General features: G+C 23.0%; 2 non-coding genes across 2 annotated transcripts; both read right to left on the reverse strand.

The window, feature by feature from the left end:
• Positions 1–46,994: 46,994 nt before the first annotated feature.
• TRNAM-CAU (transfer RNA methionine (anticodon CAU)) lies at positions 46,995–47,067 on the reverse strand. The gene has a single exon. It is a non-coding gene; the product is annotated as a tRNA-Met (tRNA).
• Positions 47,068–47,376: 309 nt separating this feature from the next.
• TRNAM-CAU (transfer RNA methionine (anticodon CAU)) lies at positions 47,377–47,449 on the reverse strand. The gene has a single exon. It is a non-coding gene; the product is annotated as a tRNA-Met (tRNA).
• Between the last annotated feature and the right edge of the window lie 17,942 nt (positions 47,450–65,391).

Below are 65,391 nucleotides of genomic sequence, written 5' to 3' on the forward strand. Positions count from 1 at the left end.
AAGATATAATTGTTTCTGTTACCTAATTAAGCTTAAATGAAATGAGAATTCATTTGTTTTGCTTTGTCACAATAATGAAATTTTTATGTTATGACAAAATGTTTGACATATTTATGTCACAACACGATATTGACATTTTTATGTCCAAACATAATTTTTAAATAAATTTAAAGATTTTTATTTTCTACATATCGTCGACATTTATGTTATAACATAATGTTTATATTTGAATATTAATCACGAATATGTTTAAGGTTTTTTAATTTACATTAAACAAGAAGAAAATTTTATGTTTTTGGAATTTTTTCCTTTGACATAATGTAAACATTTTTATGTTATGCCAGCCATTTGTTGACATAATTTTTTATGAAAAATTTGTCATAGTATAAATTAGATTCAAATATTATTACTTATTACAATAACCTGCTGACATTTGTATGTTAGAGCTAAATTTTTAATATATTTATGTCAAGGTATTTTCCAATTTTATTGCAAATTTTTCTAAATGACATTTTTATGGTAGGTCATAATGAATTTTCATGTTGAGTCATATAATTTGTAAATGAATTTTATTTTAAAAACAATTTTAAAGCTATTTTATAGTTAATTTTAATATTATAAACATTTATGTCATGACATTTTTATATTAAGACATACAAATTTGCTAATTTTTTAAATTATTTTTTTAAGGTTGTTGTGAAAATCCAACATTTTCTGGAATTAGTTACATTTATTTATGTCTTGAAATAAATTTGACATTTTTATGTTAAGCCATACAATTTTGGTAAATTTTATAAATGTTTTTGTTTTGTTGGGCTAAATCTAAACATTTTCTGGAAACATTGACATTTATGTCTTGACATTTTTATGTTAGGTCATAATACATTTTCATGTTGAGAAATAATTTATATATGAATTTTATCTAAAAAACTAAATTTAAGTTATTTTTGTGTTAAATTTATTATATTGCACATGAGCTAGACATTTATGTCATAACATACATTTTTATGTTAAGACATATAATTTTGGTAATTTTTAAAATTATTTTTATTTGTTTATAAAAATCCAAAATTTTTTGGAATGGTTGACATTTATGTTTTAACATAAAGTTGACATTTTTATGTTAAGACATAAAACTTTGGTAATTTTTATAAATTTGTTTGTAAATTATTTTTTTTTGTATTTGTTTGGATAAATCTAAGATTTTCTGGAAATATTGACATTTATGTCTTGACATTTTTATGTCAGGCCATAATATATTTTCATATTGAGACATAATTTTTAAATGCATTTTCTTTTAAAAACAATTTTAAGTTTTTTAGAAGTGGGTTTTTTTATTTGTTTGAAAAACCTTAGACAAATTTATGTTAAGACATAACATAACATAAGATTTTCTGGAAATATTGACATTTATGTCTTGACATTTTTATGTTAGGTCATAAAACATTTTCATGTTGAAACATAATTTTTACATGAATTTTCTTTTGAAAATATTTTTTAAGCTATTTTGTAGTTAATTTTGATATTTTGTATTTGAATTAGGCATTTATGTCATGACATGTTACTGACATTTTTATTTTTAAAATTACTTTTGTTAAGTTTTTTTGTGAAATTTTGTTTGTTTTTATTTGTTTAGAAAAACTTAAAATTTTCTGGAATTATTGATATTTATGTCTTGACATGAAGCTGACATTTTTATGTTAAGACAAAAAATTTTGTTATTTAAAAAAAAAATTGTTAAAAGATTTTTTTTATTTGTTTTGATAAATCTTAACATATTCTGGAAACATTGACATTTATATCATGACATTTTTATGTTAGGTCATGACACATTTTCATGTTCAGACATAATTTTTCATTAATTTTCCTTTAAAAACAACTTTTTTTTAGCTATTTTGTAGTTAATTTTGATATTATGTACTTGAGGTAGACATTTCTGTCATGACATGTTACTGACATTTTTATGTTAAGACATACCTACATATTGGTTATTTTTTTAATTATTTTTGTTAAGTTTCTTGTGAAATTTTGTTTGTTTTTATTTGTTTAGAAAAACTTAAAATTTCCTTTAATTATTGACATTTATGTCTTGACATGAAGCTGACATTTTTATGTTAAGACATATTTTTTTTGTAAAATACCCTATTTTTAATTTGTTTGAATAAATCCTATATTTTCTGAAAACATTGACATTTATGTCTTGACATAAATTAGTGAAAATTTAGTTTTCTTTGTAGAAAATGGTATAAAATAAGTTTTTTATGATGTAAATTTATAGAAATATTGTAAATTATATGCTGGCATACCGTTATTATTAAAAAAATTCAATTTGTATTGAAACCACATGAAATTAAGATATTTGACCAAGTTTAACAATATTTTTCATGTTTTCCTTTTTGTTCTTTTTCCAGAGGCAACACCGAAGGCTGGCATTGTGAACGCTGTAAGATGGGCTTCTGGGGTGATCCCTCTATGGGCTGTGAGCCCTGTGATTGCTTTAGCGAGGGCTCTGACAGCTCTGTGTGTGACAGCACCGATGGCCAGTGTTTGTGTAAACCCCGTTACAATGGTCAAAAATGTGATGAATGTGGCGAGGGTTATGCACAAATCGATCTGAAATGTGCTCCCTGTTCATGTGATGAATGGGGTGCTATTGATCCGCATACCTGTGATCCAGATAATGGCCAGTGTCAGTGTAAACCTGGTGTACAGGGCCTTAAATGCAGTGAATGTGAAGAGGGTTTCTTTGGCCTCAAAGAAGAATCCTATGGTTGTGGGGGTAAGTGTGGAATTTGTTTTATTTTTTTCAATTTATTTTTTGTTTGACTTTGATTTCATTTAAAATGAGTGTGTTGTGTTTCAAGAGGAAACCCATCATAATCCATTAAATTATATTAAATTTAATTTCGTTAAAAAAAATCTTTGTAATTAAGGAAGAAAGATTCATAATGAGCGTATACAATACTTTAGTTTTAAATTGTTTTTCAATTTCATAATTTCAGTTTTTTCTTGTTTAAACGAGTATTTTATGGTATTTTTGATTCTTTTTTTTTTGGAACGTGCGTTGGATTTTTTTTTAATGTTATGGTGCGTTATTGATCTTTTTTTAAAAAGATTAAAAGCAGATGATCGTTTTGTTTTTGGTATTTTCAGGCATCAATAGCCAAGACGTGCAACAATTGACCTGCTGCACTACAAATTGTGGCTGTTTAAAGCAAGAAGAAGTCATGTGAAGAATTCTTTGTTTCAATTCAGTTTAATTTCTATATAAATTTCAAGTGCTTTCTTTTATTTTTCGATTTTCGAGGTTGTTTTTTTTTTTTTGGTTATTAAATTTATTCCAGCAACAACAACCACTTGTAGTTAATGAAAGAAAAATATCTTTAAATACAATTTATTTAATCATTATGGTTTATAAACTCTTACCTTAATGTATTTTTCTTGTACCATTTCGGTTTTGTTATGGAGTAAAAGTTCTGTTTTCCAAATATTTCATGTTTTGTTGAAAAAAACCCAACATTTTTGGAAATTATTTATGAAATTTTCTTTCAAAATTGAGATGTTTTGTTTAGATTTAGTTTCTTTGAAAATAAATGGGTCATAATGAGTTTGATGTGTTTGTATGAGGTTTATTGGGGTTAGGAAACCAATAAAGAAAGTGAAAACTTCAAAAAAAAAATTAATAAATAAAATAGAATTGAATATAGTTGATTTTTGTATAATTATCGAAAATTTTTTTTATTATATTTTCAAAATTTTAAATTTGTCTAATTTTCTAAATGACCTAACTTTGGTGAAAAAAGGAATTCGCAAAATATTTTTGTTTTGTCTTGTAGCCAACAACAAAAGCTTTCAAATAATGCTTAAATCATTTAAATTCATTAATATATATTTTTTAAAACTTCCTTCAAATTTAAAATATTTTGAGCTAAAATTCAAAAATTGGTTCAATGAATTTTTTTGTAAAAATGGGGGAATATTTAGGAAATCGCAAAGTATTTTTCCTTTATTTAATAGCTCACAAAGTAAGCTTCCTTTGTTAGTGAAAATTAGTTCAATTGGTTAATATAAATTATTTTAAAAATTTAAGCAAACTTTTATAATTTTTAACGTAAGTTAAATTTTTGTTTACCATAATTTCGTATACCATAACTCAAGTAAAAAATGGAAATCGCAAAATAAGTTTATTTTATTTTATACACAACAACATAAGCTTTCAAATAATACTTAAATCTTTTAAATTCATTAATATATATTTTTTAAAATTTCCTTCAAATTTAGAATATTTTGAGCTAAAATTCAAAAATTGGGTTAATGAAAATTTTGTTATAAATAGAGGAATATTTAGAAAATCGCTAAGTATTTTTGCTGTGTTTAATAGCACACAAAGTAAGCTTCCTTTGTTAGTGAAAATTAGTTCAATTGGTTAATATATATTATTTTAAAAATTTAAGCAAACTTTAATATTTTTTAACTTAAGTCAAAATTTTTTTTATCATAACTTCGTTATACCATAACTTTTGTATAAAATGCAAATCGCAAAATATTTTTGTTTTATCTTATAGCTAACAACATAAGCTTTCATTTAATACTTAAATCTTTTAAATTCATTAATATATATTCTTTTAAATTTCCCTTAAATTTAAAATATTCTGAGTAAAAATTCAAAAATTGGGAGCTACAAGCAGCAATTGAAAAACGTTTGTGAGCAGCAGGATTCCTCCAAAAGCAGGGAAATAACATATGAATTAAAGCCGAGAGACCTCAATTTATATTGTACATATATTTCAAAATAAAAACTAAAAATTTAAAAATAATACCGAATTTTATTTTTACAATTTTTGCTCAAATTGTTCAAAGTTTAAAGGAATATTAAAAATTTATATATTAAACAATCTAAGAGGTTTTGATTTATTTTAGTAGCTTAAGTTATTAGCTACTAGATTGAGAAAAAATCGTATGCGTTTTCAATTTCTTTGTAATTTTTAGTCATAAATGAAATTTGGGTAAATTTCTAGTTTTTCTCAAAAAAAAAACTTCAAAGTTTGAAATATTATTGAACAATTATATATTAAATAATGTAAAAAATACTGGTATATTTTAGTAGCTTAATTTATTAGTTTCAAGATGCAGAAAAAATTGTTGCCGATTTCTTTTTCTTTGTAATTTTTGATTATATATGAAATTTTTATAAATTTAGATTTTTTTTTAAATTTTTAACTCAAATATTTCAAAGTTTGAAGGAATATTAAAAATGTCTATATTAAACAATCTGAGAGTTTTTGAATTATTTTAGTAGCTTAAGTTATTAGCTACTAAATTGAGAAAAAATCGTATGCGTTTAACATTTCATTGTAATTTTAGCCATAAATGAAATTTGCGTAAATTTCTATTATTTTGAATTTTGGCTAAAAAAAAAAAAACTTCAAAGTTTGAAATATTATTGAACAATTATATATTAAATAATGTAAAAAATACTGGTATATTTTAGTAGCTTAATTTATTAGTTTTAAGATGCAGAAAAAATTGTTGCCGATTTCCTTTTCTTTGTAAATTTTTATCATATATGAAATTTTTATAAATTTAGATTTTCTTCAATTTTTAGCTCAAATAGTTAAAAGTTTGAAGGAATATTAAAAATTTGTATATTAAACAATCTGAGAGTTTTTGAATTATTTTAGTAGCTTCAGTTATTAGCTACTAGATTGAGAAAAAATCGTATGCGTTTTCGATTTCTTTGTAATTTTATTCATAAATGAAATTTGCTTAAATTTCTAGTTTTTTGAATTTTAGCTCAAAAAAAAAAAACTTCAAAGTTTGAAAGATTATTGAACAATTGTATATTAAATAATGTAAAAAATTCTGGTATATTTTAGTAGCATAATTTATTAGTTTCAAGATGCAGAAAAAATTGTTGCCGATTTCCTTTTCTTTGTAAATTTTTATCATATATGAAATTTTTATAATTTTAGATTTTTTTTCAATTTTTAGCTCAAATTGTTCAATGTTTGAAGGAATATTAAAAATTTATATATTAAACAATCTAAGAGGTTTTGATTTATTTTAGTAGCTTAAGTTATTAGCTACTAGATTGAGAAAAAATCGTATGCGTTTTCCATTTCTTTGTTATTTTATTCATAAATGAAATTTGCGTAAATTTCTAGTTTTTTGAATTTTTGCTAAAAAAAAAAAAAACTTCAAAGTTTGAAATATTATTGAACAATTATATATTAAATAATGTAAAAAATACTGGTATATTTTAGTAGCTTAATTTATTAGTTTCAAGATGCAGAAAAAATTGTTGCCGATTTCCATTTCTTTGTAATTTTTGATTATATATGAAATTTTTATAAATTTAGATTTTTTTTTTCAATTTTTAACTCAAATAGTTCAAAGTTTGAAGGAATATTAAAAATGTATATATTAAACAATCTAAGAGTTTTTGATTTATTTTAGTAGCTTAAGTTATTAACTACTAGATTGAGAAAAAATCGTATGCGTTTTCCATTTCTTTGTAATTTTATTCATAAATGAAATTTGCGTAAATTTCTAGTTTTTTGAATTTTAGCTCAAAAAAAAAAAACTTCAAAGTTTGAAAGATTATTGAACAATTATATATTAAATAATATGAACAATTCTGGTATATTTTATTACTTTAGTAGCTTAAGTTATTAGCTGCTAGATTCAGAAAAAATCGTATGCGTTTTCGATTTCTTTGTAATTTTTAGTCATTAATGAAATTTGGATAAATTTCTAGTTTTTCTCAAAAAAAAAACTTCAAAGTTCGAAATATTATTGAACAATTATATATTAAACTATTTGGCTCATTTTAATAAATTTTAGTAGTTCAATTTGTTGTTTATTACCGGGTTGAAAAAAAATTTGCGATTTTAATTATTTACTTTTTGTTTTTCCTAAATGAGAAATCTAATAAATTTTGATTTTTTTTAAATTTTTGCTTAAAAATTTCAAACTTTGAAATGAATATTAATGTTGTATATATTAAATAATCTGGGACTTTTTAAAATATTTGAACAGCTAGAGTTGTTAATTATTCGATTTTGAAAAAAACAGTTTAAGATTTCCTTTTTTTTTTATTTTATATTTATCATATAGGAAATTTGCATAAATTATTTTTTGTTTTAAATTTTCGCTCAAAAACTTCAAAGTTTGAAAGATTATAAAAAATTTATAGATTAAATAATCTGGGACTTTTTAAAATATTTAACTAGCTAGAGTTGTTGTTTATTAGATGTTGGCTAAATAGTTTGCGATATCCATTTCGAATCTATTTTATGGCCGTATATAAATTTTGTTTAATTTCAATATTTTTTTCAATTTTCTTTTTTAACTTTTAAGTTTGAAGTTTTGTTAAAAATAATTATATTGATTTATATTAAAGATTTTTATGGATTTTGAAAGCCTAATTTGTTGTGTAGTATATGGTAAGAAAATAGTTTGGAATTTCCTTTCTTTACTGTATATTTGTGTTATTTTAAATTTAGCTGAATTTTGATATTTTTTTCAATTATCTTTTTTTAACTTTTAAGTTTGAAGGCTTATTAAAAATAATTATATTAATGAATTTTACAGATTTTGATGGATTTTGAAAGACTAATTTGTTGTCTATCATATTGTAAGAAAATAGTTGGTGATTTCCATTTTTTACTTTTTATTTGTCTTACTTAAAATTTAGCTGAATTTCGAGGTATAGCCTAAAAAACTTCAAAGTTTGAGAGCATATTAAAAATGTATATGTTATCAAATTTACGTGTTTTATGCATTTTTTAAAAGCTTATTTTGTTGTTTATTAGTTTCTGGCCATTTATGTTAAAAAAATTCTAACACAAATATTTTATGTTTTTTTTTATTAGATAGAAATTTATGATTTTCAAGTTTTTTACCACTTTTTTTTAAAGTATTCTTGTAAAACATTGTATAAATTTGTTTAAACATTTTGTGTATTTTTTGACGAATAGAGTTGCATGACTCTTAAATAAAAATGTGTTCCATATGTGCGTATACTTGAGTTAAAAGATATTATTACCTTTTGTTCTTTAGGCTATACATGCATATAATTGCCTTGAAGTTTACATTTTTCTTACCAGAGATTTACACACCTCATGGATTTGTTAGGGGAGCTAGGCTGTCTTCACTACCCAAAAAAACACACAAAAATTTTTCTGGTCTAGTGATGTTAAACTGCCACTGCTACAAAATTAATTTCTTAATTATTTCTTTATTCAAAGTGTTATTTAGGTAAAATTGTAAAAAGACAATTGGTGAGATTTTTTCAAAATTAAGTTGGTCATAGAGTTATTTTTAGTTTAGATTTTCTTTAGCTTCAATTACTTTGAAAGTGTAACAGATTTCAAATGTGACATGTTTGATGTTGCTTGCAACCTCTACCTACTAGTGTTACCATCTGCAAAAAGACATTTGATATTTTCTAAAGCATTTCAAGTAAATAATGCAATATGAGTGCAATACTAGAGTGTCATCTTTAACTGAAATTTCTTTGGACCGTTTCTTGGCAAACAGAAGAATTAAAAAAAAACGTACGTGCTTTGTTTAGCTGTCAACATAATACCCCCGGTATGTCATGCAACAATGTTGTACTAGTTACTTATTTGACCATAGAATATAGTTCATGTTTAAAACATGTAGATTTATTTTTATATTTTCTGTTTCTTAGTTTTTTTCTATTTTTATTTTAAGCTGCAAAAACCTTCCTCCCATTTTTTTCCTCTTAAATTACCAGTAATTCTTAATTTTTTTTGTGCAAGTTGCTCATAATTTTAATTATTGTGTTGTAAAGTTTTTTTTTTACTTCTTGACACCTGAGTGTAAATTATGCACCTGGTTTTTTGTTAGTTAGTGTGTAAATGATTTAAAGCTGTTTTGTGCCAACTTTTGCGGGCATTAATTACTTTTAGACAGGTACTTGTGGCATGTGCCCAAGAGTTAAAAGGTTCTTAAAAAAAGGGAAATATTCTTGTTAAAATATGTAAGCAATTTAATACATTCATATTAGAAAACTAATAGCAGTTTGATTACAGTTTATGCACCTAATTAATTAATTTTATTTCAAAATTTTTTTTTTTTTTTTTTTTTTTCAAATTTTGAAGTCTCATTGAAAAAAAATATATTGAGATTTTTTTATAATTTTTAGTTATTTAGTTACAACATTTAGTTCTCTATTAATTCTAAAAAAAATATTTTGCATTTTCTGTTCTTACACCTTATTAGTAAATTTTATTTAAAAAACCAAAAAAATTTTAACAAACATTTTTTTTAAAATTTTGAAGTCTCATTGAAAAAAAATTTATTGAATTTTTTTTTAAATTTTCATTTATTTAGTTACAACATTTAGTTCTCTATTAACTCTTGATAAAATATTTTCCAGTTTTAAGTGTTAACATATTTTTTTGGCTTCTTAAGAAAAATTCTAATTTTAGCCATTAATCCCTTTAGCTACAAAGTTTAAAAGCTTTTAAGAAATATATATATTAAGTTATTAAACAGTTTTTATACAATTTTAAAAGCTTATACCATTAACTAACTGAATAAGCAACAATAATTTAATATAAATAATTTGAATTCAGTTTTAACACCTAATTAGCCAATTTTATTTAAAAAACCAAAAAAAATTAACAAATATTTTTTTTCAAATTTTGATAGATCTTTGAAAAAAAATATATTGAAATTTATTTATAATTATTTAGTTACAACATTTACTTCTCTATTAACTCTTAAAAAAATATTTTCCAGTTTTGGGTGTTAACATTTTTTTTTTGACTCCTTAAGAAAAATTATAATTTTAGCCATAAATCCCTTTAGCTACAAAGTTTAAAATGTCTTAAAATATATATATATATATTAAGATATTAAAAAAATTTTATAAAATTTTAAAAGCTTATGCAATTAACAATCTGAATAAGCAACAATAATTTTATTTAAATAATTTGAATTCAGTTTTTACACCTAATTAGTAAATTTTATTACAAAAAACCAAAAAAATTTAACAAATTATTTTTTCAAATTTTGATAGATCATTAAAAATATTACATTGAAATTTTTTTTTAATTTTTAGTTATTTAGTTACAGCATTTAGTTCTCTATTAGTTCTTGAAAAAATGTTTTCCAGTTTTGGGTGCTAACATATTTTTTTGGCTCCTTAAGAAAAATTATAATTTTAAACATTAAGCTCATTAGCTACAAAGTTTAAAAGCTCTTAAAAAATTTATATGTTGAGATATTAAAAATGTTTAATACAATTTTAAAAGCTTATGCATTTAACTATCTTAATTAACAACAATAATTTAAGATTTTTTTTTAATTTTAACGAAATCTTTTTTTGTAATTATAAAAGTTTATTTCAAGCAAATTTTTTTTTTATATTTTGCTTCAAACTTTAATGTTTTAAAAAAAAATAATATATAATTAAATTATTTAGATTTTTACACTATAGTTTTACCATTTAGTTATCTATTAATGGCTGATAAAATCTTATGCGATTTTGAGTATTTTCATATATTTTGACTCAGTTTGGAAACATCCTAATTTTAGCAATAAAGCTCATTTAGAAAGTTTAAGTATTGGGTGTATGACTTAAAAATGCGGAATTTTAGCTTTTATTTTTAAACATTTGTACAATATAAATTTATTAAAAGTATTGGCCATTGTTTTTCAAAATTTTCGGTATCTAGCGTTTGGATTTTCTATATTAAATTTATATGAAATAAAAGTGTTAAAATAGGAAATCTCAAAATATTTTTACTAATTCTAATAGAAGACGTTACAAGCTTTTAAATATTAATAAAACTAAGAAATGTGCTTAATATATAATATTTTAAAAATGTCATCAAACTTTAGTAGTTTTTCAAATTTTTTGTATATCTAGGGTTTGGCCTATCCATCACACTTATCTGCAATAAATAATTTAAAACAGGAAATTGGAAAATATTTTTTTTAATTCTAATAGAAAACAATATAAGCTTTTAAATATTAGTAAAACTAATTCATTTGCTTAATATATAATATTTTTAATATTTTATCAAACTTTAATAATTTTTCAAAATTTTGTATATCTAGGGTTTGCCCTACCTATAGTAAAATTATCTGCAATAAATAAGTTAAGATATGAAATAGCTAAATATTTTTACTAATTCTAATAGAAGATACTATAAGCTTTTAAAAATTATTAAAACTAATAAATTTGCTTAATATATAATATTTGAAATATTTCATCAAACTTTAGTAGTTTTTCAAAGTTGTGTGTAACTGTTTTTTGGCCTATCGATAATACATTTATCTGCAATAAATAATTTAAAACAGGAAATCGTAAAATATTTTTTCTAATTCTAATATAAGACACTATAAGCTTTTAAAAATTAGTAAAACCAATAAATTTGCTTAATACATAATATTTTTAAAAATTTTGTATATCTAGGGTTTAGACTCTCTATAACAAATTTATGTAAAATAAAAGAGCTAAAATATGAAACCGCAAAATGTTTCTAATAGAAGACAATATATGCTTTCAAATATTAGTAAAACTAATCGATTTTCTTTATATATAATATTTTTAAAAATTCGTCAAACTTTGGTCTTTTTTTAAAAAAAAATTATAATCGAGTTTTGCCCTACCGACAATATATTTATCTGAAATGAATAATTATATATCGGAAATGGCATAATATTTTTGATTTTTCTAATAGAAGACACTTCAAGCTTTAAAATATTAGAAAAATTTATAAATTTGCTAATATATAATATTTTTAATATTTTATCAAACTTTGGTAGATTTTCAAAATTTTGTGTATCTAGGGTTAGCCCTACCTATGAACTTATTTATCTGCAATAAATAAGTTAAGATATGAAATAGCTAAATATTTTTACTAATTCTAATAGAAGACAATATGAGCTTTTAAATATTAGTAAACCGAATCAATTTGCTTAATATATAATATTTTTAATTTATCAGCAAACTTTAGTAATTTTTCAAAATTTTGTGTATCTATGGTTTGCCCTATCTATAGTAAATTTATCTTCAATAAATGAGTTAAGATATGAAATAGCTAAATATTTTTACTAATGCTAATAGAAGACAATATAAGCTTTTAAAAATTAGTAAAACCAATCAATTTGCTTAATATATAATATTTTAAATATTTCATCAAACTTTAGTAGTTTTTCAAAATTGTGTGTAACTATTTTTTGGCCTATTGATAATACATTTATCTGCAATAAATAAATTCGAACAGGAAATCGCAAAATATTTTTTCTAATTCCAATAGAAGACAATATAAGCTTTTAAATATTAGTAAAACTAATTCATTTGCTTAATATATAACATTTTTAATTTATCAGCAAACTTTAGAAATTTTTCAAAATTTTGTGTATCTAGAGTTGGCCCTATCTATAGTAAATTTATCTGCAATAAATGAGTTTAAATATGAAATCGCAAAACATTTTTTCTATTTCTAATAGAAGACAATATAAGCTTTTAAATATTATTAAAACTAATCAATTTGCTTAATATATAATATTTCAGCAAATTTTAGCAATTTTTCAAAATTTTGTATATCTAGGGTTTAGACTCTCTATAACAAATTTATGTAAAATAAAAGAGTTAAAATATGAAACCGCAAAATGTTTCAAATAGAAGACAATATGTACTTTCAAATATTAGTAAAACTAGTTGATTTTCTAAATATATAATATTTTTAAAAATTCTTCAAACTTTGATCTTTTTTTTAAAAAAATTTTATAATCGTGTTTTGCCCTATCGACAACATATTTAACTGCAATAAACAATTAAATATCGGAAATAGCATAATATTTTTGCTTTTTCTAATAGAAGACACCTCAAGCTTTAAAATATTAGAAAAATTTATAAATTTGCTTAATATATAATATTTTTAATATTTAAGCAAACTTTGGTAAATTTTCAAAATTTTTTTTGTTTTTACATTTCTCTTTTTTCATTTCCAAGAGTAAGCTATTGCTTTTAAGAGTCCAATTTTGATTTATTAATTAGGTTTCATTGTTATTCAAAGGTTTCGAAGGTTATTGTTATAATTGTTTTAAGAAAATATTACAAATTTCTTAATTTAAATTTTTTTTATTGCTTGAACAATTATTTTTTGAATTATTATTACATCAACATTCACAACTTCCTTTTTACATGATGAAAAAACACTAAATGCAATTGTACATATTTAATGAATAGAGTGTTCATCATGATCATCATCATAATTGTAATTATAATTATCATGTTGATAAATTCAAAACTCATCTGTAGTTCATTAAAGTCAAACATTTGTTATCAATAAAATATTACGCTACTCTAGGCAAACAATTCATTCATTTGTATTCAAAACCATACTTTGTGTTGGATTTTTTTTTATTGTAATAACAACAAAATATAATTAAAACAATTATATTTTGTTTCAACTCGATTACAAAACCAATTCATTCATGTAAATGCACGTTTAATTCATTATTTATTATAGCAACATGAAAGTGATAATAAACGTACTTAGGCGGCAAATTTATATGATCATTTTTGGGAAATAAAAATTAAAAAAAATTATTAACACATTGTGAAAATTAAATGTAATAAAAATATTATGAAAACATAGATTATAATGAGACTAATGAAGTGAGAATATTATGAATAATTCTAAGAATTTATTTATTATGAGTTTACCAAATAGTAGCTAAAGTTTTAAATTAAATGGTGAAATATTTATTGATTAATTAAAAGTTGAGAGATTAATCAGACATTTTTATAATAATACAAAAATATTTGAGGGAAATAATTAGTTCCCATAATAGTTTGAACTGTTATTTACAATAAATCTTTATGAATATTTAAAAATTAGGTTATTAGTTGTAGGTTTTTAAATTTTTAGGATTTTCGATATAAAATTTTTTCATTAAATTTGTTAAAATTTTTGTTTTAATTAAAAACATTTTAATGTTTTAAATTTAAATTAATAGCATTTATTGTTAGCTTTAATTTAAGCTCTTTTAATTGTTAATCCCTTTAGTAATACAAGAGTTATGGCCAAAAAACTATAATTAATATCAATCATACGCCTTGGCAAATTTCTTTAAAAAAGGAAAATACGCAAATATTTTTATTGTCTCTATTAAACAATAAAGTAAGCTATTCAATTTTGAAGTAGTAAAAGAAATTCATTAAAATATATTTTTTTAATTTTTGATCCAAAAATTTCAAATCAAAAAAAATTAAATAAATAAAAATTAATAGTAAAAATCATTTAAAGTAAAATATTTTTCTTTTAATTTAAAGCAAACTAAATCAGCTTTTAAATGCTGTAAACCTAATTCATTTTAATAATAACAAACAATTTTTATAAAGCTTTAAACTTTAACAAATTCTCCTAAAACTAAAATCTATTTCCCTCTAATTGATTTGTGGTTTTTTGTTGATATTTTGCAATTATCTTTAATTAATTTATATAAAAACTATATTATTATTATTACTACATGTTTAATGTTTTTAGCAAATAATCATAAAACATTTTTAATTTCTCTATGATTTTGTATTATAAATTATCTAAAAATATTTATCCATTTTAATAATTTTTTTTTTAATAAAAAACCATAAATTATTTTTATATTTTCCATTATACATTACATTTCAAGATTTTTTTCAATTTATTTAAAATTATTTACACAAAAAAACAGCAAATAATTTTGTTATTAACGATGGAAAATAAATATAAGAAAATATTTATGAACTGTTAATTTTTATGTGTCACAACTAAAGTGGTCATATTTTGCAATCACTATAAAACAAATACAAGAGGTATGCACTTGAATGAAAATAAAATAAAACTAAAGAAAATTTAAATACAATACGAAATCAAGATTTGAAAATTTTAATTTAAACAAAAAATTTTTTTTATAAAATTTTTCAATTTCATTTGAAATTTTCTTTAAAGAAATTTCTAATAAGTTATTTGATTTAAATACATTAATATAATTTTAAGTCTTGACTTTTATTTCCCGTTCCATTTGTTTAAATTGATTAATAACTTTATTAGTTACAGTTAAAATTGGGGAAAAAGTCATTAATTAATATCAATCATACGCTGAGTAGTACAATTTTTTAAAATGTTGTTTAATTTAAACAGTTATAAAGATATTTTTATCAAAAGTTCACTTAACAGAGTTTATGAAGACAGCTTTTAAATTGCACACATTTTATTTTAAAATTTTATTGTTAAGAGTTGTAAAATTTTAATATTAAATTTTTTTATTATTTAAAAAAAATCTATATTTTTATTTTAAAATTTCTTTAAAGAAATCTTTAATAAGCTTTAGGATTTATATTGAATATTATAGTTTTAAATCTTAGCTTTCATTTGCTGAGCTTTTTATTTGGATTGCAGAACAACTTTCTTAGTTATAGTTAAAATTGGAGAAAAAGTCATTAATTAATATCAATCATACGCTAAGTAGTACAATTATTAAAATGTTGCTTAATTTTAACAGTTAAAGAGATATTTTTATAAAAAGTTTACATAACATAGTTTGTGAAGACAGCTTTTAAATTTCTTACAAATTACTTTTTAATTTTATTGTAAGAATTGTAAAATTTTAATATTAATTTCCAAAAAATTTCAAAATTTTTATTTTAAAATTTCTTTAAAGAAATTTCCAATAAACTTTATGATTTAAGCAGTTTATTATAATATGAAGTCTTAGCTTTTATTTGCTGTATTTTTTACTTCGATGGCTGAAAAACTTCCTCAGTTATAGTTAAAATTGGGCAAAAAGTCATTAATTAATATCAATCATACGCTGAGTAGTGCAAGTTTTTTAAATGTTGTTTAATTTGAACAGTTGTAAAGATATTTTTACAAAATTTTAGCAGAACATAGATAAGATAAATAGCTGTTAAATTTATTAGCAATTGAAAAGCTTGCCAAAAAATTTGTTGTTTTAAAAAAGCTTTAAATTTTATTTTAAACTTTCATAATAAAAAAATAAAAATTTTTTAAGAACTTCTTTAACAAAATTAAGTCTCTTTAATATTAAATTAAATTTCGCTTTTGGCAAAAGCTTTTTTAAAGCTTTACTCCTAAAGGTATATTTTTGGTCATTAAAAAAAGAGCTTGATTCGTTGCCTTAATTGAATCTCCCTTATATTTTTTCTTTGTTCAAAAGTTTTTTGTAAAACCAAAACTAAATTGTTCATTTTTAAAAAAATTTTAAAAATTTCATTGTAACCTACCAAATCAGTACTTTTTCTTCTAGACAGCCTGGCGCCTTTTTCTTATTATTTGTTTTCAAATTGTTGTGTTTTTTTTTGTGCCCACTCAATATAAAACAATTTATTTATGTTTTTGTTGTAACCAAGAAAAACAACACAACCTAGAGTTTTGTATTCCATATTGACCAATTGCCCGTTTGGCTGGCAATTACTACTGTTAATGCCACCACCACCACCATCATCAACCAGCCAGTCAGCCAGCTTAAAGATTTTCCTGGCAAATCGTGGCAACTATTTGAGCTGTTTGTTTTGTATGTGAGTTTATTTGATTTCATTTCATTTTAGCTGCATTTAAGAATGCAACTTGTTGCGGCTGACTCTCTGTAGCTGTACAATCTTGTTGACATTTTTATGGACATTGGAATGTTGTCTGTCGCAGAAGTTTAAACCATAAAGTGCTTTATTTCGCAAAAAAAACTTCTGCTGTTAGTAAAACTTCAAAGGAGTCCTCTTGTTATTTGAAGCTGTTTCATATTTGTTGCAAGTTTATGTTGTTTTTTTGTATTTTTTATTTGATATTGCATTTTGTAGCCTTGATTTGTAATCAATGTTTGATTTGTTAATGTGTTTTTTTTTAGCTATTTCTATGGTTTGTTAGCTGAAGTTTTTTTATTGAAATTCTATTTAAAAACAATTCACCTGACTTGCTTAGAGTTTGACTTAAAATGTGAAATGTTAGTGATTTGTTAAGGAATTTCATTTTTCTAAATTTTTGTTCAATAGAGTTAAAAGAAATGTAGGTCGTATGGGCTTACAAACTATTTAAAGTAGATTATTTTTAATTTTAATTTTTTTAAAAATTCGAAAGAATTTTTTTTCTTTTAAATTTTTTTTAAAGAAATTTTCCATAAATTTTATAAGTTAAGTTTTTAAACATAGCTTGAAGTCTTGACTTGCAGTTGCTGTTTATTTTATTTAGCTGGCTTAATAACTTGCTTAGTTATAGCTAAAATTGTGAAAAATGTCATTAATTAATATTAATCATACGCTCAGTAGTACAAGTTTTTTAAATGAGGTTAATTTAACTATTTGAAGGGATATTTTTACCATAACTTTAGTGAATATAGTTCAAATAAAGAGCTTTAAAATTCTGAAGGAATTGCCTTTTTAAAATTGTTGTAAAATTTTTTATTGGAAATTTTTAAAATTTTGACAAAAAAAAATTATTTCTTTGGCTATTTATCTTCAAGTTTCTTTAAAGATATTTTGCACAATCTTCATAAGTAAAATTGTTTAATGTAGCCTTATGTATAAGCTTTCTTTTGCTGTATATTTTTTTTGTAACTGGCTTAATAATATTCTTTGTTATGGCTAAAATAGTGAAAAAACTCATTAATTAATATTAATCATACGCTGGCAATAAACAAATTTTAAAATGCTATTAAATTAAATTAGTTGTAGAGATATTTTTACCAAAATTTCTGCTTACATTGCCTAAGATAACAGATTTTACATTGTTTACATTATTACTTTCTAATTTTATTAGAGAATTTTTTTTTTTCATTTAAATTTTTAACAATTTTGAAAAAATATTTTGTTTCTGTTAAAAAATTGTTTAAAGAAATTTTCAATAAAATGTATAGGATAAATTTTTTGAGGTAGTCTGAAGTCTAGGTTTTAATTTAATGTTTATTTGGCTTAGCTGGCTTAATACTATTTTTAGTTATAGCTAAAATTGTGAAAAGAGTCATGAAATAATATCAATCATATGCTGAGGAGTACAATTTTCTAGAATGTGGTTTAATTTAGACAGTTGCATAGATATTTTCAATTTTACAGTTGTAACAATATCAGAGGTATTTTAAATTTTGCTTAAATTACTTTTGATTATTGTTAAAAGAATTCAAAAATTTAAATTTTTATAATTGTAAAAAATATTTTCTTTTTAAAGTTTTTTTTTAAATAAATTTTCTTTAAACTTTATAAGTTATATAGTTTATGGTAGCCTAAGGTCTAAGCTTTCATTTGCTGTATATTTGTCTTAGCTGCTTTAATATCTTGCTTAGTTATAGCTAAAATTGTGCAAAAACTCATTAATTAATATCAATCATACGCTGAGGAGTGCAATTGTTTTAAATGTTGTGTAATTTAATTAGTTGTAGAGATATATTTATATAAATTAAAGCTGACATAGTTTAAGTTAAGGGCTTTAAAATGTTGCACAAATTACTTGAAAATATTATTATTTTGAGATTTTTTTAATTCAAGAAAAAAAATTGTTTTCTTAAAATTTTTGAAGAAATTTTTATTTAAAGAAATTTTCAATAATCTTTATAAATTAAATTGATTGTTGTAGCCTGAAGTCTAAGCTTTTATTTTTATGTATTTGGGATATCTAACATAATAACATTCTTAGTTATCATATGATGAGGTGTAAAATTTTATAAAAATTTTGTTTATTGTTAACAAGTGTAGTTTATTTTTTGTTTTATGGTTCCATTAAACTTTATAATTTAAGATGTTTATGATAACCTGAAGTCTAAGCTTTCATTTGCTGTATAATTATCTTAGCTGCTTTAATATCTTGCTTAGTTATAGCTAAAATTGTGCAAAAACTCATTAATTAATATCAATCATACGCTGAGTAGTACAATTTTTTAAAATTATGTTTAATTTAAACAGTTGTAGAGATATTTTTATATAAATTACTGTTGATACAGTTTAAGATAAGGGTTTTAAAATATTGCACAAATTACTTGAAAATATTATTATTTTGAGATTTCTTTAATTCAAGAAAAAATTAATTTTCTTAAAATTTTTGAAGAAATTTTTTTTTAAAGAAATTTTCAATAATCTTTATAAATTAAATTGATTGTTGTAGCCTGAAGTCCAAGCTTTTATTTGTATGTATTTTGGATATCTAACTTAATAACATTCTTAGTTATAGTATGATGAGGAATAAAATTTTATGAAAATTTTGTTTATTGTTAAGAAGTGTAGCATATATATTGTTTTATGGTTCTTATAAACTTTATAGTTGATGTTGTTCATGATAGCCTGAAGTCTAAGCTTTCATTTGCTGTATATTTGTCTTAGCTGCTTTAATATCTTGCTTAGTTATAGCTAAAATTGTGCAAAAACTCATTAATTAATATCAATCATACGCTAAGTAGTACAATTGTTTTAAATGTTGTGTAATTTGAACAGTTGTAGAGATATTTCCATCAAAATTGCGGTGAATATAGCTCAAATATAGGGCTTTTTAATTTTGCAAAAAATTTTAAATCATAAGATTTGAATTTTTTGAAAATTGTAAAAAAAAAATTCTCTAAAATTTTTTTTTTAAGAAACAATTTATTTTGACTTTAACATAAAAAGTAATGCATAAATATAATTTAAGATTGCTTAAAGACAATTTAACTAATTATGACAATAAATCTCAACACTTTACTTTAAATATAAATGAAAAGATTTTCTTTTTCTAAGAAAAAGCAGTAAGAAAACCATTAAATCATAAAAATTTGCTTAATTACTTAAACACCAAAAAGAAGCTGAAACAAGAAACTTTAAAATCATGTCATGACACTGACATAAAAAGAAAGTGTTAAATTAGTTTTAATGCCAAAAGGAAGAGTAAAAAAACTTATCTTTAGAGATAGTAGGTCATAAAAGTATGGGAACCATAAAACAATTGTTACTAGTAGCTTGAATATTTAATGGCTCAAATAGTTTAATTTGGCTATAAAATAGTTTTATTTTATTGTGATGAATTCTTAAATAAGTCTCGTAAAAGGGTTTCTATGTTTTTTAAAAAAGCTATAAAATTTGAAAACAAAAACTTTCAGTTTCAATTAACCAAATTTTTTGTGTGTTTCTATTTCTATTCAAATGAGTCATTGATTTAACTACATTTTAATGACCAGTAAAGTTAAAAAATCGGTAACAACCAAAACAAAACAGAACTGTACTCAAAACAAAAACCTAAATGTCTGTGAAATGAAATACAATTTGTGACATTTACATTTCGTTGTGTCGTTAAAACCATTTAAAAATCAAACAAATGTTTCCTCTGGCCACCAAAGACCACCAAAGATTTATTGTATGTTGTAAATTGTGTGTGTGAATTTTGTTTGTTTCTCAAAAGATTTCAAATTGTTTAAAAATTGGCTGATTTGAATTTTTGTGGTTTTTGTTAAAAATTAAGAAAAAACAAATTTGGACACATGTGTGTTATTTTATTAGTTTGATTTGTGTTTGGGAACAATTTGAGGTTTTTAAAAACATTTCTTATAATTGTCACACAAAATATAAGTTTTTTTTTTGTTACAGTTACATAGAAATTATTGTTAAATAAAGCAGGTTTTATGAGGGGAATAAAAACAATATTTATTAACATAACAAAAATTGAGGTTACAAAAATCAAATTTTTGTTAACATTCAAAAGATTATAAAACTAAAATTTTCCACTAAAGTGTTTTAAATTTTTTACGAAATTTAAAGCTTTTAACTTGATTTACTAAAATACTGAAAAAGTTTTTAAAAAAGTTCATAAATATTTCTGAAATCATTGCTGGATTTTATAGAAATTTTTAATTTTTTTTTCTAAAACTCGAATTTTGTTTGAATATTAAGGAAATACTTATTGAAATATTTGCTTTATTTTTAATTTTTCTAAAAGTTTATAATATTTTCTTTAAAATAAAGAAAAATTATTTTGAATTTTTTGTATATTTATAAATTTCTTAAAGTTTTTTAAACGAACAAATTTTTTCAATTTTCAATAATAAAATTTAGCTAAATTTTTAAATGATCATAAAAATAAAATTTTGCTTAAAAGACTTACAGATTTTTTACAAAATATAAAGCCAATAACATGAACTAGTAAAATAATGAAAAAGTTTTTAAAATAATTAATTTTTATTTTTTCAAAACGGGGCTGGAAAATAAAGAAATTTCGATATTTTTTTGGGCAAAAATGTGAACTTTGTTGGCATATTAAAAAAATATATATTGAAATATATTATTTATTTAAGACTTTTCTAAAAGTATATGTTATTGTCTTTGAGATGAATTCAAATAATTATAAATTGTTTAAGTATTTATACATTTTTTGAAGTTTTTAAAAATATTTATTTTTTTAATTTTTCAAAAATCAAATTTGTCTGCATTTTCAAATCACTATAAAAATAAATTTTTGCTTTGATAAATAAAAAGTTTCTAACAGAAATTAAAGCCAACAACTGAAGCTTTGAAAATATTGAAAAAGATTTTGAAATAATTAATAAATATATTTTTTAAAACAAAGCTAAAATTACCTAATAGTTGCTTAATTTTTTGATGAAATTTCGAACTTTGGTGGAATATTGAGAAAATATGTATGAAAATAATTGATTTATTTGTACTTTTTGTAAAACTTTATGCCATTTTGGAATTTTCTAGCAAATACTTTTAAATATTTTTAAAGAATTTTTTTTTTTAAATTTTAATAATTCCGAAAAAAATATTTTGTTTCTTTGAAATATTTTTTTAAAGAAATTTTTAATAAACTTTATAAGTTATAGTGTTTAAGGTAGCCTTAAGTCTGAGCTTTAATTTGCAGTTTATATGACATAGCTGACTTAATATCATTCTCAGTTATAGCTAAAATTGTGAAAAAAGTCCTTAATTAATATCAATCATACGCTGAGTAGTACAATTTTATAAAATATGATTTAATTTAAAAAGTTTTTGAAATATTTTCACCAAAACTTCACAGAATACAGCTCAAGTAAATAGCATTTAATTTAGCTTAGCAATTACTTTTGATTATTATTATGGAAATTTTAATTTCAAATTTTTAATAATTATGAAAAATATTTTTTTTTTTTAAATATTTTTTAAATCATTTTTTACTGAACTTTGTAAGTTATAGCGTTTAAGTAGTCTTAAGTCTAAGCTTGCATTTGCTGTACATTTAACTAAGCTGACTTATATATATTTATATTTCTTAGTTATAGCTAAAATTGTGAAAAAGTCCCTAATTAATATCAATTATACGCTGAGGAGTACAATATCTTTAAATGTTGTTTAATTTAATCGATTTTAGGTAAATAAGTTTTAATTTTTGTGGCAATTTATCTTCAATTAATTAATATAAGAATTTTAAATTTAAAAAACTTAGGAAAAAATATGTTTTTTCTTTTAAATAATTGTTTAAAGAAATTTATAATAAATTTTATAAAATATAGTTTATATATTAGCCTGAATTCTAAGCTTTCATTTGCTGTTACTTTTACTTAGCTGGCTTAATAACTTTGTTAGATATAGCAAAAATTGTGAAAAAAGACCATAATTAATATCAATCATATGCAGAGTTGTACAATTTTATAAAATATGATGTAATTTAAACAGTTGTAGACATATTTTTAACAAACCTCACAGAATACAGCTCAAGTAAAGAGCTTTTAATTTTGCATAGCAATTACTTTTGATTGTTAATATAGGAAATTTTTAATAATTCCAAATAAAAAAAATTATTTTCTTTTAAATATTTGTTAAACAAAATTTCCATAAACTTAATAAGTTATAGTGTTTATGGTAGCCTAAAAACTGAGCTTTCATTTGCTGTAAATTTCACTTTGCTGGCTTAATAACTTTGTTAGTTATAGCAAAAATTGTAAAAAAATCCACAATTAATATCAATCATACGCTGAGGAGAACAATTTTTTTAAATAAGCATTAATTTAGTTATTTGTAGAGATATGTTTACAAAATTTTAGCACAAGATAGTTCAGATAAATAGCTTTTAAATTGTTAAGAACTTCAAAAGCTTTGAGTAATAAAAAAGCTTTATAATTTTATTTTAAGATTTTATAAAGAAAATTTGTCTAACAAAAATAAGTTTCATTGGTAATTTTTAGGCTTTCAGTATTAAATAAGCTATTTGAAATTTTACTACTTTAAAAGCAGTTTTAGCCGTCTTATTGAAACCACATTATGTCCACATATCATCCATTTTAGACAATAATAACTGTGGTATTTTGTAGGGATGTCGAGCACTAGTAACAGTCTGTGCCTGACCAGCTTATTTTTTAAAGAAGTATGGTCCAGCCTTTAATATCTAACAAGCAGTGACACATTGTTTATATTTTCTCAAAATCTTCTTGTTAAAAATAAAATTAAATACAAAAACTGCAAGACAGTTAGATTTTAAAGCCCTGATGAAGTTTTAAGGCCATAACTTTTATTAAAAAACTTATTTTTTTCATTTAATTTCTTTCTATTTGCTGGAAAAAAAAGAACACAAGTACCAACCCAAAAGAAAAACCTTTAATTTCCTTAAAAAAATCTTTGTTTTTTTAATTCCCTCTTCTTCATTTCAATTCATGTTATCACCTTGAAAAAATCTCAACTGTTGTTACTGTCTTAACATTGGCAATATACAGCTGTCTTTTAACTGTCTTTTTTTTTCTATTTTGTGAGTTTTTTTTTTTTTTTGTTTGACTCGTTCTGTAGCAAGCAGCCTTAACAGCAACAAACCATAAATAAATATATAGATTTTTCTAGCTTTTTGGATAGATCGAGCTTTAAACGAAAGTTTAACAACAGTTTACTATCAAGATTTTATATTAAACATTTTCGTTGGCATTAAACCTCAACACATTTTTTTTTTTAAGTTGAAGTTAAAAAACTGCTAACGAAAAAAAATTCAAACTAGTAAGGAATACAAAAATAATGCTGGAAATGGAAAAACAACCGAAAAAAAATTCATTCTTAAAACACAAAAAAACACAACACAGATCTTGTGGAGGAACCCAAAAGGCCTGTAATAATAGATTAGAACAGGTTCTAATAAGCAGAAAAGCTGAAACAGGGTTTTGTAATAAAAAGTGTTAAATTCACAAAAAGATTAATTAATTTATTGAGTTACAAAAATTAAAGCTTCTAAAAAATTTAAAATTTTGGGAATTAAGTAAAATCCCAGAATTCCCAAAATATTTTCAAAAATCTCCAGTTTCAAAATTTTTATTATTTCATCTGAAAATGTGATATTTTAACAGTAAATGTCTGCAAAGCAAAAACAAATTTAAAAATTTTAAGTTTTGAAAAAAATCCCTGAATTCGCAAAATTTTATCAAAAATTTCCAATTTCGAATTTTATTCAGAAAAAGTAAAAATATAACAAAAACTAACATAAAAAGATATATAAAATCAAAAATATGCTACAAAATGCAATAATACAAACAAATTTTTTGAATTCCCAAAATATTTTGGAAAATCCCCTCAAGGAGATTTACAAATTTTAACTGGGAATGTGTTAAAATTGCTTTAATAACATTCAGAAACCTAGAAATTTAAAAATTTATGTAATTAAATGAAATCCCAGAATTCCCAAAATATTTTCAAAAATCTCCAATTTCAAAATTTTTTTAATTTCATCTGGAAATGTGATATTTTAACAATAAATTTCTGCAAAGCAAAAACAAATTTAAAAATTTTAAATTTTGAAACAATCCCTGAATTCCCAAAATTTTTTAAAAAATTTCAAATTTCGACATTTTTATAATTTTAGCAGAAAAAGTACAAATATAAAATAAATTAACATTAAAATGTATATAGCATCAAAAATAAGTTACAAAATGCAATAATACAAAAAAAATTTACAATTCCCAAAATATTTTCAAAAATCCCCTCAAGTAGATTTATAAATTTTAACTGGGAATGTGTTAATATTGCTTTAATAACATTTAAACTCAAAGAAATTTAAAAATTTATGTAATTAAATGAAATCCCGGAATTCCCAAAATATTTTCAAAAATCTCCAGTTTTAAAATTTTTATAATTTCATCTGGGAATGTGCCATTTTAACAATAAATGTCTGCTAAGTTGTAAAAAATTTGAAAATTTTAAGTTTTGAAACAATCCCTGAATTCCCAAAATATTTTCAAAAATTTCCAATTTCGAAATTTTTATAATTTGATCAGAAAAAGTAAAATTATAACAAAAACTAACAAAAAAATATATATAAAAACAAAAATAAATTACAAAATGCAATAACAAAAGAAAATCTACAATTCCCAAAATATATGTAAAAACTCTCTGTACGGGATTTAGAAATTTTAACTGGGAATGTCATAGAAATTTAAAAATTTATGTATTTAAATGAAATACCACAATTCCCAAAATTTTTTCAAAAATTTCTAAAATGGGGACTTTCATAACTTAATCTGGGATTGGGCTATTTTAACTTTATAAATGTAAAACTATAACAAATTTAAAAAGAAATTAAATTCTAAAAAAATCCCATAATTCCAAAAAATCCCACAGAAATTTTGATAATTTTTTCTGGGAAAGTGGCTTTATAACTTTAAATGTTATTTAAACTATAAAAAATTAATTAACTGTTAAATAAAACGAAATCCCTTAATTCCCAAAAAATTTTCAAAAATTCCCTGTGTGAAAATTGTAGCAATTTTCTCTGGGAACGTGCTATTATTACATAGAATGATATAAAAACATTCAGAAATTTTAAAATTTCATGATAGAATGTAATCCCACAATTCCCAAAATATTTGTAAAAATCCCCTAAAAGGGATTTATAAATTTTAACTGGGAATGTGTTAAAATTCCTTGAAAAACATTCAAACTCCAAGAAATTTAAAAATTTATGTAATTAAATGAAATCCCGGAATTCCCAAAATATTTTCAAAAATTCCCAATTTCAAAATTTATAAGATTTGATCTGAAAAAGTAAAAATATTACAAAAATTGACATAAAACTATTCATAAACCAAAAAAAAAAAAATAATACAACAAAAATTTACAATTCCCAAAATATTTTTAAAAACTCCCCGTACGGGATTTATAAATTTTATCTGGGAATGTGTTAATACTGCTTTAATAACAATAACACTTCAAAAAATTTCAAAAATTAAATAATTAAATGAAATCCCGGAATTCCCAAAATATTTTCAAAAATCTCCAAAAGAGAGATTTTTATAATTTTATCTGGGAATGTGTTAAAATTACTTAAAAACCTTTCAAACTGCTAGAAATTTAAAAATTTATGTAATTAAATGAAATCCCGGAATTCCCAAAATATTTTCAAAAATTTCCAATTTCAAAATTTATAACATTTCGTCACAAAAAGTGCTAATACTACATAATAAAGCATAATTTATGAATTAATGAAATTAAAATCTTTTGTAAATTTCCTTCCACTTTTCCAGTAACTCTATACAACGCACCCAGCTTTTAATCCAACCATATTTTTCTATAAATTTTTAATTTTTTTTTCGCTTATAATTTTTCGTGTATGATGAAAGTATGAATGTCTGTTTTATGTTTTATTTTTTGTCTATTCTGTTTGCCAGAGCATAGAAAATGTGTTGTTTTCCATACAATTTATAGTTCAATAGGTCAACGATGCGTTGAATTTAGTGGGGAGTAAGCTGATTTTTATTCGGGATTTTGTATGCTGCTGAGACTAAAATGGTTAAATATGTGGAAAATTAAAATTGAGTACAAAAAAACTGGGCATTTTTTAACAAAAAATTTTCTTAATAAAAATTTCATAAATATAAGCAATTGCGTTAACATTGGTAAAATGTTATGGCTGTTAACTGATTTTAGAGATGAAGAGAGAGAGCTTAAACAATGATTTGAAACGAATTTTGGAACACATTATGAAATAGTACTTAAATAAGTACTAAAATAAAAAAACGGGGATTTTTTAGACTTTTCCTCTGCAAAAAGCATTTTTTTCAAATAACTCCAAATTTTTTTTGGTAGAAAAAAACGTAAGTTTTTTTTTTGTCTTTTAATTAATAATAATATTGGCTTTTTAGATTTATAAAAAATTAATAAATTGCTTAATATATATTTTTTTAATATTGTATTAAACTTTAAAAATTTTTAGTTAAATGATACGAAAATTATACTTTTTTGCAATATTCATAAAATTTGTTGTGTTGAGAAATCCGATCAAAATTTAATATATTTGAATAGACAATGCTTTAAACTATTTAGAAATGAAAGAAATTTTCAAATTCTTTAATATATATTTTTTTAATATTATGCCAAACTTTTAACATTTTTGGTTAAAATGTACTAAATATTATACTTTTTTGTAATATTCACAAAATTAGTTATGTAAAGAAATCGCATCAAAATTTTATAGATTTTGGTAGCTAATTTCTTAAACTATTAAGAAATGAAAGAAATTTTAAAATTCTTTAATAAATATTTTTTTAATATTCCGCAAAACTTTCATAATTTTGTACTAAAAACATGACTTTTTTTTATAAAATTCACAAAATTGGTGATATTTCGAAATCTCATCATTAGTTTATATATTTGAATAGAAATCTCCTAAGACTATTAAAAAATTAAAGAAATTTTCAAATTCTTTAATATATATTTTTTTAATACTCCGCTAAACTTTCAATATTTTTGGTTAATGGAAGTAAAAACTGGACTTTTTTTAAAAATTTACAAAATTAGTGGTATTTAGAAATCGCATCAAAATTTTATATATTTTAATAGACAACATCTTAAACTATTTAGCAATGAAAGAAATTTTGAAATTCTTTGATATATATTTTTTTAATATTTCGCTAAACTTTCAATATTTTTGGTTAAATGGAAGTAAAAGCTGGACTTTTTTAAAAATTCACAAAATTTGTGGTATTTAGAAATTCCATCCTAAGTTTATATAATCTAATAGAAAACTTCTTAAACTATTAAGAATTGAAAGAAATTTTCAAATTCTTTAATATATATTTTTTTAATACTCCGCTAAACTTTCAATATTTTTGGTTAAATGGAAATAAAAACTTGACATTTTTAAAAAATTCACAAAATTAGTGTTATATAGAAATCTCACTACAACTTTTTATATTTTAATAGACAACATTTGAAACTATTAAGAATTGAAAGAAATTTTCAAATTCTTTAATAGATATTTTTTCAAATTTTACTCAAACTTTAATAAATTTAAAAATTTATTTTTTTCTCTTTATAATTTTTTTTATTTTTGCTTAGTTTTAAACTCAACTTTTATTACTTTTCTTTTAGTTATAGCAATCCTTTTGAAAATCTATTTTATTTTTGCCAGTGATTTCATTTAGAGAACCCCTCCTGTTAGGTTTTCTTTTTTTTGTTTGGCTCTAAAGCAAGAAGTGTTTAAACACTGCTTTTGGCTTGTTCGCAAGTTTGTCAAAAAGATATTTTTAGCGAGATAATATTTCTATACCTAAAACCAAAATTAAACGTTGTTGTGTAAAAAATTTAAACCAAAACGAAAGAAAGGTTGTTGCATTTGCTTTATTTTTTATAAGAATTTTTGATTCAACTCCCTGTTAAACGAAAAATATGGTTTCAATTACTTTTTTTTTATTTTTTTTGAAAGAAATCATAGCTATAGATAGTTATTTCCGTTATTTTATGATTTTTTTCCTTTAAAACAAAGGATTTGTTTTAATCTTGCTTCAACATCCAAAAAAAAAGTAACTTTAAACTGTGGGAACTTCTTTAGCTATTTGTGTTTTTTTTATGATCTTTAACTTTCCACCAAACAAATCTGTAAATAATTTTCTTTATTTAAATAAAATCGAAAGAAAAAAAAAATGTTTTTATGCAAAACACATTTCCAGCTTCTAGTACTGGTTTGGTCTAGTTGTAATTTTACCAGTTTGTTTTTTGCTGATTGTTTGAAGAAAGAAAGACCTTTCATTTATGTTGTATTTAAGTTACTTTGTTTCTATTGTTGATGTAGTTGTTGTTGTTTGTATCTGGTGATGCGTTCCTTTTTTTCTGTTATTTCTTCTTTTAACATGTTCTTTTGAAGATTCACGTGACACTGTCACATTAACTGTTTAAACTGAAGGGGTAATGTCAAATGCTAACCCAATAAACAATTTGATTTGAAGAAAATTCTAATAAAAATTAATAATTTACACAAGAAAATTTAATTTTCTTTCAATAAAATTAATTTTTTACACAAATTTACTAAAAATTTTACTTTATTTTTAAAAATTTTACACGTTTTATGTTTTAAAATCAGTTATTTTGATAAACAAATTTCTAATTATTTGATTTCTAATTACTCTATAAATTTTATAGCTTAAAATCTTTTAAAATCTATAAGTCTTCTCTAAATAGAGTAAATTTAAAAGCCTTACAGCAATTTACGAGTTTAAGGACCATTATTACAACTTGCCTTTAAGTTCCTAATAGTAAAAGTTAACTTTAAGCAATAGAAAAAGGTACCTTTAAAGTTAGCTTTTACTATTACGAACTTTAAGGTAAGTTGTAATAATGTCCCTAAATCTATTTACTACAAGTTTGTAGTAAATATTCCCACTGTTCTAAGTACAAAAACCCTAAAAATAACAACAATTTATTAAAATGTAAACAAACTCTCATCACAACACTTAATTGCTGCAATAACAACAATACATACTTTCTTTTCATTAATAATTTCATTTCAATATTTACCTCTCTTTTACTACCCCATTTTTAAACCTAAAAAAAAACCACTTGTTTATATTAAAAACAACAACATTAAATTGTTTACATATTAATACAAACTACTCCCTACACTAATAAGGGGAGAGCAATTACAATTGGAGCATAATTAGTTACTCTCCCCTAGCAATGGGTGTTTGTAGGTATGTTTGTACTTGCAATAAGTAAACACATACATTTTTACATCATTTGTTTGCAAGGGGGAGAGAGTTAAATACTTTAATTGCTTACTCTTCCCCAGCAATGGGAGTATATTTGTTTGTAGGTATGTAATTGCAATAAATATGTACCTACATGTTTATCCCCTTTGTTAAACTCATTCTCTTAGTAATTGTCGGCTTTTAATGGCGTTCGGTTTATTGTTAATCGCAATTATAAAGAAATTAATAGTGTGATAAATTAAAATAAATAAAAAACTAAATTAAAATATGTTTTAAATATAAAAAGATAAATAAAACAAAAAGTATTTTAATTAAATAATTAAGTTGTTATATAATAAAGTTTAGTGTAAAACAAATTGTTATAAAGTTGATTATTTTTTATACAAAAATGCAACATGCCGTTATTACAACAACAATGTGATTAGTTTGTGTTTTTATTGTTGTTAAGAGTGCTTATTGTTATTGGTTTTTGCTGTAAAATATAAACAAACAATTCTAGCAGCAGAATTTCTTGAGCAGGTCTGTGCAAAACCTTTCGAAAGGTGAAATTATTGAATAAAGGTAAATAAATGATGATTTTTAAAAGATTTAAAGTTTTTGGACGTAAGATTAACATTTCTTAATGCTAATATTAGTATTAGAAATATAGAATTAAAGAAAATCAATATAATGATAAATAATAATAAAAATTCTATTTAAATTGAGCCTTAAAAGTATAAACACATCGATTTATTATTCAAATATAATAAAGAGTTCATTAATTTATCCCAATATTATGTAGTAGGTTCCTAATTTCACGGACTTTTTACCTTCCCATGAATTTTTTATAACCTTCACCTTCGTGAGAAGCCCCCAAATAACTTATATATACGATTTATACATCAATATCTCCGGAATTCTTCCGGCTCGGTTGCTATTTAATTAAAATCGAGAAAAACGGTCCACAAATGGCTCGATTTATTACCTATTTTTGGCCTATATCTGCATTACTAAGTCATTAATATTGACAATATGGATATCTAATGATAGATATTTCAAAACTTGGACCTACAATGGGTCAAAATAGGACAAAATATTTTTTAACCCGAATTTTTTTTTAAATTTCAAAAATTTAAAAAAGAAAATTTTAAAAAAACAATTGGAACATTTTTTTTCCAAAAAATTAAAAAACATCTTTGGAATTTTTTTTGGAAATTTTATTTTGAAGTATAATTTGGTGAAGGGTTTATACGATTCAGCACAGCCGAATATAGCTCTCTTGTTAATACTAAATTAAACCAAAACCCAGTAATTTTTTTTCTTCATATACTTTTACCAGCGCACAGTGGTATGAGAAAAAAAAGAGGGAGCTAGGCCATGGGTCCCTAAAGTAGGACACCTCGGGTATGTTCAATTTTAAAAATGATCCTATTTCTTCGATTGTGTTCCGATTTCACATATAGAATCTTCTTGCCGAGCACTACATAAAACTTCATTGTAGCTATTAATTATCTCTTATAGCTTAGGAGATATTCGCATTTGAAAATTAAATTTTCAACATTTTTACCCACCCTACTCCAGGTTTTTGATGACCGCGGTTCCAAATATTAACCGATTTTCTCTATTTTTCTTTTGTGGGATTAACAACAGATGTGTAAATAAAGAAAGAATTGTTTAAAAATAATGACTGAATCCAAAGTTATATGCTTTTGAATTTAAAAAGGCGATTTTTCGCTATTTTTTTTTTTGGGAAAAAAGTACTTTTATTCTTTTTATGTTATCTAAAAAATTTCTAAGAGGATGTATAATGAATTTGTACTGCTTGAAAAGCTAACTTTACATCAAATATTCTAAATGGAAAAATATTTGAAAATTTTTAATACCGAGGGGACCAGGTCCATTCAAAAAACGCCTATTTTTTATGTAAAATTCAAATTTAGAACAAAAATTCTCAAATCGCATAGTTGATATCAAAATATAGTAACCTATTTTAGATGGCCCAATATGTTCTTAATTATTTTGTAAAGGGTTTCGATAATGGATGGATATTATAGGCAAAAAACGAAAAAATACCATTTTTGGGATTTTTCAAGACTTTTTTGAAAATTGCGGAATACTTAATAACAAATTTCAAAATTTGTTTTTATTTTTCCATTTTAAATAGAAAAATCTACATAACTGTGTAATTTCATTAAAAAATTTTCATAAATAAAAATTTAATTTCAATTTGAAAAATTTGCATCTATGCAAAAACTCAATAAAAAGCATTTTTTGTCATATTTTTCAAGTTATATACATTTTTGAAAAGTAGACAAAATCATCTATCCTCTAATCCTCTATATAACGTGTCTACCTTATGCTTTTTAAGTGGCAAATTAATTAGGGAAAACCTAACAACTCGCTGAGAATTTAAACTTAAACTCGACTACACTTCCTCTTTGCGAATGTGAAATTTCATTCAAATCGGACTAAGGGTTTAGAAGTTACAGATTTATTTCCATCTTTTTTTTTCTCATTATACCCTACACCACCATAGTGGGGAGGGTATAATGCGTTTGTGCAGATGTTTGTAACGCCCAAAAATATTAGTATAACACCCACCTTAAAGTATACCGATCGACTTAGAATCACTTTCTGAGTCGATTAAACGATGTCCGTCCGTCCGTCTGGCTGGCTGGTTGTCCATGTAAACCTTGTGCGCAGAGTACAGGTCGCAATTTTGAAGATATTTCGATGAAATTTGATACATATTACTTTTTCGGCTCAAGGACCAAGCCTATTGAAACTGCCTGAAATCGATCCATTATTTCACCTAGCCCCCATACAAATGTCCTCCCAAAATTGGACTTTATCGGTCATAAATGTTTAATTTATATATGTATCTCCACAAATTGCGCTCCAAATAAGTTTTATATACACCAAATTCATGTCACCAAATTTTGTTATGATCGGTCCATAATTAGTCATAGCTCCCATATAGATCCGCTTCCGAAAATCACTTTAACGTGCATAAATCGCTTAAAAATGTTGGTAAACACACAAAATTCAACATAGTTAACTTTAATATAGACATAAATGACATGACCTAATTTCATGGTGATCGGTCCATAATTGGTCATAGCCCCCATATAAGGCCCACTTCCGAAAATCACTCGAAAATATAAATTATTGAAATTTTAAAAGAAATTTTTTTTTGCTCTTTTACTTAGTGTAGGGTATTATATAGTCGGGCTTGACCGACAATACTTTCTTAGTTGTTTTTCTCATACCACTATGCAGCAAAATATTCCCTGGAAATCCCTGAAAATAAGAAGGATACAAAAATATGCTACTTTTTGGTAAAATATGCTTAGATAATAAATTGATAAAATTTGTACAAAAATGTTTCCATCATTTCCATCAGTAGAAACTTCTACTTATCAACAATGTTGATAACAACATTGTTTATAAGTATGTTGATAACACGCTGTTATTAACATTGTTTATAAGTATGACAACATTAACTGTTAAAGCTGCTAACATTAACATCAGCTAAAAGCTCTAGAAATAAAACATTCTAGTTTTGGCCGTTAGATAATTCATGAAACTACTAGAAGGTGGCACTGTGTATAAGAGCTAAATTTTGAGGGAAATTTAAGAAAATATATATTGAAGGATTTTAGTTATTTTATGTTGTCAGAAAGATGGGAAAAGTAATTTTTGGTTGTTATTGAAAAAAATCTCGAGAAATATTTTCAATAATTTTTGCAAGCTGGGTAACTTTTTTGTAATGTTTTGTTTTTTTTTTGTAGCTGCTGCTGTTGTTTTTATATGCATACGCATTTTACAAAACTTTGAAAGTAGTCTTGTGTTTGAACATACGCATAGAACACATTTGCGATTACAACAATAAATATGTGTTGCAATTACAGCACTTTCCAACATTCAAAACTTACGGGTAGCAGCAACAATTGCAAACAGCAACAGCAACCAACAACATATGTACATTCGTACAAGAATTGCTAAAGAACAACAAAACACATAAATAACTTAGTAAGATGTCATTTGTTTGAACGAATATGTTAAAGTTGTGTTCGTCTTCGACTGTCCGTCCTTCCGTCTGTCTGTCTGTCTCTGTCTCTGCGGCTCTGTGTCGTCTTTAAACTTCTTAGATTTTTGTGTAAAGTACAACAAGTACTTGTTGCTGCAAAAAAATACTAAAAAGAAGACTTAGAGACACACATAGCACCGATTTGCTCAGGTTACCAAAGAAAAAGGTGCAGTTGAGGATTTTCTTAAATAAAAATAAATAATTTCTATTGCTCCGGAGTTGCCATGAAATGCTTCAGTTCACATAACAGCAACACAATTGCAGCAATCATATGTATATGAATCAGGGATCGCCATAAAGAGAACATGAATATAAAAAAACATAATAAGCATTTTCATTCTTTCTTTAGTTGTTTTTTGATCCATTTAATTATTGAAATTTTGATGAAGCTCGTTTATATTTGGGTTGTTTACAGGTGCCGACCACTGCTACAAATTGCATTCATAGCGTTTGTACGACTGCCTTTTTATTGCTTTTGAATTTAGTTTTTCGGATTCAGATTGAAAGTAAGTCATTGTGTAGCTGTTTAAAACTCTACTCTAACTCTAATCTAGCTTTAGCATTTGTTTGTACAACAACTTTGTAATGAAATTGAATTTTTAATCACATGTTGTAGGTTTATTTAAACAAAAATATTTTTTGTTCCCTTGTCTCGGTTTATCTCTTTTTTTTTCTTTAAAAAATTTAGCTGTTTTATGTTAAACATGTGGCTTACAGCAGCAGCTTTAACAAAGTACCACGTACACTCCTCGTTTTTTTTATTTTCAAGTTTGATGTAACGAAAAATTTGTGTTGAAAATTCTTAGAAAATAAGAAATATTTGCGGAAATTATGTGGTGGGTCTTTGAATTCACATTTTTTCCATTTTTTTTTTTAATGTAGTTTTCAAAATCATCATCAACACAATAACATTTTAATAAAGTCACATAATAAACGTGACTTAATTTGTTAACAAAATTTTAGTTTTTTTTTAAGGGGAAAATAAAAGTAAAAGAGTTTTCTAGGAAATGTTAAAAAATGAAATAGTTAGAAAAAGGGCGAAAAAATTAAAAAAAAAATCCAAAAAAATTTTAAGGCATTTTAATAAAATATTTATTGAGATATTTCAATTATTTTCAACTTATTTTGCTAGGCCATGTAGTCAGTTATTTATTAGAATGTCAAAATTGGAAAAATATTTTTTTTAATGAAAACCAAAAATTACCAAATTAAATTTCTGAAAATTATAATTTTAGCCAGATATTGTTTAAAATAAAGATTGAATAATTTTTTTTTTTTTTAAAATTTCAAAAAAAAAATTCTAGAAAAAATTTTAAATTTTTCCCGATTTTGACCGTTTGTAGGTCCGAATTAACAGGACATTATTTACTTCATTGGAAAGGTCTTTTAAATATCTATCAGTAGATATCCATATTGTGTATTAAACAAGTAAGACAGCTACATTCGGCTGCACCGAATCTTATATACCCTTCACCAAATTATACTTCAAAATAAAAATTTTAAATATTTTTAGGTAAACAAAATTAATTTTTTTTCAAAAGCTGTTTTATTAATTTTTTGGAAAATTTTTTTTTTTCGAATTGTGTTTTTAAATTTTAAAACTTTTGTTTTGGTTTTTTTAATTTTTTTTTAATATTTTTTGGTGGAAAAAAAAATTCGGGTTAAAAATTTTTATCATTGAAATATCTATCATTAAACAAAAATTTTTTTCCAAATCTGTTTTATTAATTTTTTGGAAAAAAAAAATTTTTGAATTGTGTTTTTAAAATTTTTTAAATTTAATTTTTTTTTTTAAATTTAATTTTTTTTTTTAAATTTAAAATTTTTTTTTTAAATTTTAAAATTTTTTTTTTAAATTTAAAATAAATGCTTCACCCGCTTTATAGTCCAGCCCTTGCCCCATTAGACTACTATTTGTTTCGATCGATGTAGAACTGTCTCTCTGGGATACGCTTCACTTTGGAGCAGAGTATCAGATATTGACTTGCTGCGTTCTTGGCCTCAAAAGATGTGCAGTTCTTTTGGTTTCGGAATCCATGTTGTTACGAAATTGTACTTGAATTCAAATATAACGATTTTAACGGCTGATTTAAAGTTGCATAATGCTTTCAAAAGCAGTGCCTCTCAAACTCTAACATATCTGTGGGCATTATTAATATTGAATAAAAGCTTTGAGTTGATCATTGATCGTAACGCTGAATGTTTGCTGCGACTCGTATATTCGAATTCGAATATTCAGTTTTGACAGTTAAGGAACATTGTAGAAAGTTCACCACAGATGGCGTGTGTATTCGAAAGCTCTAGGCTTCGAATATATGAGCTTTGACAGTTAAAGAACAATCTAGTGAGTTTATCAGAGACGCTATTCGAATAAACATCAATTGAGTGCCTAAAAGTGTGCTGTATTTTCAAGTGAATTCGTGTACGTTATAAAGTGTGTCTGTATTTCTGCGAATTTATAAACGAGTATAAAGAAACCACTTAGCGACTATTTAATTCTGTTGTTGTACATTTTAAAATAAAGAGTTGTTACAATTTTTAAACTACTAAACGGCTTTTATTTGCAATCAAAAGTATCCGGTTTATTTAAAGGAAATAAACCAACGTTTTGAAAAGGAAATTCGGGTTAAAAATTTTTATCATGGAAATATCTATCATTAAACAAAATTTATTTTTTTTTTCCAAATCAGTTTTATTCATTTTTTGGAAAAAAAAATTTTTTTGGAATTGTGATTTTAAAATTTTTTAAATTTATTTTTTTTTTTAAAATTTAAAATTTTTTTTTTTTAAATTTAGCGAAAAAAAATTTTGGTGAAAAAAAAATTCAGGTTGAATTTTTTTTTTTTTTTTTCGATTAGGTCCAACTTACTATGGTCTTATATACGTCGTTGAAATATCAATCATCAGATATCCATATTATCTACATTAATGACTTAGTAATCCAGATATAGGTAAAAAATCAAGGTTGTCCTGGTTTTTTCTTTATATTTCAGCCATTTGTGGACCGATTTTCTCGATTTGCTCCCAGCAAATAAAGAGCATTCACCCCTATCGTGAAAAACATGTGAAATTTATGTTCCCATGAAATATTTATTTCCCTCGAAGGGAAAATTGCTATCGTGATATTCCCTTAAACTTTTCATTCACAATAGTTGATTTTGTTCGTAGCAGCTGTTTATTGTTTACAAAATTTCATCTAAAAATTTCACAACATGTGGAATTTTTTCACGTGAACAAAGTTTATGAACGAAAAATGGGAAATGGGAACATATTTCATGTGAAATATTGATTCGCGATAGGGGTGATTATCTTTGCGCTCTGGATATTTGGTTTTGGTGTCGATTCGACTGGTTGGCCTCTTATGCTTCGTATTATTGTAATGGATCCATTTTTCATCCTAAGTAATGATTCGCAGCAAAAATTATTTTCTTTTATAGCGTTCATGCATCATTTCAGACATACAAAATCGTATTTCAAGGTCTCTCAGCTTCAATTCGAATGGTACCCAAATTTCCCTGCTTTTGGATGAATCCTGCTGCTCGCAATCGTTTTGAAATTTACTGCTTGAGCAGCTTCCAATAATTTTGCAAGCTCTTATTGAGTTTGACAAGAATCTTCATGGAGTAATAACTCCAATTCTTGGTTTCCAAACTTTTTTGGCTGGCCTGGGCGATCTTTTTCTTTTGTAACAAAATCACCACTTCTGATCGGAACAAACCATCTCTTGCACGTTGAATTCAATGGAACACAATCACCCTAAGCTTTGGTGAGCAATCGGTGTGCTTAAGCGGCACTTTTTTTCAAATTAACTCTTTGCGGTTTAGTGGTCACTTTTTTAACCACCTTTTCTCTATACAGCCCAATTATGTAAACAATTCCCTGGGAGTTTTTTCTCTTTTCTCATTTTTCCTATTCAAATTCTATGTTAAAAAAACGAAAAGGGAAAAAACTCCCTGGAAATTTTTTTCATAATTATGCTGATAGTTTTAAAATCATAGTTTATTGGCATCTACTGGCAATTTAATTTTTCGAAGTGATCGCTTATGTTTTTTTGCAAATTTTAAAATATAAATATAAACCGCAGTTTTTCTAAGAGACTTTACAAGCAGATTGTTTTTATTGTTCATCTAATTCAGTGTTACTTTGTTATTTCGTTTGTTTTGGTAAGAAATTTATACGCTACGAAATGGGGTGGTTAATAAACTAACCACCCCACCTTGGTTTTTTTATTCTTTGATTTATATTTTCTTTTTTTCATAATAAACTAACCTTAGTTAAAGTAAAAATGCAATTGTTTTGATATACATAAAACCGTTGCTGAAAGAGTTAAAGAAGTAAAGCAAAACTTCCCGCATATGACGCATTGTTGGCACAAAATTCAACATTTTCGTACACTATAATGTTCTATAACTAAGGGCCATTATTACAACTTGCCGTTATGTTCCCAATAGTAAAAGTTAACTTTAAGCAATAGAAAAAGGTACCCTTAAAGTTAACTTTTACTATTGGGAGCTTAAAGGCAAGTTGTAATAAAATTGGAAAATTGTGTAAATAATTTTTTGGAACTTAAAACAGACAATGAAATTTTCTTTAACACAATTTTAGGTTTAAGAGTTTTATTTGTAAAACTCTTGTTTTAACCCTCGTAGTTTTATTAATAAATTTAAATATTTTTCATATTAAAAGTGTCACTTTAAACTTTATTTGGCGCTTAGGGTTTTTGGGTTTAAAGTAATTAGCATAACCAGAGTTGGAATTAAATTAAAAACTCAACTCAAAACAAAGATGTCATAATCAAACGACTAACAACATTCCAAAGTGCAGTGTGTGAAAATGGGGCTGCCAGCATTAGCAGCAGATTAATTAAATAATAATGTAAATGACAATTTAATTCAATGTTAAGACCAAATAATATAAATATAATAACAATAAGCACCAAAGCCTCAAAAACTCAAGCACTTGAAGATTTTGTTGGAATTTGACTTGAATGCAAATGTAATTATTAAAAACATATAGCTTGAATTTTTGTTTCCTTTTTACTGGATAATGTGATTGAAATAAAGGGTCACAAATTATACAGATATGAATCAGCTGGTATCAATAGAAAAATAACAAAAGAAAATATCAAAATGGTTGTGATTTGAAAAGAGGAACAAATATATTTCACACTAGTTGCCTATTGAAAATTGTATTTTTTCTCTCGCTCTGCAAATCACAACCATTGAAAACTTTTTTGACAACTGTAATTTGTTTCATATCTGCACAGAGAAAACAGATTCGTGATAGCAACCGAATTTGTTGCCAATCGAATGATTTTGTCTTAGTGATCGCATTTTACAGTTGTGGCTACAATATTTTGGAAAGGGGCAACTAAAGTTTGGTTGCCTCAACTGAAATTCTTCTTTATCAATTGACTTTCTATTGTTAGAACGGAAAAATTCGATGTGTGCAACCGAATCATTCGATTGGCAACAAATTCGGTTGCTATCACGAATATGTTTTCTCTGTGTGTAATAATCTGTGTAAAGTGTAATACAGCCAGTGTTGCCGTTTTGGTTATTTATAACCAAATTGGTTATTTTTTTTCCTGATGTGTAGATGTGTATTTATTTTTCATTTTGGTTACTTTTTTCAAAACATTTTGTTATGAACAGATTTTTCAATATTTAATGGAGGTGTACTCTCAAAAAAATGTTTCGACATCGGTTTTTGTTAATCCTTGCTGTAGGTGTATAATTTTACATGAGAGTTTTCATAAACAAATTATATCTATCGTGATTTGCAATTGAAGCCAAAACATAAATAGTAATTGTTTTAAAAGATATTTGTGTGATTTAGGGATGTAAATGAGTTCCCAATATTGGTTTAATTACACCAGCGGAATAGACATTTTGGTGCCGGAAATTTCAATTACATTTTGTACGAGTTGATGAACTACGTTAAACTTGTTTTTTTTCAGTTAGCTCGAGTTTTCGAAATATGGTTTTTATATTCACATTACATACGCTATTTTTTGGTGTTTTTTTCTCTAAATTTTGGGTAATACAGCATAGAAAATGATTTTTTTTACCATTAAACTGGTCTACGAAACCATATAATTCTTTTGAGTATAATAGTTCTGGTGGATAAATAAAATGTTGTATTCCGAAAATTCTGTTTATTTTTATACCCTACACCACCATAGTCTAACGCCCACCATAAAGTATACCGATCGACTTTGAATTACTTTCTGAGTCGATTAAACGATGTCCGTCCGTCCGTCTGGCTAGTCTGCTGGCTGGCTGTCCATGAAAACCTTGTGGGCAGAGTACAAGCCGCAGTTTTCAAGATATTTCGATACATATTATTGGTACTTGGCCCAAGGACCAATCCTATTGAAACTGGCTGAAATAGGTCCATTATTTCACCTAGCCCCCATACAAATGTCCTTCCGAAATTGGACGTTATCGGTCATAAATATTTAATTTATCAATGTATCTCCACAAATTAGTTTTATATATACAAAAAATTCATGTCACCAAATTGTGTTGCGATCGGTCCATAATTAGTCATAGCTCCCATATAGACCTGCTTCTGAAAATCACTTTAACGTACATAAATCTCTTAAAAATGTTGGTATACTCACAACATAGTAAACTTTCATATAGACATAAATCACACGACCAAATTTCATGGTGATCGGTCCATAATTGGTCATAGCCCCCATATAAGGCCCACTACCGAAAATCACTCAAAAATATAAATTATTGAAATTTTAAAAGAAAAATGTTTTTGCTCTTTTACTTAGCGTAGGGTATTATATGGCTTGACCGACCATACTTTCTTACTTGTTTATCAAGAAATTGTTTAAAATAAAAATTTTTATATTTATTTAATATTTTCTAATATAAACCAGCATGAACTTTCGTAATAAGCAAAAAGAACTTAAATACTTTAATATATATGTTTTTAGAACTGCCCCCAAATTTGTTAAAAACAATATTTTTTGGAAATTTTTTTTTTATATAAAACACCGTTTAAATGGAACATATTTCAATTTAGTTTATATTTTCTAATAGAAGACTGCAAGAGCTTTCAAAATAGTTAAGAAGAATTAAAATCTAGCAATATATAACTTTTTAAAACTCTTAAAAAATTTGCTTAAAAAAATATTAGTGAATTTTCTTTTATATCAAAAAATTGTTTTAGAACAAAAATGTTGAAATTTATTTTATAGTTTCTAATAGCTAACTAAATCAGCTAACAAAATAAGTAAAAATAATTGAAATCGTGTAATTAATATATTTTTAAAACTTTATCAAATTTTGATGTTTGATTCTCATGATTTTTGAAACACTCTTTTTCCATGATTTGTTTTGTTTGCCTGCTTTTGTATTTATTATGATTTTTTTATGCCGGCAACATGTTGCTGGTAGTTACAGCCACATGTTGCCATTGTATAAGTTGCATCAAACCTGGCAACTTTTTATAACAACTGATAAGACAGACAGACTATAAACACAACACATTCTATTTAAATAGTGAATATTGTTGTTGTTGTTGCTGCTGCAGTAGAGCAGCAACAATTACAAATAATGTGGAGTAGCTCCCCAATGAATATAGATTTCTGATGTTGTTGTTTTTCTTCGTTACGAGAACAAGTTTTGTGCAAAAACAAACAACAAAAACATACGACGACGAGAAAAACAAAACTCAATGACTTCAAACCAAACCAAAAAACAAAACAAAACTTCTTGTGGGCAACTTTTGGAGAGCAACAAACAAACAGTTATTCCCACATTTGTTGGCCAACTAACAAACAGTTGCAACGAGACAACGCGTGCGAACGGTTCGATAGCTATTCCCCCTGGAAATACAAAACGCGCCGGCTAAGAAAAACTCACATATTTTTAACGATTTTTCTAAAACGAATAACGATTTACAATAAGAAATTAATGTTTGTGTTTAAATAAAGAAAATTTCAATTCTGGGAATGAAATTTTAAACATCATTTTTTTATAAAGTTTTAATGCTTAATAAGCAACAAAACAAAATAATAAAATTAAAGAAAAAAATTCCAAAAAAAAATAAAATATAATTTATGATGGATGTTTAACTAAATGGTAAAAGAAGTTTTTGTTAAGTAAAAAAAAAGACTAAAAACAAATTGTTTAAATGGTGAAGCGTTAAGCAATGAATTTAACGATTGATTTTAAAACGCTTTAGAACGCATGCGTACGGAACGCATAAGAAAACGTGCTGGGGTTTCGTTTCAAATACTTATTATTTATTTATTTATTTTACTGGCTTATTTGCCAGCTCCTCTGGCTCTCCATTGGCGACACATCCTCAATCACTATAATAAAAGTGTTTACGTTTACCTCTCGTACATTCGTTCGTTCGTTGGTTCGTTGCCTGCAATCATCATAGATTTCTTGGATTTCTTCAAACTTATATATATTTTTTTTGCATGCGCGTGTGGCTTTTCCTGCTTTCTGAATTCCTAACGACATGATCGACAACCACGCCGAAGTTTTATAATATTAAACAAATGTATGAATGAATGAAAAGTGCAAATTATAATATAGAAAAATATATAAAAATAGCAAAAATAAAAAGCAAAAAAAATATATATAAAAAAAGCAAATGAGGCATTCAACACCCTGTTGAATCTACACCAAGTGTTGTTGCCTTCCTTTAAAGTGTATGATTGATTTTTATGTGAAAAAATAATAATAAAAATGAAGTGAAAAATTATGGAAAATTATATAAATCACAGAAAAAATTACAGAGAGCTACCGGCCTAGAAAATATAAATAATTAGAAAAAAAGTGTTAAAGAAATAAAAAAAAATTGAGAAAAAATCTTCTTCATTTTAGATATAATAACAAAGGAAAGGAATAGAAATACTAATAAATACAACGAAAAATCTCGATAAAGTTGGAATAAATTTGAAAAAAAAAATATGTGAATGTGTAAGATTCAAAAATACAAATTTAAAATGTTAAAAATTCCCCAAAAATCCAAAAAAAATATTTAAAATTGTTAAGAAAACTTATGAAAAAGATTTCCAAATTTTGTAGAAAAAATCAAAGAAATATTTAAAGTTATTAAGACAACTTTCAAATAAATCTGCTAATGAAAAAGATTTACAAATTTTCTAGGAAATATTTTAATTTTTATAAAAAAAAAATATTTAAATTCAAAGAAATATTTAAAATTGTTAAGAAAACATTAAACTGATTTAAAATAACCCCAGAAATTGTTAAAAAAAAATTTAAAAAAATTAAATTTTTTTTAAATAAATTTTGAATTTTTTTTTTGGAAAAATTCAAAAACCTTGTTGAAATCCATTAAATCAAAGGAATATTTAAAATTTTTAGAAAAGTTTATTAAAATCTGCAAAATTTGAAAATTTAAAGAAATTTTTTTAAAAAAAAAAAATTTGAAAATTTAAAGAAATTTTTTTTTAAAAACAAAATTTGCAAATTGAAAATTTAGTTTTAAACATATTAAATAAAACCCAAAAAATATTCAGAAATAAAATCCAAAAAATTCGAATTTTTTTTTTCAAATAAATTTGGAAATTTTTAAAAATTTTAATATTTAATTTTTAAAATTTCTCAAAAACAAATTCCTGAAATTTAAATTTTTTTAAATAAGTTTGGAAATTAAATAAAAGGAATATTTTAAATTTTTAGGAAAAGTTTATTAAAATCTACAAATTATTAAACAAAAATTAGAAATTTAAAGACATTTTTTTAAAAAAAATTTCAAATTGAAAATTTATTTTTAAACATATTAAATAAAACCCAAAAATTATTCAGAAACAAAATACTAAAAAAATTCTAGTTTTTGTTTTCAAATAAATTTGGAAATTTTTAAAAATTTTAATTTCAGCCAAATGTAAGAAATTTTTAAAATTTCTCAGAAACAAAATCCAGAAAAAATTAGATTTTTTTAAATAAGTATGGAAATTAAATCAAAGGAATATTTTAAATGTTTAGGAAAAGTTTATTAAAATCAACAAATATTTGAAAATTTAAAGAAATTTTTTAATTAGGTAAATTTAAAATTAATTTTTAAATAAACCCAAACATTATTCAGAAACAAAATCCTAAAAAAAATTAGATTTTTTTTTTGGTTATTTGGAAATTTTAAAAAATTTTAATTTCAGTCAAATATAAGAAATTTTTAAAATTTCTCAGAATCAAAATCCAGAAAAAATCTGATTTTTTTTAAATAAGTTTGGAAATTAAATCAAAGGAATATTTTAAATATTTAGGAAAAGTTTATTAAAATCTACAAATTGAAAAACAAATATTTTAAAATTTTTTAATTAAGTAAATTTAAAATTAATTTTTAAATTAATTAAATAAACCCAAACATCATTATTCAGAAAATAAATTTAGAAATTTTTCAAAATTTTAATTTCAGTCAAATCTAAGACATTTTTAGGAAACTTCGATAACACAGACATTTTAAAAAGACATAACTTTGAAACGAAGCGACGCAAATCCGGCGTATTAGAAAATTTTAAAAAATATTCAATTGAAAATATTTGGAAATTAATTTTTTAGATTGTAGAAACCAAATGCTGACAAAAATTAGAACATTTTCAGATTTTTTTTTAATTAAAAACTATTTTGAAATCCATCAAAATCTAAGAAATATTTAATATTTTTTGGAAAAGTTTAAAAGAACCTGCAAATTGAAAATCAAATACATATTTGGAAATTAATTTTTAAACAAATTAAAAATTCCCAAAAATTGTTAAGAAACCAAATCCGGAAAAAAAATTTCGAATAAATTTGAAAATTTTTCGAATAATTAAAAACACGATGTTGAATCTAAGAAATATTTAAAATTTTTAGAAAAAATTTAAAACAATCTACAAATTTAAAATCAAATCATTTGAATATTTAAAAAAATGTTGAATTCCACAAAAGCTAAGAGATATTTAAAATTGTTGGGAAAAGTCTGCAAATTGAAAATCAAATATTTGAAAATTTAAAGAAATTTTTAAATTAGGAATATTTGAACAAAAAAGTTTGTAAATTAATTATTAAAGAAATTAAAAAACCCAACATTTTTTAAAATTGTTCTATATTTAATTTTTTTTAAATAAATTTTTATTTTTTTCTAAAAATTTATTTGAAATCCTGGATGGAAATATTATAAATTTTTAGAAAATGTGTAAAAGAATCTGCAAATATTTGAATACATATTTAAAAATTGTTGGGAAAATTTGAAAAATATTTAAATTAAAAATTTTTGGAAATTAATTTTTAAAATGTTTTTTTAATAAATTTTAATTTTCGAAAATTTAAAAAAAGAAATGTTAACTTTTATCAAAATCTAAGAAATATTTAAAATTTGTATGAATAGTTTAAAAGAATCTGCAAATTGAAAATCAAATATTTGAAAATTTAAAGAAATTTGGAAATTAATTTTTAAACAAATTAAAAAAACTTAAAACTGTTTAAAATTGTTAAGAAACCAAAATTAAAAAAAAAAGAAATTTTGACTTTCATCTAAATCTAAGAAATATTTTAAATTTGTATGAATAGTTTAAAAAAATCTGCAAATTAAAAATCAAATATTTGAAAATTTAAAGAAATTTGGAAATTAATTTTTAAACAAATTAAAAAAAAACTCAAAACTGTTTAAAATTGTTAAGAAAACAAATCCGGAAAAAAAATTGATATTTTTTTTTTTAAATAAATTTGGAATTTTTTTGAAAAAATTCTAAAAAAATATTTCAAATTTTTAGAAAATTTCTAAAAAAAAAATCAGCAAATTAAAAATCAGATATTTGAAAAATTATAAGAAATTTTTAAATTAGGAAATTTTTTTTTAAAAAAAAGCAAATATTTGAACCTTGAACAAAAATTTAAAGATAAATAAAGTTGAATTTTTAGAAAATTTCTAAAAAAATCTGCAAATTGAAAATCAAATATTGGAAAATTTAAAAGAAATATTTTAATTAGGAAAATTTGTTTAAAAATAATAACCAAAAAAAAATCAAATATTTGAAAATTTTCCAAAATTTAAAGAAAAATAAAGTTGAATTTATTAAAATAAAAATAAGTGTTATGATCGGCTGTGTTGTATCTTTTATACCTGCCATTAATATGAGACAATAAAATATTTTTCTGATATAGAGGTTATATGTGAGTTAGGGTGAATTGAATCGTTTATTTCAAAAACCATTTAAGCAATAAAAATTCTAAAATTAAGTTATTGGGCGATTACTATTTTGTAAAGTTAAATGCATTGTTTAATGCAAAAATTAAATACTTCTGCTGTATTATGGTGAAGCAAAGCCGAGAAATCTGTGTTTAGTGCAGAAAGAAGTCAAGTGACAGAGCTTGACCGTGAATGTGAACAAAATAAAAGATTAACAAGCTCTAAAAACCTACATGGTTAGATTTATTCGATTTACTCAAAATCAATAAATTGTTGCTTGACTGGTTTTTGAAATAAACGATTAAATTATGGATTGATCCTCTGGAATATGGGAATATTTTTCAATGGTCTTCAACGTAAACAGAATGCAATGTAGAACGAGTCTTTGATAGCCAATATATTTAAATCAGAACAAATATGAATATGATATTAAACTCTATTAAAAGTTCATTTGCTATTTTACTTTTGAAGTTACTAATAAAATTAGAATATACATATCGTATGAAATTTACAATAGATTGTTTATTTCAGAAACCAGTCAAGTGCTAAGTTTATATTATTTTTTAAATATATGTTTATCAAACATAACTTTTATAGGAAAAAATATCAATTTTGTAAAAGTAATTTTTAGGTTGCTAGGAAGTTTTCTTTGATTTACTCAAAATCAATAATTTGTTGCTTGACTGGTTTTTGAAATAAACAATTCAATTATGGAGCGATTCTCACAAAAGTTGGTAGAAAGATTTAAGTTCATATAAAACTTGTTTATATTCAATTTCATCAGGATATTAATTATTATAAGACATTTAGGAATGTTAAAATAAATAACAAAAGAAAATGCCCCGAGTGAGGCTCGAACTCACGACCTTAAGATTATGAGACTTACGCGCTGCCTACTGCGCCATCGAGGCTATAAAAAGCAGGAATCACCAACTAAAAACTTCTTAAAATTTGTGGAAAAAGTCCTTAAAAATTTAATTTAAATGCTGCAATATAAGTAATTCTAAGCGTTTAAGCAGAAAGGTTCAACCCTGATGGAAAAGAAAATTTATTAATTTTGAGTCTCAAATCATTCAATAGGCTTTTAACACATAAACCAGCTTGAAATCTTGTGTTTAAAGCACAACATTTCATAATTAATTCTGGATATTGCAGCTTAAATCTTGCATCCATAAGCTAATAGTTTAGGCATTATTCGTTCGTTTTTTTCAAAATTTAAATGCCCCGAGTGAGGCTCGAACTCACGACCTTAAGATTATGAGACTTACGCGCTGCCTACTGCGCCATCGAGGCTATGTTTTTTATACTGATTTTAAATTATTACTAATTTAGCTAAATTTCAAACTTATTACCTGTAATATGTTAGAATTTTTTTAAGTTTTTTTGAGGAACTTTTTTTTACTTAAACTTTAACCAGCCGTTTAATGTGCCATAAATATAGCTATTTATTATATTAGATTCTGCCACATCAAAGTATATTTTAGCGTCTTTTTTGCCCAAAAATATAATCATATTTATATTTTTATAGAGGCTCATGTTTAAAGCTAAATTATGGTTAAATCAAAATTATAAAATTCAAATAATAAAAGAAAAAAAAATGTCAAACCATAAAAACCACAATCAAAAATTATAAAATTGCAAAAATACAAAAACCTAAACACACTATATTAAAGGCGGCAAACAGTTTTTGCAAAAAGATAAAAAAACAATAAAAAAATCATTAAAAGTTAGAAGAAAAAACTGAAATTTTTAAACATATTTTTAAACATAAATAGCAAAGGTTTTTGATCTTTGCTAATTATTTGAAACTTCAGTTTGTTAAAGTTTTTTTTAGATTTAAATGCCTTTTATAGGGTTTTCTTATTTATTTATCATATCTCTTCATTTTTCCCTTGAGTTAAATGTATCATTCTTGTGTCATAAAAATTCTTTTAACAGATTTTACATGTAAATTTTATTTACAATGTGGAGATAAGAAAACTGCTTTGTTTTTTAATAAAACAAGAAATAAAAATGATTTCTCAAGTTCTGGAATGAACAGTAAATATTTGTTTGTTAAATATTTTAAAAATAAAACAAGAAAAAATTGCTTAATTTGTTTAAATAAGAGCAGGTGGAAAAGATGTAAAAGAAGTATTCCAAAAAAACCCAGCAACATTTTTAGTTAACCTTAAATTTAAGGCTTAAATATAATAGCTCACTTGTGGAGCTTTTCAAATAAATCAAGCTTTTTCCAGTCCTTGTATATTTATATTTTTTTAATTGCCCTCAAACTTTGGAAAATAAATAATTTTCGGATGAAATCTAAAATTTTAGTGAGTTTTCTTTTAGCTTACAAAAATTTCCAAATCAAGAATGTTTAAGTTTATTTTTCTTTATTCAATAGACAACTAAATGACCTTTCAAAATATAAAAAAATAAATAAAATTTTTTAATATATGTTTCTTTAATTTGACATCAAACTTTGGTACAAAAAAAAAATTTCAAATGAAAACTAAAATTGTAGAGATTTTTATTTTACATCATAAAATCATTAAAATCTTCATTAAGTAACTATATTTTTTATTATTTAATAAACAATTAAATGAGCTTTTAAAATCTGTAAAATTAAATAATATCGATTAATATATATTTTTTAATTTGATATCAAACTTTAGAAAATAAATAATTTTCACAAAATTTTAATGAGATTTCTTTTAACTCACAAAATTTTTCAAAACGAGAAAGTTTACATTTATTTTTCTTTCTTCAATAGATAACTAAATGACCTTTCAAAATATAAAAAAATAAATAAAGTTCTTTAATATATTTTTCTTTAATTTGACATCAAACTTTGGTAACAAAATAAATTCTAAATGAAAACTAAAATTTTAGGGATTTTTCTTTTACATCATAAAATCATTAAAATCTACATTAAGTAACTATATTTTTTATTATTTAATAAACAATTAAATGACCTCTTAAAATCTGTAAAAATAAATAAAATATTTTAATTTGTATTTTTTTAATTTGATATTAAACTTTGGAAAAGAAATAATTTTCGCAAAATTTTAGTGAGTTTTCTTTTAGTTCACAAAATTTTTCAAATCTAAAACATTTACCATTGTTTTTCACTATTCAACAGACAACTAAATGGCCTTTCAAAATATAAAACAATAAATAAAATTCTTTAGTAAGTATTTCTTTAGTTTGACGTCAAACTCTGGAAGTAACGAAACATTTGCAATGAAAACCAAAATTTTAGAGACTTTTTGTTTACAACACAAAACCATTAAAATCAAACAAAAAAAACTTTTGATTTAAAGTATTTATCAGTCAACTAAATGTCCTCTCAAAATATGGAAAAAGAAAACAAATCCTTTAATATATATTTTTTTAATTTGACATCAAACTTTGCAAAAAAAATTTCGTGGAAAACCACAATTCTAGTGATTTTTCTTTTACCTTACAAAATTGTTGAAAACAAAAATATTTACTTTTATTTTGCAATATTTAATAGACATTTAAATGAGCTTTCAAAATATGTTAAATGAAAAGATATATTTTAATATATATTTTTTTAACTTGACTTCAAACTTTGGCAATTAAAAAAAAAATCAAATGAAAACTACAAGTTTAGAGATTTTTCTTTTACATCATAAAATTATAAAAATTCCAAAAAAGTAATTTTATTTTTCATCAGTTAATAGATAATTAAATGAGCTTTCAAAATATGTAAAAATTAATAAAATATTTCGATATATATTTTTTTAATTTGTCATCAAACTTTAAACAAAAAAATTATTTCGCATGAAAATTAAAATTTTAATGATTTTTTCTATTACCTCACAAAATTATTAAAATTAAAAAAGTGAACCTTTATTTTTTATTATTTAAAATGCTACATAATGAAATTTTTCAAGTATGTAAAATTATAAATTTCAAGCAAAAAAAAGCTTTTCTTTTTTTATTTTTTTTATCATATATGAAAAAAGCTTTAAAAGCTCTAATATCTTAATTATTTTGCTGTCATTGGCTTGTGATAAAATTTTCCTTTCAAAAAAAACTTTGTTGGGTTCTGTTTTAATTAATCAACTTAATTCTTTGTTAAGTTTTGCAACAAGTGCAGCTGCTGTCTCAACGTCTTTCTAGAAAGCTTTCATTTCCATTATATCACAAACAAGAACGAGCACAAATAAACGCATACATCTCCCTGACTGCCACAAAAATCAGCAGAATAACACAACAAGCTAAAAAGAAATCCTTTCAATTTAATTAAAAGGCGGTTAAACCAATTAAATGTCTGCGCGCTACAAATCTTTCTCCTGGCTTTCGATTTTTTAACTTGACCCAATTAGTAAGGCCAAGAACAACAGAAAACAAAAAGACAGAGAGAGAGAAACAAAAAGATTGAACTTGATTTTAAATGTCAGATTATGGCGCCTCCTGTTGTTTTTTTTATTTTTCTTTTTTTTTGTAAAAATATCCAAAAAAGGGAATGATAGTTTTCGTCTTGGCGGCTTTTTATTGAAACTTGAATATTTATTTGTGGCAAAAATACATTTGAAATCGATAAGTTTGTGGAATTTTTTTTTTATTTTCGGGTTCAATTGTGTTTTAAATTTAGATTTCCTAAGAAATTGTTTGGATATTTTGTGTTTTATTGAATGGTTTTTTAAAGATGTTTCTTTTCTATGTTTTTCAGATTTTTTACGGCATTTACTATTAGATAATATTGTATAAATGTCAAATTTTATTAATTTATGGTTTAATTGTGTAAATAATTTTTGGTTTGACAAAAAAGCTTAATACCCAGCAAATTTGGGTTGTAAAATATTTGTGTGTTTAAAGAATTTAAATGTTATTTGACACTACTTAAGCTCAAACAAATTTGTTAGAAAAGGACAGTTCTAAAAGCTTTATTAAACATTTCTTTGCAAAAACTTAAAAGCTTTTAACAAAGCATTATTAAGCGTTTGTGTAAAAGTTTTATAAGCTTGTTGTAAGAGCTTTATAAAAGTTTTTTTTTGTATTTTGTAAAAGGGTTTTTAAAGCATTTTGCTAATGCTTTTTATAAAAGCTTCAAACTAAACTTTGTCTAAAAGCTTGAAATAAAAACTTTTCTGAAAACTTTATTACAAGATTTTTATAAAAAATTTTATAAAAGATTTATATAAAAGCTTTATTATAAGCTGTATATAAAAGCTTTATTATAAGCTTTATATAAAAGCTTTATTATAAGCTTTATATAAAAGCTTTATTATAAGCTTTATATAAAAGCTTTATTATAAGCTTTATATAAAAGCTTTATTATAAGCTTTATATAAAAGCTTTATTATAAGCTTTATATAAAAGCTTTATTATATACTTTATATAAAAGCTTTATTATAAGCTTTATATAAAAGCTTTATTATAAGCTTTATATAAAAGCTTTATTATAAGCTTTATATAAAAGCTTTATTATAAGCTTTATATAAAAGCTTTATTATAAGCTTTGTTATAAGCTTTATATAAAAGCTTTATTATAAGCTTTATATAAAAGCTTTATATAAAAGCTTTATTATAAGCTTTATATAAAAGCTTTATTATAAGCTTTATATAAAAGCTTTATTATAAGCTTTATATAAAAGCTTTATTATAAGCTTTATATAAAAGCTTTATTATAAGCTTTATATAAAAGCTTTATTATAAGCTTTATATAAAAGCTTTATTATAAGCTTTATATAAAAGCTTTATTATAAGCTTTATATAAAAGCTTTATTATAAGCTTTATATAAAAGCTTTATTATAAGCTTTATATAAAAGCTTTATTATAAGCTTTATATAAAAGCTTTATTATAAACATTATATAAAAGCTTTGTATAAAAGCTTTATTATAAGCTTTGTATAAAAGCTTTATTATAAGCATTATATAAAAGCTTATATAAAAGCTTTATTATAAGCTTTATATAAAAGCTTTATTATAAGCTTTATATAAAAGCTTTATTATAAGCTTTATATAAAAGCTTTATTATAAGCTTTATATAAAAGCTTTATTATAAGCTTTATATAAAAGCTTTTTCTAAAAGCTTTTTGATAAGCTTTTTGATAAGCTTTTTATAAAAGCTTTTTGATAAGCTTTTTGATAAGCTGTTTATAAAAGCTTTTTGATAAGCTTTTTATAAAAGCTTTTTGATAAGCTTTTTATAAAAGCTTTTTTATGTATTCATTTGAATTTCATTAACCTTTATTACTTAATAAAACTTACTTAATTTAACAATTACTTAAATTTCAGTAATTAAAACAAAAAGCTTTACAAAGAAAAAAACTCATTTCCTCTAAATTATGCCAGAATTTTAACAAATTCTCTTAATAATACAAAGAAATTTAAACAAAAAAGTAAAAAAAAATAAATTAGAAACGAAATAAATTGAAATAAACATAAATTTAAAACAAAAAAGAAACGAAATGTAATTCTTGGAAAAAAAAACGTTTAAAATAACAAAACCCCTACAAAAAAAGTTTAATAATAGTAAAATAAAGTAAAAACAAATAAATGATCATAGAACATAATGACCCCTAAAGATTTTTAACAAAAACATTGTAGGGGGATAAAAACTTGAACACGAAAAAAAAACGAACTTGAAGATGATGATGGTGCTGATCAGCAGCAGCATGATCATGACAAAGATGAGTTTGGCTACATGAAATTATGCGTGTATTGGGTTTATTTTTGTGTTAGACCTACCAAAAAAACGTGATGTAATAAATTGTTAAAGCTCAGAATTGCCCTGAAGGTTGTTGTGGCCAATAAGACAACACAAACTTTAAGTTTATTTCAAACGAAATAGAAAATGCTGACTTTAACAAAAACACTTTTTTAAACATTAATTTTGCTTTTTTTAAGTTTATTTTGTGGTCATAAAAATATAGATCTTTTTTTTAGCTTCACCAGAAATTTCAAACCAACAGCTACATATTATGACTCAAAACCCTCAAAGAAATAAATACATAGATAAATCGTCATTACTTGTTTGCCTTTTTTTTCTGTGAGTGTAATTCAACACACTCTAATACACACATAAATAAAACTCTACGAAAAGTAGTTTAAAAAGTTTTCTTCTTTGAAATTTGGCGGCAAACATTGTGTTTTTTTCTGGTTTTGTTTAAACATTTGATCTTTTATTTTATTTAGTTGGTTTGTTTGTTTTTTTGGACAGGCTTTTTTCAAGTTTAATTTCTATAAAAATAAAACAGTTTAAACAGCCATTTACTTGTGCAGTATGTTAGTGAATGAGTAAACATTTCGTTGATTTGATGGATGTTTTGTTGGCTTTTTGTTTTGCCAATAAAAAATCTCAAATTACATACAGACTCACAGACATTTACTCAACAAACATTTAATTTATTTGTTTCTTTTACACATTTTATGTAAATCTTAAGAAATCATTTGTTATCAAATGATTTATTTACCAAAATTTAATTTGGTTTAAAAAAATAAGTTTTGCTTTTAACAAAAGTCACGCTACTGCCCTTTGTTAATAAAAAGCTTTTTAATGAGCTTTTTAACTTTTACTCGAGATTATCTTACAAAAGCTTTGGCTTTCATTCTGATTACTTTTTTTATATTTTTCTTACAAATTTTGAATATACCACAGTTTTTAAGTCGTTGTATGCCTTCTTTTCCAACTTGTTTTCAAATCAAATTAAAATTTTTCTTAATTATTTTTTTAGTTGATTTTTTGTTTGACTTCACAGTTTTATCTGTGTTTTTTTTTTCGATTTGTGTGATGGAGTTTTTAAAACTCTGTTTATTATAATTAACCAAAAATTAGTCATGGTTATCATTAAACCATAAAAATAAAAATTTCAATTTATATGCCACCAATTGGTTTTAAGAAACAACACCAACAAATAACGCAATACATATGAATCTGTTTTTTAAAAACCCATTAAGGTTGCCGCAATTTAATTGAAATTTAAATTGAAAAAGTCACAAGTTGAAGACTTTTATCAGTACATAACAAGTTAGCTGAAATGTGATAGCTTTTAAATGATTATAGAATTTATTTTAATAGAAAATCATGTGTAAAAGCTCAATAAAAGTTTTTTTAGTAAAGCTTTAAGAAAGTTTTTGCACAAAATCTCATATAAGCTTGCACAAAAGCTTTTATAAAACTGTATATTAAAAAGCTTTTAAAGAAGCTATTAAAAAGCTTTTAAAGAAGCTATTATAAAATGCTTTTATAGAAGCTTTTATAAAAAGCTTTTATAGAAGCTGTTATAAAAAGATTTTATACAAGCATTTATAAAAAGCTCTTATAGAAGCTTTTATAGTAGCTTTTATAAAAAGCTTTTATAGAAGCTTTTATAAAACACTTTTATAGAAACTTTTATAAAAAGCTTTTATAGTAGCTTTTATAAAAAGCTTTTATAGAAGCTTTTAAAAAAAGCTTTTATAGAAGCTTTTATAAAAAGCTTTTATAGAAGCTTTTATAAAAAGCTTTTATAGAAGCTTTTATTAAAAGCTTTTATAGAAGCTTTTATAGAAGCTTTTATAAAAAGATTTTATAAAAGCTTTTATAAAAAACTTTTATAGAAACTTTTATAAAAAGCTTTTATAGTAGCTTTTATAAAAAGCTTTTATAGAAGCTTTTATAAAAAGCTTTTATAGAAGCTTTTATAAAAAGCTTTTATAGAAGCTTTTATAAAAAGCTTTTATAGAAGCTTTTATAAAAAGCTTTTATAGAAGCTTTTATAAAAAGCTTTTATAAAAAGCTTTTATAGGTTATATAAAAGCTTTATAGAAGCTTTTATAAAGAGCTTTTTGTAAAATGCTTTTATAGTAGCTTTTATAAAAAGCTTTTATAGAAGCTTTTATAAAGAGCTTTTTGTAAAAAGCTTTATAGCTTTTTAAAAAGCTTTTATAGAATCTAATTTAAAAAACTTTTACAGAAGCTTTTATAAAAAGCTTCATAGTAGCTTTTATAACGAGCTTTTTCTAAAAAGTTTTTTAGGAACTTTTGTAAAAAGCTTTATAGAAGCTTTTATAAAAAATAGTTTTTTAAAAAGCTTTAAAAAAGTGGTATTTAAAAGCTTTATGAAAATGTTTATTTCATAGCTGCGTATAAAGCATTTTTATAAAATCGTCCATTAAAAAGCTAATTTAAAGGTTTCATTAATGAGCTTTATAAAAAGATGCATTAAAAAGCTTTAATTTCATTTAAAAAGATTTATGAACGATTTAATTGAAAAGCTATTATATCAAAGTTGTTACTAAAATGTAGATTTTTTTAAATATTAAACAATTTCGGTTTGTTTTATTGTAGCTTAAAATCTAAATACAAAGTTTGTGTGATTTAAATATAAAATATTATTTAATAGTTTTTAATTTTTTAAACATCTGTTTCAGAGACTTTAGGCTTTTTTTCATTTTCCAGATTTTTATTTTTTTTAAAAAGCAAACAAACATTTATTTACTTACGATCAATTTAATACATTGATGTATTGATTAAACGTTATATTTAAAACTATATAATTAAAAATTTAAAATCAAACAAACCTGGCGGTCAGACTATCAGCAACATATTGATTTTCGATTAAAATTACTTCAAACATTACAGATAAAACAAAACATGATTGATCTTTAACAAAATTATGTTTAATAAAAAAATTCTTTTAGTAACCATGATCTTTATAAAGATGGCTCAAAGAAGCTCCCCTTTATAATGTTTTAATAATGGAAAAAGAGAAAATTGTTTTCTTTCTCTATTAAATGAAAGTTTAAAAAACCGATCTTTAATCTTTTTAATCAATGAATTTGGATTTCAATTACATATCTATCTTATTATAATCTTTCTATAATTTTTAATCCAAATATTTTATATCCATACATTTACTAATGTTAGTTCTTCAAGTTTCTCTAACCCACATACACCTGCCTCTTCTTATTTATTTGCAAGTAAAATATGTAAATTTGTATTGCATACTTTAGGGAGCTTTTTTATTACATTGACGAGACTCAAAAAAATTCCGAGTTTTACCCGGAATTTTTTAATTTTTTTTCTTTACAAACCATCTTCTGAAAATTTCGAATCGAATAAAAAAAAAAACAGCCAAATCGCTCCAGCTGTTCTCACGTGATGCCATTACATACATGGACCATTTAATTTTTATATATATAGAAGATGATTTTGTTCTCATCATATTGATATATCAATAAATTATGAATCGAATAATTTTAATTCGTTGGATTTCAATTATCTATAGTTTTATAATCGTTCAAAACATTTTATTCGAATTCACTTTTATTTGGTTAATTTTCAATTGAATATATTTCTATTCGGTCAGTTTATTAACAATTATATGCTAAAATGCATTTTAAGCATTTTGTTCGAGTAATATTTTATTCTTTAGACTTAAATTATCTATATTTTCGTAATTATTCTAAACTTTTTAATCGAATAACAATTATTCGTTAAATTTTTTTATTCGAATACTTTTTTTTTGTAAATTTTTTATATCAAAAAATTATGAATCGTATAATTTTATTCGAATAAATTTTTATTCGGATTTTTTTTTCTCAAAATCATAATTTTATTCTCATTCAAAAAAAAAAAAACATAATTTTATTCGAGTAAATTTGTATACGGAATTTTTTTTCGCAAAATCATAATTTTATTATACATAGTTTAAAAAAATCTTATTATTATGTTCGATTAAATTTGAATTCAATCGAATAGTTTTATTCGAATAAATATTTATTCGGATTTTTTCTCAAAATCATAATTTTCGAGTTATGTTCGAGTAAGTTTATTTGAATAAAATTTAATTGAATCATTTTATTCGAATAAATTATTATTCGGAATTTTTATCCTCAAAATCATAATTTTATTATTATTCAAAAAAAATCATACTATTATGTTCGATTAAAATTGAATTCAATCGAATAAATTTTTATTCGAATTTTTCTTTCGCAAAATCATAATTTTATTCTAGTTCAAAGAAATTATATATTATTATGATCGAGTAATTTTATTCGAATAAAATTGAATTGAATCGTTTTATTCGGATTTTTTATCCTCAAAATCATAATATTATACTTTTAAAAAAATCATATTATTATTTTCAATTAAAATTTAATACAATCGAATAATTTTATTCGAATAAATTTGTATTCGGATTTTTTTTTCTCAAAATCATAATTTTCGAGTTATGTTCAATTAATTTTATTTGAATAAAATTTAATTGAAACATTTTATTCGAATAAATTATTATTCGGAATTTTTATCCTCAAAAGAATAAAATTATGATTATTCTTATTGAAAAAATTCATATTATTATGTTCGATTAAAATTGAATTCAATCGAATAGTTTTATTCGAATAAATTTTTTTTCGCAAAATCATAATTTTATTCTAGTTCAAAAAAAATGATATATTATTATGATCGAGTAATTTTATTCGAATAAAATTTAATTGAATCGTTTTATTCGAATAAATTTTTATTCGGATTTTTTATCCTCAAAATCATAATTTTATTCTTATTCAAAAAATTCATATTATTATGTTCGATTAAAATTGAATTCAATCGAATAATTTTATTCGAATAAATTTTTATTCGGAATCATAATCATGAATTTTTCGCAAAATCATTATTTTATTCTAGTTCAAAAAAAATTATATTATTATAATCGAGTAATTTTATTCGAATAAAATTTAATTCAATCATTTTATTCGAATAAATTTTTATTCGGATTTTTTATTCTAAAAATCATAAATTAAACTTTTTAAAAAAATCATATTATTATTTTCGATTAAAATTTAATACAATCGAATAATTTTATTCGAATAAATTTTTATTTGGAAATTTTTTTTCGCAAAATCATAATTTTATTCTAGTTCAAAAAAATTATATTATTATGATCGAGTAATTTTATTCGAATATAATTGAATCGAATAAAATTTTATTCGAATTTTTTTTTTTCTCAAAATAATATTTTTTTTCTATTTTAAAGAAAATCACATTATTATGTTGTTTTGAAAAATTAGATATTAATTTGTCTATCTTATTGTACTGCTTTCCATAGTCGTTTTGACTGTTTAAAAGTTTTCTGCTTCTTTCTGTCTGGCTGTTGTTGTTTTTTTTAGTCTGCCTCAGCTGGTAAAATATGTATTTTATTCGCAGTAATTATGGTGTCAAGTGTAGTTAACAAGACATTCAATTGCAAGAATAATTTACAAAGAATTTACATTTACAAATTTGTTGATGTAATTTCAGATATTTACCTTGAATAACGAAAACAGCAAGAAAAAATCAAGTCATTATTTTTTAGCCAGTTTTAGCAAAAATTATTATTTATCTTTAAACACATAAATTTTAATCTAATTCTTTAATATTTATGAACTCAAGCGAACAGCAGTAGTTTGTTTTAGTTTTTTTTTTGTTATAATTTTCTGAAAATTTTTGCATATGTTTTAACAATTTAATTAAAAGTGACAATTCCAGTTAATTAGTGACAGTGGCCATTTCTTATCATATTTCATAATCTTTTTTCTTCTCTACATGGACGCGAGCTACTAAGATTGTCAAAAAGACATTGTAAATTCATATTCACATAACAAAACAAAACTTAAATATCAGATTTCTGCGGTCACAAAAATAAACTTCATTTTCATTTTGGCTTAAAACTCTAAGCCCAAATGTTTAGTGGGCTTAACCAGGCAACACAAAACTAAAAACAGGAAATAAATTTCTTTTTAAAAACAATCTTCATTTAATCTTAATTTTGTGTGTTTCAAAAATCAGCTTATTTTTCTTGTGTTTAGAAATTTTAATGGTTTCAGTGTTATTTCTCAAACACATGCGATCCAGTCAGTCAGTACAAACCCCCTGTTGTTTGCATACAATTAAGTTGTTACATGTTTTAATTAGTGTTTTTTTTATTATTTGGTTTATTGTTAAAGCAGCAACTCTGGTTGCTGCCTCGGCTGTTGTTGTTATTGTTGCGATTCTTTTGAAATTGTTTACTCAACATCTTTATAAATATTTGTAGTTTTCTTACCATAAACTTTTTCAAATTTCAAAAGAAATTTGTGGGTATTTTGTATATGGTTTTTCTTCCAGCTCACTTGTGTATTGGAGTATGTGTTGTTTTAGCCAGGTTAAAATAATTAAAGTTGCTAAATAAATAATCTCTGATTGTTTTCATTCAATCATGGGTGTAATGAAACATTTGAGATTTTTTTTTTTGGAAAATAACAATCACGTAATTTTTCGTAAGCAATTAAGAAATTTAGCAATAGTTAGGAATTTGTGTAGAAAAGGTGGCCAATTGGGAAATTTTTGAGCAAATTTTAAATAAAAAAAAATTATTCGAATAAAAATTTTAATCGAATAAAAAAATTATTGTATTTTTTTTTAGTTTCATTTAGTGTACGATTGAATATTTTTTAAAAAAATTTACATTAAATTTTATTCGATTAAACAATTGACACTAAATCTCTAAAAACTTATAAAAAAAAAATTAAACGAATAGAAATTTTATTCGATTTCGAATGATTAAAAATCAATGAAATTCTGATTTTGATAAAAAAAAATTACCGAATAAAAAAAAATTTATTCGAATAAAATTATTCGTATTTTTTGAAATCCTGATTACATATTATTTTTTTTGTATAAAAATGTATTCGAATAAAATAATTCGATTTATTTTTTATTGCCGTATTTTTTTAAAACCTGATTGTGAGTAATATAAATTGAGCGAATAAAAATGAACCGAATGGTAATGTATTCGAATAAAATTATTCGTTTCAAAATTATAGAAAGATTAAAAAATAGAGATAATTTAAAACCAACGAATATTTATTCAAGCAAAATGATTCGGTTAATAATTTACCACCGCGAGTTTTGAGATCCTGAACCGAATAATGTATTCGAATATTCATTTCAAAATTATAGAAAGATTGTAAAAAGATATATAATTCAAATCCTACATATAAAATATTGTTTGTATAAACCTTGTTTGTATAATTTGCATAAAATGATTCGATTCATAATTTATTACCTTTTTTGTTGAAATCCTGATGATGTGTAACATAAATTGATCGAATAAAAATGTATTCAAATGAAAAAGTAGTCGAATAAATTGTTTTCATTAAAAATTATTGAAATAATAATGTATGGATTCTAATAAAATGGTTAAGTTTCAAATGTATTTCTATAAATAAATAATTATTAATTGAGTTTGGGCGGACCTTGGAAATTCAGAAGTAAAAATTTATTAGAATAAAAATATGAATCCTATAATAATGTATGTATGTATTCGAATAAAATGATTCAATTAAATTTTTTTATTTCAATATTCATCGATCGATTATTTCTTAAAGAAATACCAATTTTGAGAAACAAATGTTATTCGATTAAAAAATTATTCGAATAATATTCGAATAAAATGATTCGTTAAATTTTTTTATTTATAAAAATTTTGAGAAACAATTTTATTCGATTAAAAAATTATTCGAAAAATAATGTATTCGATTAAAAAATTATTCGAATAATTTTTTCGAATTTTTATTACATATTCATTTTATTCGATTATGAAATTATTCGAATAAAGTTTTCGAACAAAATGTTTTCAATTTAATTTTTTTATTTCCTAAAACGAAAACAAATTTTGAGAAAACATCTTATTCGATTAAAACTTACTCGAATCATAATGTATTTCGAATAAAATTATTTAATTAACATTTTTTTTATTTGTATATTTATCTATTAATTATTCTTTAAAAAATTAAAAATTTTGAGAACAAAATTTTATTCGATTCAAAAAATTATTCGAATAATATTCGAATAAAATTTTTTTTTATTTATAAAAATTTGTAAAAAAAATTTTATTCGATTAAAAAATTAAATTAAATTTTTTTTATTTTTATATTCATCAATCGATTATTTCCTAAAAAAAAAAAAATTATGAGATCAAATTTTATTCGATTAAAAAATTATTCGAATAATAATGTATTCGAATAAAATTTTTTTATTTGTATATTTATCTATTAATTATTCTTTAAAAAAATAAAAATTTTGAGAACAAAATTTTATTCGATTCAAAAAATTATTCGAATAAAATTTTTTTTTATTTATAAAAATTTGTAAAAAAAATTTTATTCGATTAAAAAATTATTTAATTTAAATTGTTTTTATTTTTATATTCATCAATCGAATTTTAATGAAAAAATAAAAATTTTGAGAAAAAAATTTATTCGAATAATATTCGAACAAAATGATTCAATTAATTTTTTTTATTTATATAGTATTCATCAATCGATTATTTCCTAAAAAGAAAAAAAATTTGAGAACAAATTTTATTCGATTAAAAAATTATTCGAATAATAATGTATTCGAATAAAATTATTTAATTAACATTTTTTTATTTGTATATTTATCGATTAATTATTATTTAAAAAAATTTAAATTTTGAGAACAAAATTTTATTCGATTAAAAAAATTATTCGAATAATATTTGTGAATAAAAAGTTTTCATTTTAATTTTTTTATTTATATATCCATCAATCGATTATTTCCTAAAAAGAATAATAATTATTTAATTTTCATTTTTTTTATTTTATATTCATCAATCGATTATTAGTTAAAAAATAAATGCTTTGAGAACAAATTTTATTCGATGAAAAAATTATTCGAATAAATTGTTTGTTAGATACAAATTTTTTTCGTATTTTTATTTATATATTCATCGATCGATTATACATAAAAGAAATAAAAATTTTAATCGATTAAAAAATTATGCGAATAATGTATTCGAATAAAATATTCCCAAAAATTTTGGGAATATTGGGATTTCTTTAAATTATGAAATTTTTAAGCTTCAAAAACTATTTAATGAAATTTAAACACTTATCCAGTTGGAAATAAAAAATCCTAAATTTTGGAATTTATAAAAATTTTAATTTTTCTTTAAATTATGAAATTTTTAAATAATTTTAACTTTATTTAAGACTCGAAAACCACTTTATTAGTAGCTCCTTCAGAAATGTATAATCCCTTTTTGAAAATAATGTTTTAGAATTACATATTTAAAAATATTGGGGAATATTTCCAATAAAATTTTTAAAATCCCATTTTTGGAAATTTTGAAAAAGTTTTTGGGAATTTTCAAAAATTTGCTATTATTGATTTTAGGCATTTATTTTAAGTTTTAAAAGTGATTAAAAGCATTTTTAGAAATTCCCAATAAAATTTTTAAAATCCCATTTTTTGAAATTTTGAAAAAAGTTTTTGGGAATTTTCAAAAGTTTGCTATTATTAATTATAGGCATTTATTTTAAGTTTTAAAAGTGATTAAAAGCATTTGTAGATATTCCCAATAAAATTTTTTAATTTCCATTTTTGGAAATTTTTAAAAAGTTTTTGGGAATTTTCAAAAGTTTGCTATTATTAATTTTTGATATTTATTTTAACATTAGTAAAGTCTTACATTTAAAAATACCTTTATTTTTAAGTTTAGCTTTGGTTACCTTAATCTCTTTGAATTTTTTGGTTTCAAATTCACTTTAAAATCACTTTGTTTAACTTTCAGTATGACTAATTTGTTTTAAATTAAGAAAATCATCGCATTATTCTCAACGTTTAAGTGTAATTTACTTGACCACTGGAAAAATGTTGTTGGCCATGAAACGTGTTATTTGTTTTTTGTGTACAATTTGTAATAAAATTCTTTAAATTACTGGCCACCTTAATGCGTCTAAAACGTTTAAAATTTATGTTTGAATTGATTACACAAAATAAAATGTTGCAATATTTAATGAGTTTAATGTCTAATGGAACTTCTAGCTAAAATAAATTAAATAAATCAGTAATTTTGTATAGATTATTTAAATTTTCGTAATTTTGGGCTATAAATAAGTCAAAGAATTTTACAAAGGAGTGGCGTTTAATTAATTAAAATTGCTATGTGAAGTAGTAAAAAAATTCTTGAAATTCGGAAATTTGTTAAAGAAATTTAAGTTTTACATAATTTTTAGTTCAGCCAACTACCATTTGTTAGCCTAGACACTTCAGTTTATTTTAAATTGTGTATTATTTGTTTATTTTCAAAATTCAAATCTTTGTTTTAACTCTTTATGTATTTTTCATGATTTACATTTGTTTTTTTTGTTTTGTATTAAAAATATCTAGATTTTCATGATTTTAGTGTAAATCACAATTAACCCCTTAAGGCTTAGATACAAACCACTATTTTTTCTCAACACTATATAATATAAACTACGTTTTTTTAAATTTGCTTTTTGTTATTATTTAGTGTCGTAAACAATTACCTTTGGCACTTCATACCAAGGCTCTATATGTGGCCACAGAAACTGAAAGCAAAAAATTTTAAAACAGCGGGTGTTTCTTTTTTTTTATCAGGTTTAAATTTACTATAATTTTTGTGAGATTTTTTTTTTTGGTAAATAAAAATCTGTTCAAAAAACTACAAAATCATGAGTTTATGAAACTGTGAACGAAACATTTGGGTCAAATTTTATAATTAGAAGAACATGCAAATGTTTGACACAGAAAAAAACTTTAAAAAATGCGTTTAGAAAGAGTTTTCAAAGAAATTAAACTTCAAAATATTATATTAATAGTTTCCCCGGAAAAAACTTAAAATCCCAGTTTTGAAAATTTTGAAAAATAATTGAATAATTTAAAATTATGTTTTTTAAACAAGTTTTAGCTATAATTAAATAAATTCCTAAAAAAATATTAAAAATCCCCTAATGGGAGATTTTTGAAATTTTTTTAGGAATTAATTTTTTTTTCTTAATTTGTTAATTTTAGATACTTTTTATCACTTTTCAATAGTTTTTTTAAATTTCCGGGGAAAATTTAAAAATCCCTGTTTTGGAGATTTTTGAACATATTTTAGGAATTCGATTTTTTTTCTTAATTTGATGTTTTTATCACTTTTCAGTTGTTATTTCAAGTTTCCGGGGAAAACTTAAGAATCGCAGTTATGAACTTAAAAATTCCCACTTGGGAGATTTTTGAAAATGTTTTCGGAATTATTTTTTTTTTTCTTAATTTGTTATTTTAGAGATTTTTTTTTATCACTATTCAATTGTTAAACAAACTTAAACAATCCCAGTTTTGGGAATTTTTGAAAATGTTTTACGGATACTGAGATTAACACAACATTTTTAAATTGGATTTGCTTTTTTTCATATTTAAACAAGTTTTAGCTATGATTAAACAAATTCCCAAATAAAATTAAAAATTCCCACTTGGGAGATTTTTGAATTTTTTTTAGGAATTCATATTTTTTTCTTAATTCGTTATTTTTAGACAGTTTTTATCACTTTTCAATTGTTATTTTAAATTCCCATCGAAAACTTAAAAATCCCAGTTTTGGGAATTTTTGAAAATATTTTAGGAATTAATTTTTTATATTCTATTATTAAATTTTACACATTATTTTTAATCTTCAATTGCATTAAAACATTCCCAGCTAAAATTAAAAAATCCCAGTTTTGGAAATTTTTGAAATTTTTTTAGGAGTGATGAAATTCTAGCTTGAAAATGTTTTATTAATTGAATATTTTTTCCTTATTATGAAATTTTGGATACTCTTTTTAACATTCCTTTGTTATAAAATATTCCCCGATAAAATTTGAAAATCCCAGATTTGGGAATTTTCAAAACTTTGTTGGGAATGATGAAATTTTCTCTTGTAATGAAATTTTAGAATTTTTACAAAGATTAAAATTTGTTTGGCATTAAAAATAGGGGTTGTCAGCTAAAATTAATGAATCCCAGTTTTGGTAATTTTTGAAAAAAATTTAGGAATTCATGTTTTTTTTTTTTTTTTTTTTGTTTCCCAGTAATCCCGGCTAAAATTTAAAAATCCCAGTTTTGGGGATTATTGAAAATTTTTTAGGAATTCATTTTTTTTTAATTTTTTATGCAATTTTGGATACTTCCTTAACGTTTTAATTATTATCCCAGTAATTCCAGTTAAAATTTAAAAATCCCAGTTTTGGGAATTATTGAAAATTTTTTAGGAATTCGTTTTTTTTATTTTTTATGAAATTTTAGATACTCCCTTAACTTTTTAATTGTTATCCCAGTAAACCCAGCTAAAATTTAAAAATCCCAGTTTTGGGGATTATTGAAAAATTTTTAGGAATTCATTTTTTTTTATTTTTTATGCAATTTTAGATACTTTCTTAACGTTTTAATTGTTATCCTAGTAAATCCAGCTAAAATTGAAAAATCCCAGTT

The sequence above is a fragment of the Calliphora vicina genome, chromosome 2 (assembly GCF_958450345.1).
Source record: "Calliphora vicina chromosome 2, idCalVici1.1, whole genome shotgun sequence".
Lineage (NCBI taxonomy): Eukaryota > Metazoa > Arthropoda > Insecta > Diptera > Calliphoridae > Calliphora > Calliphora vicina.